Genomic DNA, 69,520 nt, shown 5'->3' with positions numbered 1-69,520 from the left:
CAAAAGTACAATACTAATATAAAATAAATTAAAGAAGAACTGATTTCAGAATATACGGAATTCTGTACTATCTTTCAAACTTTTTCTGCAAATGTATATTGTTCTAAAAAATAAAATTCATTTAAAAAAATTAAAATTAAAGTACAAATTTCTACCAAATAAAAGCTTAATATGTTTCCTATTTTTTAACTTTTTTTTTAATTGGAGGAAAATTGCTTTACAACGTTGTGCTGTATTCTATTATACAACAGTGTGAGTCAGCCATAAGTATACATACGTCCCCTCCCACATGAACCTTCCTCCTACTCCATCCAACACCTCTAGATCGCCATAGAGAACCAAGCTGTGTGTTTCTGATTTTGACTGACTTAAATTTACAGAGCAATTAAGGGAGAAAAGGAATCATCATGATGTTTAGACTTTCAATTTAGGACTATAGTTTATTAATCAATTTGTCTTTTTCAACCTTTCTCACTAGTATTTTATAATTTTCAGCATGCAAATGGTACAAATATTTGGTTCATTTATACTATCAGCTTAAAGTTTTTGACCCCATGGATTGTAGCCTACTAGGTTCCTCCGTCCATGAGATTTTCCAGGCAAGAATACTGGAATTGGTTGCCATTTCCTTCTCTAGGAGATCTTCCCAACCCAGGGATTGAACCTGGGTCTTCCGCATTGTAGGCAGATGCTTTACCATATGAGCCACCAAGGAAGTCCATTATAAATGATACTTTCTGTTTATCTCAATTTCTAATAATTTATATAGAAATATAACTGATTTTAATATTCTGTTCTATCTGAAACCATGTTTCAGTTCAGTTCAGTTCAGTCGCTCTGTCGTGTCCGACTCTTTGCAATCTCATGGACTGCAGAACGCCAGGCTTCCCTGTCCATCACCAACTTACGAAGTTTGCTCAAACTCATGTCTGTCAAATCAGTGATGCTAGCCAACGATCTCATCCTCTGTCTTCCCCTTCTCCGCCTGCCTTCAGTCTTTCCCAGCATCAGGGTCTTTTCCAATGAGTCAGTTCTTCACATCAAGTGGCCAAAGTACTGGACTTTCAGCTTCAGCCTCAGTCCTTCCAATGAATATTCAGGATTGATTTCCTTTAGGATTGACTGGTTGGATCTCCTTGCAGTCCAGGGACTCCACTTACTGATTAGTTTTAGGAGGATTTTGGAGATTCTTTGCAATTTTCTGTGCAGACGATTATGTCATTTTGCAAATAAACAGTTTTGTTTCTCTTTCCAGTCTATATGACATTTTACAATAGAGAAGTAGAATCAACAGGTGTAGTAAATAAACTTATGGTTACCACCTAGACATCAAATTTAAAAGCAGAGACATTACATTGCCGACAAAGGTCCCTATAAAAGCTATGACTTTTCCAGTAGTCATGTATGGATGTGAGAGTTGGACTATAAAGAAGGCTGAGTGTTGAAGAATCGATGCTTTTGAACAGTGGTGCTGGTGAAGACTCCTGAGATTCTATTGGACTACAAGGAATTCAAACCAGTCAGTCCTAAAGAAAATCAATTCCTAATATTCATTGGAAGGACTGATACTGAAGCTGAAGCTCCAATACTTTGGCCACCTTATGCAAAGAACTGACTCATTTGAAAAGATCCTGATGCTGGGTAAGGTTGAAGGCAGGAGGAGAAGGGAACAACAGAGGATGAGATGGTCGGATGGCATCACCGACTCAATAGACATGAATTTGAGCAAGCTCTGGGAGATGGTGAGGGACAGGGAAGCCTGGTGTGCTGCAGTCCATGAGGTTGCAAAGAGTTGGACATTACTGAGCAACTGAAAACCAATAGGTGATGGGGAGGGCAGGGATACACTGGGAGATTAGCATTGACATATACACATTACTGTGTATAAAAGAGATAACTGATAAGAACCTACTGTATAGCACAAGGAACTCTACTCAATAATCTGTAATGGCCTATACGGGAAAAGAATCTAAAAACAGAGTAGATACAGGTATGTGTATAACTGAATCACTCTGATGTACACCTGAAACTATCACACACTATAAATCAGCTAGAATCCAATAAAAAAATGTTGAAGAAAAAAATATATGTGTCTTCCTTATTCATTATGTTTGTTTCTTAAATGTTTGCTTTTGCTCCTAAAATAAAACAAAATAAAACATGTCTTCCCACATATATGTTCATGAGTAAAGGCCTGTTTGCCTCTCAATGCCTTTTCATCAAATAGTAGACTTCAAAGTGCACAGTCAATATTTAGTGAAGACTGTAGAGTCAGTGATACTCCTCTATTTTTCACATGTTATACTATGAATGTATATTAATTATTGATCTATGAAAATATTTTAAATAAATGAATATAGAGTTGATGTCAGTGAATCTCATAGTCTCAACACAGAAATATTTTATAAATTTTGGATGAGTTTGTAGATGACTAATATAAATAAATTACTGAGAAAATTTAAAGTACTAGTAAATAAAGGAATAAAAACCCGTATTTTTCCTGAAAAATATTTTTATCACCTGTAAACATAGCCAGAACTTTGCTCCTCATAGGTTAGGATTGATTCTTGGGTTTTTAAAATTGATTCTTGGGTCTTAATATTTCACCGTTTACTTTGTAGTTTGAGAAATCTGGATTTGAACAATCATTAAATAATGATAAAATGGATAAATATGCTACCATTTAATTTTCAACAAATATTCTCCCTCATACAATGCCAATATAGAGTAAATCTTATAATAGGCAAAAGAACATCCAGGCAAACTATTTTTCATTTAGCTTTATTCACCATCAAATACTTGAACTATATACACTAAAAAGCAAATTTATAAATACAAAAATGGATTTATTTTGATAGAAAAATAATCACAATACCAAGCCATTTAAACTTTCAGATTGCATTGAATTTGAAGATGAGGCAATTTAAACACTGGAAAATTTATTGCTAACCAGGCAGGTAACACCAACAGTTGTGGAGAAAAACTCCACAAAATTTAATATCAAAAAAATGAATTAAATATTTCCCCAAACTGGAGACAAAAAGATTATATTCTGCATAATAAATATGTTTGACCCACTTTCATTTTGATTCATTCTTCTCTTCACCTGTAGAATAACGTGAACATTAGATATTAATTAACATGTACCCCAAGGTAAATTATTTCCTGCAACAATCCAGAACTTCCCAAATTCTACATAGCTCATCTATAGCAAGTTCCCCTGTATCCCTCTTTGTTCAACAGTGTGACAGCAGAAGCATGGATTACATGCCCACACTGACTGATAACACCTATGTCTGTGCCTTGAGATTTCACCAATTACAGGAGAAGCTTGGTCAGAAACACAGCTAAGACAAGCTCTTTTGGCTGACTTTTCACTTCTGCTTTTAGAGTAGACGGTCCCTATTGATACGTATGACTGGTTTCAGAGACATAATGTCAGAAAAAGATAGCCAATGTTCAAATAGCATTCAATATTCCCATATAGAAAGTTTCCACTGGTTTCAGTATCTCATTCACTTCATACCCTTCAGACAAGAATCTGCTACTACTGCTGCTAAGTCGCTTCAGTCGTGTCCGACTCTGTGCGACCCCATAGACGGCAGCCCACCAGGCTCCGCTGTCCTTGGGATTCTCCAGGCAAGAATACTGGAGTGGGGTGCCATTTCCTTCTCCATCAGACAAGAATCAGAGAGAACTAAAATGCCAAATTTTATGAAGATTTCACAGATCAAACCATTCGTGAACTTTAGCAGCCAACATAAGCTTGAAAAATAAAGGCTATCTTTCAGACTCTCATGCAGGTGGAAAATAGTCAATAACTAAATTCAAAAACCCTAAAAATAAATTAGCTGACATGATTTCTAGATAAAAATTAAAAATATCAAACTGTGAATAAATATCAAACTATATTTCTAAGAAACATCCTAAGGATATCCAAACTGATTGATACAATATAGTAAATATATCCACTATTGGGTTGACTGATTTGAATAATGGCAGATTTCCATTTTTTTCTTGTGTTCTCTTTAAATTATCTGAAGAAACAGATATTGACTTTCAATAAAATATGACAGCTGTAGTTGAAAAGCTTAAAATGTTGAATGGTTTGAAAGCTGCCCCTTAAACGCATCAAAATCAAAATGATCATTTCCTTAGCCACAGCAACATTTATAAAAGCGTTGTTTAAAAAAATCATTACATGTTTAAATATAATGAGAATGTCTGAGCCCCATTTTACCCCAGAAATAGGTGCTAGTTAGGCAGAAACAACAACAACAAAAAAGGGTTGCATTTTGGCTCTTGTTTTTTCCTTTTCCTCTTATGAACTACATAGATCTGTTCACCTAAAGGGCTACCAGGGCTCCAGTGCTTTATAATTTTTCTTCAAAATGCATAGCAATAACAAGTAGAATTACTTCTATATCAGCTACACCATTTGTAGTCTTTTCAAAAGCACTTTTCCATGGCGTGGGATTCCTTCTTCTATGAATCCCTATGCAAAACTGTTTTTCTCCTTTTAAATAAAAGTAGCACATTTTGGGGGGCTTCCCTGATAGCTCAGCTGGTAAGCAGGTAAAGAATCCACCAGCAATGCAGAAGATCCCAGTTGGATTCTTGAGTCAGGAAGTTAATGTGAAAAGGGATGGCTACCCACTGCAGTATTTTTAGCCTGGTGGTTCAGATGCTAAAGAATCTGCCTGCAATGCGGGAGACTTGGGTTTTATCCCTGCTTTGGGAAGAGGCCCTGGAGGAGGGCATAGCAACCCACTCCAGTATTCTTGCCTGGAGAATCCTCATGGACAGAGGAGTCTGGCAGTCTACAGCTATGGGGTTGCAAAGAATTGGACACAAATGAGGAACTAAGCACAGCACAATTTTTAGATCTTCTAGTGTGTCAGTTCAGTTCAGTTGCTCACACTTGTCTGACTCTTTGTGAACCCATGAACTGCAGTACACCAGGCTTCCCTGTCCATCACCAACTCCCAGAGTTTACTCAAACTCACGTGCATTGAGTCAGTGATGCCATCCAACCATCTCATCCTCTGTCGACCCCTTCTCCTTCCTCCTTCAATCTTTCCCAGCATCAGGGTCTTTTCAAATGAGTCAGTTATTTGCATCAGGTGGCCAAAGTATTGGAGTTTCAGCTTCAGCATCAGTCCTTCCAATGAATATTCAGGACTGGTTTCCTTTGCTGCTGCTGCTGCTAAGTCACTTCAGTCATGTCCAACTCTGTGCGACCCCGTAGACGGTAGCCCACCAGGCTCCTGCATCCCTGGGATTCTCCAGGCAAGAACACTGGAGTGGGTTGTCTTTTCCTTCTCCAATGCATGGTTTCCTTTAGGATGCACTAATTGTGTCTACCTGCTCTCCACGGGACTCTCAAGAGTCTTCTCCAACAGCACAGTTCAAAAGCATCAATTCTTCAGCTGTCAGCTTTCTTCATAGTCCAAATCTCACATCCATACAGGAATACTGGAAAAACAATACCTTTGACTAGATGGACCTTTGCTGGCAAAGTAATGTCTCTGCTTTTTAATATACTGTCTAGTTTGGTCATAACTTTTCTTCCAAGGAGCAAGCGTCCCTTAATTTCATGGCTGCAGTCACCATCTTCAGTGATTTTGGAGCCCCCCAAAATTAAGACTGTCACTGTTTCCATTGTTTCCCCATTTGTTTGCCATGCAATGGTGGGACCAGATGCCATGATCCTAGTTTTCTGAATATTGAGTTTTAAGCCAACATTTTCACTTTCCTATTTCATTTTCATCAAGGGACTCTTTAGTTCTTCTTCGCCTTCTGCCGTAAGTGTGGTGTCATCTTCATATCTGAGGTTATTGATGTTTCTCCTGGCAATCTTGATTCCAGCTCATGCTTCATCCAGCCCAGCATTTTGCATGATGTAATCTGCATATAAGTTAAATAAGCAGGGTGGCAATATATGACCATAATGTACTCCTTTCCCAATTTGGAACCAGTCTGTTGTTCCAGGTCCAGTTCTAACTGTTGCTTCTTGACCTGCATATAGATTTCTCAGGAGGCACATAAGGCGGTCTGGTATTCCCATCTCTTTAAGAATTTTCCCAGTTTGCTGTGCTCCACACAGTCAAAGGCTTGGCATAGTCATTAAAGCAGAAATAGATGCTTTTCTGGAGGTCTCTTGCTTTTTTGATGATCCAATGGATGTTGGCAATTCGATCTCTGCTTCTCTGTCTTTCCTAAATCCAGCTTGAACATCTGGAAGTTCTCAGTTCACATACTGTTGAAGCCTTACTTGGAGAATTTTGAGCATTACTTTGCTAGCAAGTGAGATGGGTGCAATTGTGCAGTACTTTGAACAGTCTTTGGAATTGCCTTTCTTTGGGATTGGGATGAAATCTGATCTTTTCTAGTCTTGTGGCCATTGCTGAGTTTTCCAAAATTGCTGGCATATCGAGTGCAGCACTTTCACGCATCATCTTTTAGGATTTGAAATAGCTCAACTGGAATTCCATCACCTCCACTAGCTTTGTTCATAGTGATGCTTCCTAAGGCCCACTTGACTTCCCATTCCAGGATGTCTGGCTCTAGGCGAGTGATCTCAGTGCTTATCTGAATCATGAAGATCTTTTTTATATACTTCTTATGTGTATTCTTGCCACTTCTTCTTAATATCTTCTCCTTCTCTTAGGCCCATACCATTTCTGTCTTTTATTGTGCCCATCTGAAGTCAAGTGGGCCTTAGAAAGCATCACTATGAACAAAGCAAGTGGAGGTGATGGAATTCCAGTTGAGCTATTTCAAATCCTAAAAAATGATGCTGTGAAAGTGCTGCACTCGATATACCAGCAAATTTGGAAAACTCAGCAGTGGCCACAGGACTGGAAAAGGTCAGTTTTCATCCCAATCTCAAAGAAAGGCAATGCCAAAGAATGCTCAAACTACCACACAATTGCACTCATCTCACATGCTAGTAAAGTAATGCTCAAAATTCTCCAAGCCAAGCTTCAGCAATACGTGAACCATGAACTTCCAGATGTTCAAGCTGGTTTTAGAAAAGGCAGAGGAACGAGAGATCAAATTGCCAACATCTGCTGGATCATCGAAAAAGCAAGAGAGTTTCAGAGAAACATCTATTTCTGCTTTATTGACTATGCCAAAGCCTTTGACTGTGTGGACCACAATAAACTGTGGAAAATTCTGAAAGAGATGGGAATACCAGACCATCTGACCTGTCTCTTGAGAAACCTGTATGCAGGTCAGGAAGCAGCAGTTAGAACTTCACATGGAACAACAGACTGGTTCCAAATAGGAAAAGGAGTACATCAAGGCTGTATATTGTCACCCTGCTTATTTAACTTATATGCAGAGTACATCATGAGAAACGCTGGGCTGGAAGAAGCACAAGCTGGAATCAAGTTTGCCAGGAGAAATATCAATAACCTCAGATATGCAGATGACACCACCCTTATGGCAGAAAGTGAAGAAGAACTAAAGAGCCTCTTGATGAAAGTGAAAGAGAAGAGTGAAAAAGTTGGCTTTATGCTCAACATTCAGAAAACTAAGATCATGGCATCTGGTCCCATCACTTCATGGGAAATAGATGGAGACACAGTGGAAACAGTGTCAGATTTTATTTTTGGGGGCTCCAAAATCACTGCTGATGATGATTGCAGCCATGAAATTAAAAGATGCTTTCTCCTTGGAAGGAAGGTTATGGCCAACCTAGATAGCATATTTAAAAGCAGAGACATTACTTTGCCAACCAAAGTCCGTCTAGTCAAGGCGATGGTTTTTCCAGTAGTCATGTATGGATGTGAGAGTTGGACGGTGAAGAAAGCTGAGCATCAAAGAATTGATGCTTTTGAACTGTGGTGTTGGAGAAGACTCTTGAGAGTCCCTTGGACTCCTAGGAGATCCAACCAGTCCATCCTAAAGGAGATCAGTCCTGGGTGTTCATTGGAAGGACTGATGTTGAAGCTGAAACTCCAATACTTTGGCCACCTCATGTGAAGAGTTGACTCATTGGAAAAGACCCTAATGCTGGGAAGGATTGGGGGCAGGAGGAGAAGGGGACAACAGAGGATGAGATGGCTAGATGGCAACACTGACTCGATGGACATGGGTTTGGGTAAACTCTGGGAGTTGGTGATGGACAGGGAGGCCCGGTGTGCTGCAAATCATGGGGTCACAAAGAGTTGGACACGACTGAGCGACTGAACTGATCTGAACTTGCATGAAATGTTCCCTTGGTATCTCTAATCTTCTTGAAGCGATCTCTACTCTTTCCCATTCTATTGTTTTCCTGTATTTCTTTGCACTGATCGCTGAGGACGGCTTTCTCATCCTTCCTTGCTATTCTTTGGAACTCTGCATTCAGATGAGTATATCTTTCCATTTCTCCTTTGCCTTTAGCTTCTCTTCTTTGCTCAGCTATTTGTAAGGCCCCCTCAGACAACCATCTTGCCTTTTTTGCATTTCTTTTTCTTGGGAATGATCTTGATCACTGCCTCCTATACAGTGTCACAAACCTCCATCCATAGTTCTCTAGGCACTCTGTTTTATCAGATCTAATGGATCTTATAGTATATGATAACAATGTCTCAGGGACATTTAAAATGGACAATGGAAATAATACAATTAGAGATCCATTTGTCCTTTTAATTGGAAGCCAAAGTCTCCTATTTTCTGGAGGTGTGTGACGAGCTAAACTTTCTTCAACTAGCCTAAGTGTGAGGATTTCCTGTTCAAACCTAAAGTGACACATTGATGACAAATCAATATTTTCCATTCCTGCTTCACTCTGAAGCTTCACAGGGCAGTCTGTGAAGGTCACAGACGTTGCTTATTCTTGGCAGGGTTTTAAGTTTTTAAATTTCTCTTTTTATTACAAGCTATAGCAGGCCTCTTTTAAAAGAGTAACCTGATCTGCACACTAAAGGATGCACAACATTTTGGCCAACAGAAGGTATGTGTCCCTCCTCTCCTATCTCTCTACTAGACCATCTCGCTTAGTGGGAACTAACAAATGTTAGAGGTGATGCAACTGAGGTATAGTAAATATACAACAAAAGCAAAGTAGAACATTGGTATGTGTTTTTTTTTTAATAGTTTGGTATAAAAAGCAAGCATAAAATACCAAATATGGTGGATGATTTTTCCAAGTATTCAAATTATTGTCTGTAGAATGCTAGTCAAGTGAATATACACGTGCATATTTGGGTGTGTATATAATATTAAATGAAACTTATTGACCTCATGATAGGGAACAATTAGTTTTGGATTTTATAATCAGTAAATGGTAAGCTTTTTTGAATAATAATATGTTTATACATAGTTTGCTCAACATCTATAAATAGATGCTTGGAAAGGAATTCATTATATAGCAAAGGCCAAACATAATTCCTCCTATATATATTAGATTAAATAAAAGAACCCTAATTTTTTAATAAAATTAAAGATGAAGTAACTTCTTAAAGGCTAATTTAAACTTAATTGTCATAATTAAAGTATTTTTTAAAAACCAAACATTGCATAAATGATATGTTATACTAATTAAAGGCACTTACTGATATAAATCAGAAATAGTACCATAGAAATGATGACTAAGATAATAATTAAAACTGATAATTACTGAGAACTTATAAGTTCCAGGTTGAGTGCTCAGTGTGACACCCATTATATATTGCATAAACTTATTTCCATTTTATTAATAATAATATAGATTACCAGATATTAAATAACTTTTTGAAGGTCACGTTTTATAAATTTCAGTCATAATTAATTTCCAGATGTTTCTGACTACTGCATCAATTGTCTGAATTATTAAGTTATGTTATCTGGATTTTTTATAAGTAATTACTATCACTTATACAGCTAAAATGACCTTTACTAACTTTGACATCTATCAGATCTTTCTGGAAGTTTGAACCAACAGTATTCTTCCATAAATGACCTATACTTGTTTATCATTTTGTGGGTTCAGATATTAGCCATTAAATCAATTATCAACTACTTTTGTAAAATAAGTATTTTTTAGTCTTTTCCTATTATTTTTCATATTACTTTGTTATACATCTTTAATGTGTCATGTAACATTTTCCAATATATGAAGCATTTCTTCAGTTTTTAATGCTTTCTCAGAACTTCTCAACCATTTGAAATAAAGACCATTTGATATCCCTTTTCATCAATAAATGTAAGTCACCAAATAATGTAATTTAGTGCAGGAAATTATTGTATATGCCAACATTACACTCTTCTCATCTTTAAAGAACTGTTTTTAACCATTATTAAATTTTAAAATTATCATAATATAAGTGAATCTCTCTTGTTAACAGAACATTTTAATTGTAACACAAACACTATGATGGTTTTAAAATATTTCCATGGAATCTGACTTAATAAGGATATTATTGTTCATGAACTTCTATATTTCTCCCTAATTTATTGCTTTTCATTGTTTCAATCAATAATATATGCATCAAATATAGAATATCTTTTTCAAAAAAGCATTCTATCATGAAAAACTTGTTTAAAGTTCTAAGGAATTTAGAACCAGGCTTTAAGTTTGTTCAGCTGCAAAGTGAACACTCAGCCCTTTGCCCCGCCTATGTCATCGTACTGGGGTGCTTATCTCACATACACCACTCAACCTCAGTTCACTGAAAGCACAGTCCTTGATCTCACTCAGCTGCAGAGATGAATAACCAAGGAGTAAACTATGCAGAACTGAAGGGAGTCAAGAACTCAAAGAGGCAGAAAATAAAACCTAAGGTTTCTAAAAGCTCCATTTCAATGACTGAGCAGGAATTAACGTATGTAGAATTAAATCTTCAAAATGCTTCTGAGAATCTTCATGGGAACGACAAGAATTACCACGCCAAAGGTAAACACTTACTAGACACACAATGGAACTGTTCTAGGATGTGCAGTTGGGGTGCAGAGGTGTGGAGAAAGAGTAGGGGATAAGCTCACATATTTTTCATTTTGAGGAACAGAACTTAAAGCTGGATATGGGATTCTGATGTGAAATCGGAGGGCTGCTTTTATTCTGGCATTACTATAATATGAAGTCTTTGATCAACAACTCATGTAGTCTTAAATTTGCTGAAAATGCAATGGTATATTCTGAGAGAAGGACTACAGTGGTCGAAATGGGTTGGGGTCCAAGTTTATGTCCGTAACTCCGTGTCCATGTGGGTTCTCGTGTATGTATACTGTAAACACCTGTCCCCATCACTCCTTTCTCACTGTTTCCTTTTCTCTCCCTGCAGGTTCACCATCACCCCCAGAGAAGTTCATTGCTGGGATCCTGGGAATCATCTGCCTTGTCTTGATGTCCACTGTGTTGACAGTGACCATTGTTACTCCCTGTAAGTACATTTTTTAAAAACTGCTAAGGGAACTTATCACTTTACTAATGGTCAGTGCCGCTAAACATTTCATAATATTATAGAATGTGCCTATCATTAAAATACATGCATTTAGAATAAATGCAGAATGTTATTCTGAATTTGTCAGCAATATACAACATAGGATAATTACAGAGAGCCTGTATATGTATATTCTGATTTCGTAACTCAAAAGCATTCTTTAGGAGATTTAAAGATCTTATGGACTACTACAATATTGTAAAGTAATTAGCCCCCAACTAAAATAAATAAATTTATTAAAATTAAAAATGAAAAAAAAGATCTTATTGAGAAATACAAATTAATTCTTGAGACTGGTTAAAGCAAATACTGTAAGATGTGATGAAGTTTGTTCCTTTAGGTTTTTGAAATATTTTTTCCACCAGGTCTTCATTACCTAATTAATTTTTTTTGGTAAATCAGTTTTATTTCAGATTACTCTAATCCTAAACAATAAACTGAATTTTAAGCTCATAAACTAAACTCATTATGATTTATGTAAAGCAATATTAACTTTTTAATGATTAATTTTGTAGCTACTCTAACACAGGAGCAGAAGTACTCCTCTCTCATAACAAGGCTCCAGAAAGGTACATAATGATTGTCAAAGTTCTGATATGAATACAGTTCATTTTTGTCTCTATCTTAGGCTAGTGAAAATAAGAATAGATTTGGGGATAGAACATAATTTATAAAATCAGGCAATAAATATTCATAAATAAATGATTATAGGAGGGTGCTTCTCCCTATGCAATAACATGATCACCATATCCATTATAGGCAATTGACTCTAATTTTATCCTGTTATGAGAGATAAAAAATATTGTTATTCTAAAACAGAGGTTTTTAGTATCATATCTAGGAAACCATTGCCTAATCCAGGATCACAACTTTCACCTGTGCTATCTAAAGCTTTCTTTTTACTTCTTCATGTTTGTGCTTCATCCATTTTCAGTTAATTTTCACATGTGACATAAAGAAAATACGATATATCTTTCCATCCATTTATCTAAGTCTTTGATTTTTAACAATTTTGTTTTTAAAGTATATGTTTTGCACACCTTAGTTAAATATAAATTACAAAATCAGGCAACAAACATGCCTAAATAATGATTATGGGAGAATGTTTTCCTCTATGCAACAATATGATCACCATATCCATTTTTGGCAATTGACTCCAATTTTCATCTGCTGTAATATGGTAAAAGAGATAATTTGGCTTCTCAAAATTAGAAGTTTCATTTCTTGATTTTTAGGACATGTAAAGAGGAGATATTTTTATCTGTTTGCTTTATATGGAGACATAAATTGAGGTATGAGAGACTGACGCTGTGAATGTATAAGTGAGATTTGTTTCATATGTAGCAGCCTTGAGGATGCATAGATATGTTATTATATATATATATGTGTATACATACATATGTTTATATCTATGCATGTGTGTAAGTTAATTTTTATTTTTCAAATTCAAATTGTTTTTGAATAGTAATTCATAATCTTTCTTCAGAATGTCATTGTGGTCATTGTCCAAAAGACTGGTTTACATATTCCAACAACTGCTATTATACTAGTTGGGAGAAAAAATTGTGGAATGAGAGTTTGATATCCTGTGCTACTAAGAATTCTACCCTGCTTTATATAGATAATGAAGAGGAAATGGTAAGAAATTAAATGTTTCCAACACTTTGCTAAAGGCTTGATTCAGTCAACATTATATTTGTTAAGATTCACTTGTGCTTTTGTACATATTTGTAGCTTGTTTATTTTAAGGTCTGCTAGTATTCCATTAAACAACGGAATATAACTTTATGATACTTTATTTACATTTTTATACCATTAATGCAAGTGTGGTAATTTCCAGTTCTTGCTTTTCATAGAAAACCATGCTTCTACAAATGCTATTAAATTCTAAGATACACTGTGCTATATAATTTTACCACACATCAAGTATGGAAAATAAACATGATGTTGCCTATGCTGCTGCTGCTGCTGCTAAGTCGCTTCAGTCGTGTCCGACTCTGTGCGACCCCATAGATGGCAGCGCACCAGGCTCCCCCGTCCCTGGGATTCTCCAGGCAAGAATACTGAAGTGGGTTGCCATTTCCTTCTCCAGATTTTGCCTATACAATTATGTAATTGCACATCAGCTCAGGGAATAGAAGTTTCAACTTCCCAGCAGCCCCACCCTTCTGTAATATCTCCTCATTTCTCCACCTCCTTATTTACTCACTGTCCTGACTTTTGATATTACAGAATCTCTTTGATTGCTTTTGAATCATATACATGGAATCATGTGTTCTCGCTCAGTCGGTCAGTCGTGTCTGACTCTTTGCAACCTCATTAACTTCAGCCTGTCAGGCTCGTGTGTCCACGGAATTTTCCAGGCAAGAATACTGAAGTGGGTTGCCATTTGCTACTCCAGGACATGGAATCATACAGGTTGTCCCTGTCTCATTACTGCCATATGATATTTTGCAGTTCCTCCAAATTTTTGCATTTATGTGAAGTTTGTAAATTTCCACAGCTCATTGCGTGAACTCAACATTTAAGATCCATTCTTTCCAATGCCTCTGGGTGGAGATGGAGTCTTACACCCTCAGGGATAAAGAGACTTCCTAGCTTCAGTAGTTTAGTCAAGACATCCCCTTTGCTGGTCCCACCCCCACCCCTATCACCCAACCCTAGTGTCTCTCAGTGCAGGAAACAGAGGCAATTTCTCTGACTGCTCCTTGTTAGCAAGTGTCCTGATGGATCACCTTGTAAGGCTTACCTGGAGTTGCCTACATGATTCTCTCAACACACAGGAGGAATAGCCACCTCCAACAGCTAGGTTAGCTATTGGGTGTTTGGAAAGTAAGAGGCCTAGGTCACTTTCACCTGGTTGGTGGGGAGACACAAGATGCCCCTAATTATCATCCCCGCATCTCCCACCTTGTTCTCTCATCATGGAGAAGTAATTAGAGATTAGAGAGGAGTGGGGCTGCTGGGAAGTCTCAAGCCACATCACCCTTCTATTTCCACCTTTCAGAGTCCTCCTTTCTCGGGTCTTTCATTAGTTCCCGTGTTTACAGTTGAACTTCGCAGGGAGGAGCAGAGAGCAATGAGTCTCTGATCTCTCGTCTCGTCCACTGGATTCCACCAATACAGAAACGGATCACTTTGGGGTTTATCTAGTCAAAGAACGGTGTCAGGCTCAGAAAACCAAATCTTCGGCTCTCATGTCACTTATTTTCTCAATTTCATTTCCTTAATTTCCCTCTAAAACTGAAATTCTGAGAAACATGTAACAGTAGAGAAATCCATTGATATTGTCACAATATCCAGAAAAATGAATGTCAGGGAATCTAAAAACTTATTTAAAGCCTTGCTATGTTAGTTTTGACATGAGGAAAAATGAAATTATATGAATCCGAATTTTCCTCATTGCACATGTTCAATTACTCCACCTTCTTATCCCTTAGGCTTAATGTTAGATGTAGTTCACGGCTGTAAGTATCCCCAAGCTGCTATGCAAGGTGTATTCTTTCGTGGGATCGCTACAACTAATTCATGTCTTGTAAATATTCCCTTTATTAAATGGCTGTTGAAAAAAAAGAATTTTCCTTATTAACAGTAGAACACAGTGAAGCTGATAAGTATAAAAGTTGAGTTAATTTTGAATCAAAAGTACAGATATTGGTTAATATTTATGGCACTATTAAAACTTCGAACTTTCAACTCTTATGTTTTGTAGTGTTAGATTAGAATCTAACGTGCTCAATTTGTTCAAAGAATGAAAGGTCCTATGAAAGAACACATCCTTTGACTTGCATTATAAAAATTAACGAAAACATTTCATAATGATTATTTAAGTGAAAATTCTTTACTTTGGGCTAGAAAATTCTGACGTCCCTATCAACTGTATCGTGGATTCCAGTCTATCGTGAAGGCCGTGGTCATCCGTGGATGTGGCTAAATGGTTCAATTTGCAAACTACAGTAAGTTTTTCAAAATAATGCTATAGAGAGGAGGAAAAATACAAAAAAAAATTTTTTTTAAATAATACAAATACATTTGTTTTAGTCGAATAATAGAAAGCTGAGGGAAGATATTGAGAGTTAGTAAAATGTTGATACCAATGTTGAAAAATAGGCTACTCTGTAGCCCAATTTCCTAGCAACAAACTCTTATTAAAATTTTATGAAAGATTTCATTACCCATTTTCAAAATATCTTGTATTAAAGTTACATGGAAAATGCTATTGTTTCATGAGTTGTCTTCATAGAATATAACAGAATTATGCATTCTTCCATAATAGGATAAGAGACTATTTTCCTGGTGAACGTAACTGTGCTGTACAATCTTTACGGAGCATAAAAGCAGAAGACTGTCAGTCTCCAAATCCATATAATTGCAAGCATACGCTTGTGAATTAAAATATGAGTTTGGATGCTATTGGGTAACTTGACCTTTAATGAAATGGAAATAATATTCTGATTGCATAAATTTTAAAATGAATTATATTACTTTTTTCTGATAACCAGTGTTTTTCAAAAACAGTTGAAATATAATTGTGTGTGCTCATTCGTTCAGTTGTGTCTGACTCTTTGAGACCCCATGGACTATAGGCTGCCAGGCTTATCTGTCCAAGGAATTCTCCAGTCAAGAATACTGGAGTGGTTCTATTCCCAGATTTTTAAGGAATTTCCACACTGTTCTCCATAGTAGCTGTACCAATTTTCATTCCCATCAACAGTGTACGAGGGTTTCCTTTTCTCCACACCCTCTCCAGCTATTGTTGTTTGTTGACTTTTTTATGGTGGCCATTCTGACCGCCAGGGACGATACCTCATTATGTTTTTAATTTGCATTTCTCTAATAATGAGTGATGTTGTGATATGAGAAAACTGCATATCTTTTCATGTGTTTTATTAGCCCTCTGTATATCTTCTTTGGAGAAATGTCTATTTAGTTCTTTGGCCCACTTTTTGACTGGGTTGTTCATTTTTCTGGTATTGAGCTGCATGAACTGCTTGTATATTTTGGAGCTTAATTCTTCGTCAGTTGTTTCATTTGTTGTTTTTGTCTTCCATTCTGACGGCTGCCTTGCCACCTTGCTTATAGTTTCGTTCGTTGTGCAAAAGCTTTTAAGTTTAACTAGGTCCCGTTTGTATTTTTGTTTTTATTTCCATTACTCTGCAAGGTGGGTCATAGAGGATCTTGCTGTGATTTATGTCAGAGGGTGTTATGCCTCTGTTTTCTTCTAAGAGTTTTAATAGTTTCGATGCATGAAGCAGGACACTCAGAGCTGGTGATCTTGGACAATCCAGAGGGATCGGGGAGGGAGGGAGGTGGGAGGGGGTTCTGGATGGGGGAACACATGTGTACCCATGGCTGATTCATGTCGATGTATGACAAAAATACCACAATATTTTAAAGTAATTATCCTCCAATTAAAATTAATTAATTAATTAAAAAAAAAAGACTACTGGAGTGGGCTATCATTTCATATTCCCTGGAGGATCTTCCTGACCCAGAGATCAAACCCTCATCTCCTGCATTGGCAGGCAGTTTCCCTACCACTAGTGCCACCTGGAAAACCCCACTGAAATATCATACACATATGCAAAAATATACGTAGCATTACTTTTGTGTCTCACTTTTTTTACTCAACAGTATGTATATGGCATTCAAACTTCTAAAAGATTGCGTCTTGTGTGAGCCCATTTCCATGTAATATCAAAAATAGGAGTAGAGAGACCAAAAGTAGATTTGTTGTTACTAAGGGTTGTGAAGAGATGGGAAGGAAAAGACTGCAAATTGATTAGTGATGAATGCTTTCTAGAGTTTGATGGTAGTGATGGTTGTAAACTGTGAATAATTTTAAAATCATGGATTTATATATTTTAAATGGATAAATTTTATGCTCTGTAAATTACACCTCAATAAAGTTTTTAAAAAATAACTGCTTTGGGACTGCATTTAATCTTTAAAATAATTTTTGAAGATAATCGTCTTACAATATTGACTCTTCCAGTCAATATCATGCTTTATCCTTCCAATCTATCAGGTTTTCTTTAAATTCTCCCTATTTTATTGATCAATTTTTGTTTATTTATTTATTTTTGCGACACTGTTCAGCATGTGGTATCTTGGTTCAGTGACCAGGGATCGAACACCCACTCCCTGCACCGAGAAGCAAGTAATCCGAACCACTGGCCCACCAGTGAAATACTCCTATAATATTTTATAGTTTCCAATATTGAAATTTCACGCTAATGTGGACATTTCATAGCCATGCTTTCGGAAATAACAATTTTGTTTTTAAATTTGTAGTAATTGTTGCTGCTGCAAATAGAATTGTGTCCAATGACTTCTCTGATTATATGTATTAATTTTATCATTTCAAATATATATCCCTCTGGATTTTTTACGTAAATAGATAGTGCATCTCTGAATAATCACGTTTTATTTCTTCCCTCCAGGTGCAATAACTTTTTCTTGTTTTTCTTTTTTGCTTGTTTTGGACTTATTTTTACCCAATTGGCTTTTATTTCCAATGTTGAACAGATGGTACAGTAAAGGTCTTATAAGTATCCTTCCTATACTGGGGGAAAATATTTCAATATTTCATGCTCAAATATGAGGTGTTTTTTAAGGTTTTCTTCATATACCTTTCTAACATGAAAGCAATTGAATAGTACTCATAATTTTCTTACAGGTTTTGTATGCAATCACTCATGTTACCATTTTACTATTTTTCTTTCAATGGAATGAGAAAATTTTTAAATGTTTTTGAAATATCTCTTTTCTTCAAATGTTGACCAATTATGCATTCTTGAAATAAAACCACAAAAAACATTCTGTATTTTCTTCCTTTGAGAAATCACTGAGTATATAATATTTAGATTAAGATGTTCTTCATCCATTATCACAAAGAGTTTGGACTGAATCTGTTAATATTATGTAACTTGACAGGTTTTGTTATCAAGGCTCTATGGAAGCCTCTGTTTTATGGTGAAAGACTTGGCATAGTTTAAAGTGTTATTATTCACTACTGTTACCATTAGAGCTCCTAGAATTTTTTGTAGGAAGGTTTATACAATGAACTTGATATAGTTAACACACGTCAAGGTTATACAGGTTTATAGTTGTTGTACTACATTTGGTAATTTGCATTTTCTAGACATTCTATTTCATATAGATAGTAAAATGCTTTCATAATACAGCTTTATTGTCTGTTTAACATCCGTAAAAACCATGATGGTTTTGTCACGTTTCAGTTCAGTTCAGTCACTCAGTCATGTCCGACTCTTTGCAACACCATGGACTGCAGCATGCCAGGCTTCCCTGTCCATCACCAACCTCCGGAGTTTGCTCAAACTCATGTCCATCGACTCGGTGACACTATCCAACCATCTCATCCTCTGTTGTCCCCTTCTCCTCCCCGACTTCAATCTTTCCCAGCATCAGGGTCTTTTCCAATGAGTCAGTTCTCATCAGGTAGCCAAAGTATTGGAGTTTCAGCTGCAGCATCAGTCCTTCCAATGAATATTCAGGACTGATTTTCCCCAGGATAGACTGGTTTGATCTCCCAGTCCAAGGGACTCTCAAGAGTCTTCTCCAACACCACAGTTCAAAAACATCAATTCTTCAGTGCTCAGCTTTCTATATGGTCCATACATGACTACTGAAAAACCAAGCTTTGACTAGACGGATTTTTGTCGGTAAATAATGTCTCTGATTTTAATATGCTGTCTAGGTTGATCATTGGTTTCCTTCCAAGGAGCAAGCGTCTTTCAATTTCATGGCTGCAGTCAAATCTGCAATGATGTTGGAGTCCAAAAAGATAAAGTCTCTCACTGTTTCCAGTATTTCCCCATCTTTTTGCCATGAAGTGATAGGACTGGATGCCATGATCTTCACTTTTTGAATGTTAAGTTTGAAGCCAGCTCTTTCACTCTCCTATTTCATTTTCATCAAGAGGATCTTTAGTTCTTTGCTTTCTGCCATAAGGGTGGTGTCATCTGCATATCTGAAGTTATTGATATTTTTCCCAGCCATCGTGATTCCAGCTTGTGCTTCATCCAGCCTGGTATTTCTCATGGTGTACTCTGCATATAAGCAAAATAAGCATGGTGACTATATACAGCCTTGATGTACTCCTTTCCCAATTAGGAACTAGTCTGTTGTTTCTTCTCCAGTTCGAACAATTGCTTCTTGACCTGCATACAGATTTCTCAGGATGCAGGCAAGGTGGTCTGGTATTCTTAACTCTTGAAGAATTTTCCACAGTTTGCTGTGGTCTACACAGTCAAAGGCTTTGGTGTAGTAAACAAAGCAGAAGAAGATGTTTTTCTCGAAGTCTCTTGCTTTTCCGATGATCCAACAGATGTTGGCAATTTATCAGCAACAAAGAATCAAATTGCTAACATCTATTGGATTGTCATGTTTATATAGATATAAAGGATTCATGTTTTCTCTATTCTCCAAGTGTCATTTATTGATTTTATTGTCTTTCAAATGAAAATAACTTTGACCCTTTTATTGCCCTCTACTGTAATTTTTGTCTTTGTCATGATTTTTTGTATTTGCTATTTTCTTCCTTTGTCTTTATGTCAATTACCTTAATTTCACCAAAACTGCTTTTTCATTTCAAGTCTTGTCAAGCATGCTCAGATTTCTTCCTTTTTTTTTTTTTTTTGCTTATTATGTGTTCATTCAAGGCAATTAATATGTCACAAGACAGAATCTTGCTGTTACATGTTCCTTTTAATTCATATAAAATTATGAAACTTGACTTTAGATTTTTCCTTTGTTCATATGTTATTTAGAAATAGATTACTGAATATAAAACCCAATAAAGATTTTCAAAATTTTGGTTATTGACTTCTATTTTAGGTGAACTAGAGAATTTTCATGAACCTGGAAATATTCTGTATGTCTATTACATATGGCTGATGTAACTATGAAATCAATCTGAAATGCTTATTTCTTCTAATTAATTAAAAATTAAATTTGAATATTCACATTTCAAGTGCCCACTTGCCAAACCTGGCTGGGGACTAGTGCAGTGACACCATAGTTCTGTAGCTTGTTTAGTAATGTAACTGGACTTAGGAGCATATAGCAAATTTTTGGAAGATGTTCATGTGAACTTAAAAGATAAGAATATTCTATGTTAGTGTATTGTGTGTGTTCCTATATGTACTGGTTAATGGTCTAATTATCAGGGGATGTTTAACAGGAGGATTCCTACGTGCTGTTTCTCATAAAACCTCTGCTCTTTATCAAGTGGATCGGCAAGCTGCTCCCAGGACAGAGGTCATGGAATGAGACGGGCTCAGGTCTCCTTCAGTAAACATTCTCCTTAGGCAAAGCTAGTTAGTCTCAATCCTCTTTCTTGAGATATGGTTTGTCTCCTGACCTTGTGATTATTAGTATGCCCTTGTTCCCTTGGTTACAGTTGCTGTGCATTTGGTTTTCTGATCTTTGTCATTGTCAAAAGAAATTTCTTGTAACACAGCATATATATACTCATAGAAAGATCATTAAAGTACCCTTCCTCACTCAGAGGATTGGATCCCGGTGTCTTTCTCTCTCTCTCTCTCTTTCCTTTTCTCTCTATCTTTCTCTCTTTCATTTTCTTATCGTTGACTCCGGACCACCAGACCCCGGTCCATTAAAGGACCCCAACAAGTGGCGCCCAGAACAGGGACTGGTATACGTGGCAGTTTGGCCAGAGTGACCCAGAGCCTGTTGAGGCTGGTTAAGTACTGAGACAGGGGTTAAACGGCTGGAAAGCCCCACTATTTTTCTCTTCAGTTGGTGGAAAACTAATTTGACTGTGATAATTGTAGCCGTCTTATTCTTGCTGTTTGCTTTTTATATCTGTAACTATATAGTGAATTTTATATCTAAGTGGCTTAGGCATTTAAGAAACAAATGCTTGTTCATGCTCCTACAGTATTTTCCTCAACAAATTAAGGCCTACATGCCTTCCCAGCAGGAAGAGGTTACAAAAAGGTTTCTCCACCCCTTTCCCTGTCAACCATATTCTCTTAAAAGCAAGAGAAAATGAAGGAGTTAAAACTTAAGCAGACAGTCCAAGGCCCTATAAAGGGGAAGCAAACATTCTCATTCAGGCTTTCCTTAAGCCCTAGGCAACAATGTATCTTGCAGGAAAACTGACCTTTCTTTAGGTCCAAAACTAATGATTACACAGCACAATAGCTTACTCATGGAAATGCTTTTCTTAGGCTCTACCTTAATGATTATAATTGTAACAAATCTTGCCTAGGAGCTTGTATCTCAAGACTTGTACCCGTGATCGCACAGCCTCAATATATCTTGCCAGAGACATTATCTGGAATCTGTTCTTCCTGACTAATCTTATGCCAAAGTTATCTCAGAATGTATGTCTTGGGAAAGGGCCTAATAGAATTCTTACAACATTAAAGTATTCTTTTTATCTATTCTCAATAACTAATTGAAAAAGATATAAGGTCTCACTTAAACTAATAGGACAAATACTCTTTCTACCCCCTTTTTGATATCTAAGACAGACGCTTTCTCTGTTCTGTCACTTTAAATAAAATTTTACACACAAAGCTTTAAATGACTAAAACGTATCTTTAGTTAACTTTCTTTAAACCAGGAAAATATCTTCTACGAACAATGTGGTTTCGTGATATAGCCAGAGATCACGCTAACAAGAACGCTCGAGCTGGCACTCCCCAAAACCAAATTACTTTTGGAATGTTAACTGGCACTGGACAATTTGATGCCATAGAAGCTGAAATACAATGCCCTCCCTTATTGCATGTACTATTAAAAACAGTGGCCCTTGAAGCTTGGGATCTAATTACTCCTCAAGGAGAGCCTACAAATAGCTACAATAAAATATTACAAGGACCTAATGAAAGTTATGCTGATTTTTTAGCTAGATTAGAAACTGCTATTTCCCTTACTGTAATTAGAGAAGAAGCCAAAAAACAGCTAAAAAAATTACTTGCTTATGAGAATGCAAATCAGAAATGTCGAAAAGCTATCACTCCAATTCATGAGACTGGGACTATTATTGATTATTTGAAGGCTTGTCACAATGGAGGATCAGAAACTCAAAAGAAACAAATGCTAGCTGAGACAATGTCTATATTGCCTTTAGAAAGGGAAATAAAGGATGCTTTACATGTGGATATAAGAACCATTTAAAAAGACACTGCCCTAAGAAAGCTGATAAAAAACCTCCAAGAATCTGTCCTCGCTGCCTTAGAAGAATGCACTGGGCCAAAAATTGTAAATCTAAATCTGATATTGAAGGAAAACCTATTCTGGGGAACTTCAAGCAGGGGACCCCCCAGGTCCCCTTCAACAAAAACCAGAGACAAATTCTATCTTTTCCCTCAAACCCTCAACATCCGACAGTGCTGCTGTTGATATACCAACCCTAAATGACTTTTTCCTTTACCTTCAAGCAGTCCCTTCTAGAATACCGACCGGACTTTATGGGGTTCTGTCCCCACAAACTTTCGGTCTTTTACCTGACCAATCTAGTTTGACTTCTAAAGGAATTACTGTTCACCCTGGAGTAGTTGATTCAGATTATAAAGGAGAGATTCAAATTATGATGTCATCTCAGATTCTATGGCAATTCAAAAAGGGGATCAAAATTGCTCAATTGCTTCTTTTGACTTACATTTCTATTAACTCCTCTAATAATGTACGGACAGGCAGATTTGGCAGTACAGATCAAAAACAAACTTTATGGACATCATGGGTATCTGAAAATGCCCGACCAAATATAAATATCAAAATTAATGGTAAAAGATTTTCTGGCCTCCTCGACACTGGATATGATATTACTATTATTTCCAAATATTTATGGCCCAAACCCTGGCCTATACAAAAGGTCTCTTGCTAAATTGCAGAAATTTCTCAAACCTACATGCAAGAGTCTATCATAGTGTTCAAATATACACATATGAGGGACCAGAAGGCCAACTTGCAACATTAAGACCTTATGTGATAAATGCACCGCTTAATCTAATAGGCAGGGACTTACTTATGCAATGGCAAACTCAGATATATATTCCACATTTTTCCTAGGGGCCACTGCTCATATAAAACACAAAGCAATTATTAAAATAACTTGGAAGAATGACTAGCCTATTTAGACAGAGCAATGGCCCCTTACAAAAGAAAACTACAGGCTGCTAAAGAACTTATAGACACGCAATTAGAATTGATAAATATTGAGGAATCTTGCTCTCCTTGAAACTCTCCTATTTTTGTTATAAGAAAGAAATCTAACAAATGGCACCTCTTAACAGACCTTAGAAAAGTTAATGCATCTATCAAACCTATGGGTGCATTACAAACAGGAATCCCATCACTTGTCACTATTCCTCAAAATTGACATAGTATTATTATTATTAATATTGATTTACAAGATTGTTTTTTCAATATACTCTTACACCCTTTAGACCAGGAAAGATTCACTTTCTCCCTCCCTTATCCAAATCATATTGGGCCTCATAAACGATACCAATGGACTGTGCTGCTTCAAGGAATGATGAATTCTCCCACCATGTGTCTATACTATGTAGCTAAAGACCTTGAACCTGTGAGAAAACAATTTCCTGACTTTCTTATTATTCATTATATAGATGATATACTGTTTTCGGCTCCATCTTGTTTTAAAAACTCAACACATGTTTGATATAGCTCAACAATGCTTAAAAAACTCTGGATTCATCATTGCCCCTGAAAAAATTCAAACCTCTATACGTTACCATTATTTAGGATTTGCTGTTAATAGACAACATATTACTCCCCAATTAACACAGATTCATGTTGATAAATTATCAGCTTTAAATGATTTTCAAAAACTCTTATGCAATATAAACTGGATTAGAACTTCATTCAGTTCCGTTCAGTCACTCAGTCGTGTCCGAATCTTTGCGACCCCATGAATTGCAGCACGCCAGGCCTCTCTGTCCATCACCAACTCCCAGAGTCTACCCAAACTCATGTCCATCGAGTAAGTGATGCCATCCGACCATCTCATCCTCTGTCGTCCCCATCGCCTCCTGCCCCCAATCCTACCCAGCATTAGGGTCTTTTCCAATGAGTCAACTCTTGAGGTGACCAAAGTATTGGAGTTTCAGCTTCAACATCAGTCCTTCCAATGAACACCCAGAATTGATCTCCTTTAGGATGGATTGATTGGATCTCCTTGCAGTCCAAGGGACTCTCAAGAGTCTTCTCCAACACCACAGTTCGAAAGCATCAATTCTTCAGCGCTTAGCTTTCTTCACCGTCCAACTCCCACTTCCATACATGACCACTGGAAAAACCATAACCTTGACTAGACCGACTTTTGTTGGCAAAGTGTTGTCTCTGCTTTTAAATATGCTTCCCTTTATAAGAATTTATAAATTTAATGTGTCTTAGTTCTATAAGTGCCCTACATTTTACAGCATGCATTCTTTACTTAATAGTCCAGTAAGTTCATACTTTTGTACTTTTCTCAAACAACGAAAAGATATAATTTCTCTCTGCTGTTTTCACTACTCATACCATTTTTGCTCCCTTGAATTCTAAATACAAACATACATTCACAATTTGATACTTTATCATTACTATTTTACCTGTCAATATCTATTTGTATATATCCACATAAGTTCTTTTCTTCAATTCTTCTTTCTGCATATCCAAATTTTCAACTAGAATAAGAGTTTCTTCTTTATAAAACCTTAAAATATTTCCTTTACATAGAGTCATTTGGTAATTTTGGCAATCTCTCTCCATTTAAAAAACTTCCTTGAAAATGAATCCATCTAGCCATCATGTTAAAAGGATATTTTCACTTACTATGGACATCCAATTTATCTATCTCACGTAGGTCACTAGGCACTGCCATTTTAGATACTCACAAACACGTATTTATGCAATAAACAGTAAATTCAAAATACGCTTAGTATTTTGAGTATTTATCTTGGCTCTATGTGGATTAACCATAGATTTTATTAAAGTTAAATGCCAGAAGAGTCAACACATTTGAGCATGTAACCAAGGACATGATGTGTACAAAATTATTTAATTGAAACCAGCAAAGTGTATGATAACATGATATTTAAGGCTTACCTCATAGCTCAGCTGGTAAAGAATCTGCCTGCGTTACAAGAGACTTCAGGTCGATCCCTGGGATGAGCAGAACCCCTGAAGAAAGGAATGATGACACACTCCAGACTTCTTGCCTGGAGAATTTCATGGACAGAGGAGCCTGGAGGGCTACAGTTCATGGATTCGCAAAGAGTTGGACACAACTGGGTGACTTTCACTTTTCACTTCAAATTTTAAAAGTGAATATTACTGAATTTTACATTATTCGGCATCGCTAATGAAAGCTTCACTTGCTATAATTCAATGAAGTGGGTAAAAGAATATTATTTATTTAGTTTATTAATATAAAATATAATAAAGATAATCACCATATAGGTAGTCATTAGCAATTTCTAGAGAAAGTTCAAATATTCGTCTATATTATTAGGACATAATATAGCTTGCAAATAGCTTACATACACCTGAGAAAAGAAGAGAAGTGAAAGGCAGAGGAGCAGGAAAAGATATACCCAACTGAATGCAGAGTTCCATAGATTAGCAAGGAGAGATCAAGTCTTCTTAAGTGAACAATACAACGAAATAGAGGAAAACAATAGAATGGGAAAGACTAGAGATCTCTTCAAGAAAATTGGAGATACCAAGGGAATATTTCATGCAAAGAGAGGCACAAAGGAGGACAAAAATGGCAAGGACCTAACAGAAGCAGAAGAGATTGAGGAGAGGTGGCAAGAATATCCAGAACACCTGTACAGAAAAGGTCTTAATGACCAATATAACAACAATGGTGTGGTCACTCACCTAGAGCCAGACATCCTGAAGTATGAAGTCAAGTGGGCCTTAGGAAGCCTTATTAAAAACAAAGCTAGTGGATGTGGTATAATTCCAGCTGAGCTATTTCAAATCCTAAAGTATGATGCTGTGAAAGTGCTGCACTCAATATGCCAGCAAACTGGAAAACTCAGCAGTGGCCACAGGACTGGAAAAGGTCGGTTTCCTTTCCAATCCCAAAGAAAGACAACGCCAAATAACATTCCAATTATCCTACAATTGCACTCATTTCACATGCTATCAAGATTATGCTCAAAATCCTTGAAGCTAAGCTTCAGCAGTACATGAACAGAGAACTGCCAGATATTCAGGCTGGAATGAGAGAAGGCAGACAATCAAATTGCCAACATCCATTGGATCATAAAGAAAACTAAAGAATTCCGGAAAAACATCTATTTCTGCCTCATTGACTATGCTAAAGCCTTTGATTGTGTGGATCACAACCAATGTGGAATATTCTTAAAGAGATGGGAATACCAGACCACCTTACCTGCCTCCTGAGAAACCTATATACAGGTCAAGAAACAACAGTTGGAATTGGACATGGAACAATGGACTGGTTCCAAATTGGAAAAGGAGTGCATCAAAGCTGTATATTGTCATCCTGTTTATTTAACTCATATGCAGAGTACGTCATATGAAATGCTGGACTGGATGACTCAAAAGCTGGAATTAATATTGCAGGGAGAGATAGCAACAACCTCAGATAGCAGATGATACCACTTTAATGGCAGAACGTGAAAGGAAGTAAAGAGAGGTGAAACAGGAGAATGAAAAAGATGGGTTAAAATTCAACAATCAAAAAACAGAGATCATGGCATCCAGTCCCATCACTTCATGGCAAATAGATGGAGAAAAAGTGGAAACAGTGTCAAATTTCACTTTCTTGGGCTCCAAAATCACTGCGGACAATGACTGCAGCCATGAAATTAAAAAGCGCTTGCTCCTTGGAAGTAAAGCTATGACAAAATTAGATAGCATATTAAAAGGCAGAGACATCACTTTGCCGACAAAGGTCCATATACTCAAAGCTATGGATTTTCCAGTAGTCATGTATGGATGTGAGAGTTGGACCATAAAGGCTGAGAGCCAAAGAATTGATGTTTTCCAGCTATGGTTTTGGAGAGAGTCCCTTGGAAAGCAAGGAGATCAAGCCAGTAAATTCTAAAGGAAATAAACCCTGAGTATTCATGTGAAGGACTGATGCTAAAACTGAAGCTCCAACACTTTGGCCACCTGATGCAAAGAGCTGACTCATTGGAAAAGACCCTGATGTTGGAAAACATTCAACGCAAGAGGAGAAGAGGGCCACAGAGGATTAGATGGCTGGATGACATCACTGACTCGATGGATATGTAGTCGTGTGTGTGCTCAGTCTCTTCAGTCATGTCCGACTCTGTGACCCCATGGACGGTAGCCTGCTAGGCTCCTCTCTCCATGGAATTTTCCAGGCAAGAATACTGGAGTGGGTTGCCATTTCTTTCTCCAGGGGATCTTCCTCAGCCAGAGATTGAAACCGGGTCTGTTGCATCACAGGCAGATTCTTCATCATCTGAGCCAGAGAAGCCCCTCAATGGACGTGAATTTGAGCAAACTCAGGGAAGCTTTGCCTGCTGCAGCCCACAGGGTCACAAAGAGTCAGACATGGCTTCATGACTGAACAACAACAATAAACTGGTATATAACTAAAGATTTACATTTCTTTTTCCTAGATTTTAGAAAGCTAAAATTTAGATGACAGTTAAAATAAAGCTTAAAATGTAGCTCAGTTCAGTCCAGTCTTTCAGTTGTGTCTGACTCTTTGCGACCCCATGAATCTCAGCACGCCAGCCTTCCCTGTCCATCACCAACTCCTGGAGTCCACCCAAACCCATGTCCATCGAGTCGATAATGCCATCCAACCATCTCATCCTCTGTCGTCCCTTTCTCCTCCTGCCCTCAATCTTTCCAGGCATCAGGGTCTTTTCAAATGAGTCAGCTCTTCGCATCAGGTGGCTAAAGTATTAGAGCTTCGGCTTACATCAGTCCTTCCAATGAACACCCAGGACTGATCTTCTTTAAGATGGACTGGTTGGATCTCCTCGCAGTCCAAGGGACTCTCAAGAGTCTTCAACACCACAGTTAAAAGCATCAATTCTTCTGCGCTCAGCTTTCTTTATCGTCCAAATCTCACATCCGTACATGACCACTGGAAAAACCATAGCCTTGACTAGATGGACCTTTGTTAACAAAGTAATGTCTCTGCTTTTTACTATGCTGTCTAGGTTGATCACAACTTTCCTTCCAAGGAGTAAGCGTCTTTTAATTTCATGACTGCAATCACCATCTGCTGTGATTTTGAAGACCAGAAAAATAAAATCAGCTACTGTTTCCACTGTTTCCCCATCTATCTGCCATGACGGATGGTACTGTAAGCCATGATCTTAGTTTTCTGAATGTTGAGCTTTAAGCCAACTTTTTCACTCTCCTCTTTCACTTTCATCAAGAGGCTCTTTAGTTTTTCTTCACTTTCTGCCATAAGGGTGGTGTCATCTGCATATCTGAGGTTATTGATATTTCTCCCGGAAGTAACTCTTCTGAATTAGGGCCAAGTATCCTTAAATATGAACTGTTAATGGAATTATGGTTTCCTCCATTATAATAGAAATGACACAATGAGATTATAAGGAAAAGAAATAAATAATGCCTAGATTTAGCAAGCTTATCTAAAAGTAAAACTTAAACTTTGAAGTTACTCTTGACAACGCGTAGATGTTCAGCATTGATGAATGAAATGAAAGCTAGTTAACGGCATGGTGATCATGTCCTTTGCCTCCCAATATCTTTTAGAAAGTGAAATGAATTCTCAGAGGTACTCGCCAAAGGACAAACTAACTGATATACTGCATATCCAAAGTCTCCTATATTCTGGAGCTGTGTGATGAGATAAACTGTCTTCAAAATACCCAAGTGTAAGAATTTCCTGTTTCAGTGACACGGTGATGAGAAAAGTACTTTTTCCACTATTGCTTCACTCGGGGCCTTCACAGGACAGTCTGTGAAGACCACAGACATTGTTTGATTATCGCAGTAACCTGGCCACTCATGAGAAGAGGCAGGACTCTGGCCTGCAGAAGGTATGTGTTTCCCTCTCCTTCCTAATTCCTCATCTCATTTAGCAGGAGATTACAAATGCCAGTGTGGTTCAATTTAGGGACGATTGCTAAGCAAACTAATTAAAGAGATACTGGTAGCTGTATTTGATATTTTGATATTTTAATTTTGGGAGAAAGTAAGAATAAAATATGAAGTGTTTGGGAAGATTTCTTAAACTGTTCAAATTCTTGCCTGCAGACATTATTCAAGTGAATACATACATGTATAACTGAGTTTGTTATTCAATGCAATTTAAAGTGAAGTATCATGAGCATCAGGACAAGGAACAGTTAACATTGTATTTTGTCATCAGTAGACATATAATTAGATATATTATTAAATATTTAACTCATCCCTTAAAAATAGATTCTTAAAATGGATTCGTAGAACTGTGAATGGCTAATAGAATTCTTCACCGATCTAGTTAAAATAAAAATCACAGTGTGGTACCTCCAGTAAAATGCTGGATTAGCTCAATTATATAAAATCAAATGCTTTATAAAAACTTGACCATAATACTGACAAAAGACAAATCATACTAAAATAGAGATTTCTGTCTAATAGACTATATTGTCTGATGTGAATAATGCCATGGTAATTGTATTAAAATAAGAAATCAAATAAAAGTCAAATTTAATACCAGGTGTTTTACATGCTTTATATCATACATATTTTTATTCTCATTTTAGATGAGTAAACTCATTTGCTAAATACTAAATAATTTTTAAAGATCATACATTGTAAATTTAAAAGTCAGAATTAATTGTAGATTGCACAGACTACAGAATCCATTGACTGAATTATTAAGGCACATTATTGACTTATTATAATTGCTGATACAATTAAAGCTACCCTCATTGACTGAATAGCCTCGGGATCCTCCTGGAAGTTCTGTACCAACATTGTTCTCCCATAAATGATGCATGCTTTTTCTTATCATTTTATGATTTCATATCTTAGCCATTGTCAATTGTCAATTACTCATGTAAAATAAGTGTTTATTTAACGACATTTTAACATTGTTTTGTCTTTATATGATAAAAAGTTTTGGAAAATTTAATATGTCATGTACCATTTTTAACATGTAAAATATTTCTTTAATTTTTTAATGATTTCTTAGAGTTCCACAATCACTCAAAAGAGAATTATTTGATAGCATCTCATTCCCTTTTCATAAATGAATGTTCCAATTAAAGTAGTTTAGTGCAGAATGTACCGTATATGCCAATACTGCTGTTCCTTCACCTTTAGAAAGCTGTCTTTAACTTTTAATGGATTTTAAACTTATCTATATAATTGGTGCATTTTTTTTTCCAATATGGACTTTTAATTTGAACAAAGTTATTATAACAGTTTTAAAGTGTTTCTGTGAAATTTGACTTTCAATTGATCAGGATATTACTATTCATGAACTTTTTCATTACTCTACTAATTTTCATTGTTCCAATAAATAAGCAACATTATGTCAAACAGAGAATATTATTTTTTTTATATTTATTTGTTTTTAACTGATTGATGACTGGTTTACAATATTGGTTTGATTTCTGTCATACATCAGCATGAATTAACCGTAGGTGTACATATGTCACCTCCTTCTTGAATCTCCCTCTCACCTCCCACCCATGCCCACCACTCTTGGCTATTAAACACCAAATGCTATTTTTAAAACTACTTACTCTATCATAAAACAGTTGTCTAAAGGTCTACTGAAATGAGAACCAGACTTGGATTTGCTCAGCTGCTAAATGAGTGCTGTTAACTGATCTCACACATCACCCAGTTTAACTCTGCAAGGCTTCTTGTGATTTTATACACCATTTATCAACTACTTATGTAAAGTTTCCATAGAGCACCATCCTTGACATTAAACAGCCACGGAGATGAAGAACCAAAAGCAAAGCTACTCAGAACCAAGTCTGGATAAGGACAGCAGGAGAGAGCAAATGAGAGGTAAGATCGTGAAAAGATCAATTTTAGCAAGCAGCTGAGCAGGAGAAAAACCTACGTGGAATTAAACTTTCAAAATGCCTTTCGTTATGTCAATGGAATGACAGGAACTACCACTGCAAGTGTAAAGCATTTACCTGCTTACATGCTTTTATTAATGAGGCTTAAAGCTGGAGTTTGAAATACAATATTCTAGTATGACATATGTGCTGTGCTGTGCTTAGTCGCTCAGTTGTGTCTGACTCTTTGCAACCCCTCTGTCCATGGGGATTCTCCAGGCATGAATACTGGAGAACAGTGCCATGCCCTCCTCTAGGACTACCTACTCAGGCATTGCTATAATTTGTAGTCTTTGATCTATAACTCGTGAAGCCTTATATTCGCTGAAAAAGGAATGGTATATTCTGGGAGGAGGATTGCAATGGTAGATATTGTTTTGGGGTCCAAGTTGATGTCTTTGAATTCTCACGGATGTGGGATCTTTGTTCTTCTAAAATAACTGTCTCCATCACTCCTTTCTCAGTGTTTCCTTTTCTCTCCCTGCAGATTCACCATCAGCTCGAGAGAAGCTCATTGTTGTGATCCTGGGAATCATCTGTTTTGTCTTGATGTATACTATAGTGAGAGTGATAACGTTTATTCCACGTAAGTCAAGTTTTGAAAGATTATGATTGAACCTTTCATTTTAATGATCATCAGTACCTCTAAAATTTCATGTTATTATGTAATAGAACTCTTATTTTAATGTGTACATTTAGCCTAAGTATCGAATGTTTATTCTGAGATTGTGCAAAGTATAAATTACGGAATGATTGTAGGGAAAATTAAATATATACACAGATATTTTTGGATTTCATAACTCAAAGATATACTTTAGGAAACTTAAACACCTTATTGAGAAAAACAAATTAATTCTTGAGATTGCTTGAATCAAGTATTATAAGAGGTGACGGATTCTCTTCTCTAAGGTTTTTGAAATATACACCCCCAGGACAGAGGGGCCTGGTGGGCTGCCGTCTATGGGGTCGCACAGAGTCAGACACAACTGACACGACTTAGCAGCAGCAGCAGCAGCAGTCTTCATTACCTCATCAATTATTCTTAAAGCAATTTTATCCAGATCATCCTAAATCCTAAAAACACCATGTTTAAACTAAAAACTAAAATTATTATGATTTATTTAAATCAATGTTAATATTTTAAAAGATTACTTCCATTTTTTTCTACGTACCCAAATATCAGAACAGAATAAGTCCTCTCCAATAGCAAGACTGCAGAAAGGTACATAATGATTTCAAACTTCTAATATAAATATACTTTGTATTTTGTCTCTCTCTTAGGCTAGTGAAGATAGAAATAGATTTTGGGGTAGAACATAAATTATAAAATCAGGCAGCAAATATTCCTAAATAATCATCATAAGAGAGGCTTTCTCCCTATTCAACAATATGATAACCATATCCATTATAGGCAATTGACTCTAAATTTATCCTGCTATGAGAGATAAAAAATATTGTTATTCTAAAACAGAGGTTTTTAGTATCATATCTAAGAAACCATTGCCTAATCCAGGATCACAACTTTCACCTGTGCTATCTAAAGCTTTCTTTTTACTTCTTCATGTTTGTGCTTCATCCATTTTCACTTAATTTTCACATGTGACATAAAGAAAAGACGATATACCTTTCCATCCATTTATTTAAGTCTTTGATTTTTAACAATTTTGTTTTTAAAGTATATGTTTTGCACACCTTAGTTAAATATAAATTACAAAATCAGGCAACAAACATGCCTAAATAATGATTATGGGAGAATGCTTTTCCCTATGCAACAATATGATCACCATATCCATTTTTTGGCAACTGACTCCAATTTTCACCTGCTGTAATATGGTAAAAGAAATAATTTGGCTTCTCAAAAATAGAAGTTTCATTTCTTGATTTTTTAGGACATGTAAAGAGGAGATATTTTTATCTGTTTGCTTTATATGGAGACATAAATTTGGGTATGAGAGACTGATGCTGTGAGTGTATAAGTGAGATTTGTTTCATATGTACCAGCCTTAAGGATGCATAGATATGTTATTATATATATATATATGTGTATACATACATATGTTTATATCTATGCATATGTGTAAAGTTAATTTTTATTTTTCAAATTCAAATTGTTTTTGAATAGCAATTCATAATCTTTCTTCAGAATGTCATTGTGGTCATTGTCCAAAAGACTGGTTTACATATTCCAACAACTGCTATTATACTAGTTGGGAGAAAAAATTGTGGAATGAGAGTTTGATATCCTGTGCTACTAAGAATTCTACCCTGCTTTATATAGATAATGAAGAGGAAATGGTAAGAAATTAAATGTTTCCAACACTTTGCTAAAGGCTTGATTCAGTCAACATTATATTTGTTAAGATTCACTTGTGCTTTTGTACATATTTGTAGCTTGTTTATTTTAAGATCTGCTAGTATTCCATTAAACAACGGAATATAACTTTATGATACTTTATTTACATTTTTATACCATTAATGCAAGTGTGGTAATTTCCAGTTCTTGCTTTTCATAGAAAACCATGCTTCTACAAAAGCTATTAAATTCTAAAATACACTGTGCTATATAAATTTACCATACATCAAGTATGGAAAATAAACATGATGTTGCCTATGCTGCTGCTGCTGCTGCTAAGTCGCTTCAGTCGTGTCCGACTCTGTGCGACCCCATAGATGGCAGCGCACCAGGCTCCCCCGTCCCTGGGATTCTCCAGGCAAGAATACTGAAGTGGGTTGCCATTTCCTTCTCCAGATTTTGCCTATACAATTATGTAATTGCACATCAGCTCAGGGAATAGAAGTTTCAACTTCCCAGCAGCCCCACCCTTCTGTAATATCTCCTCATTTCTCCACCTCCTTATTTACTCACTGTCCTGACTTTTGATATTACAGAATCTCTTTGATTGCTTTTGAATCATATACATGGAATCATGTGTTCTCGCTCAGTCGGTCAGTCGTGTCTGACTCTTTGCAACCTCATTAACTTCAGCCTGTCAGGCTCGTGTGTCCACGGAATTTTCCAGGCAAGAATACTGAAGTGGGTTGCCATTTGCTACTCCAGGACATGGAATCATACAGGTTGTCCCTGTCTCATTACTGCCATATGATATTTTGCAGTTCCTCCAAATTTTTGCATTTATGTGAAGTTTGTAAATTTCCACAGCTCATTGCGTGAACTCAACATTTAAGATCCATTCTTTCCAATGCCTCTGGGTGGAGATGGAGTCTTACACCCTCAGGGATAAAGAGACTTCCTAGCTTCAGTAGTTTAGTCAAGACATCCCCTTTGCTGGTCCCACCCCCACCCCTATCACCCAACCCTAGTGTCTCTCAGTGCAGGAAACAGAGGCAATTTCTCTGACTGCTCCTTGTTAGCAAGTGTCCTGATGGATCACCTTGTAAGGCTTACCTGGAGTTGCCTACATGATTCTCTCAACACACAGGAGGAATAGCCACCTCCAACAGCTAGGTTAGCTATTGGGTGTTTGGAAAGTAAGAGGCCTAGGTCACTTTCACCTGGTTGGTGGGGAGATACAAGATGCCCCTAATGATTGTTCCCGCATCTCCGACCTTGTTCTCTCATCATGGAGAAGTGATTAGAGATTACCGAGGAGTGGGGCTGCTGGGAAGTCTCAAGCCACATCACCCTTCTATTTCCACCTTTCAGAGTCCTCCTTTCTCGGGTCTTTCATTAGTTCCCGTGTTTACAGTTGAACTTAGCAGGGAGGAGCAGAGAGCAATGAGTCTCTGATCTCTCGTCTCGTCCACTGGATTCCACCAATACAGAAACGGATCACTTTGGTGTTTATCTAGTTAAAGAACGGTGTCAGGCTCAGAAAACCAAATCTTCGGCTCTCATGTCACTTATTTTCTCAATTTCATTTCCTTAATTTCCCTCTAAAACTAAAATTCTGAGAAACATGTAACAGTAGAGAAATCCATTGATATTGTCACAATATCCAGAAAAATGAATGTCAGGGAATCTAAAGACTTATTTAAAGCCTTGCTATGTTAGTTTTGACATGAGGAAAAATAAATTATATGAATCAGAAGTTTCCTCATTGCACATGTTCAATTACTCCACCTTCTTATCCCTTAGGCTTAATGTTAGATGTAGTTCACGGCTGTAAGTATCCCCAAGTTGTTATGCAAGGTGTATTCTTTCGTGGGATCGCTACAACTAATTCATGTCTTGTAAATATTCCCTTTATTAAATGCCTGTTCAAAAAAAAAGAATTTTCCTTATTAACAGTAGAACACAGTGAAGCTGATAAGTGTAAATGTTGAGTTAATTTTGAATCAAAAGTACAGATATTGGTTAATATTTATGGCACTATTAACACTTCGAACTTTCAACTCTTATGTTTTGTAGTGTTAGATTAGAATCTAACGTGCTCAATTTGTTCAAAGAATGAAAGGTCCTATGAAAGAACACATCCTTTGACTTGCATTTTAAAAATTAACAAAAACATTTCATAATGACTATTTAAATGAAAATTCTTTACTTTGGGCTAGAAAATTCTGACGTCCCTATCAACTGTATCGTGGATTCCAGTCTATCGTGAAGGCCGTGGTCATCCGTGGATGTGGCTAAATGGTTCAATTTGCAAACTACAGTAAGTTTTTCAAAATAATGCTATAGAGAGGAGGAAAAATACAAAAAAAAATTTTTTTTAAATAATACAAATACATTTGTTTTAGTCGAATAATAGAAAGCTGAGGGAAGATATTGAGAGTTAGTAAAATGTTGATACCAATGTTGAAAAATAGGCTACTCTGTAGCCCAATTTCCTAGCAACAAACTCTTATTAAAATTTTATTAAAGATTTCATTACCCATTTTCAAAATATCTTGTATTAAAGTTACATGGAAAATGCTATTGTTTCATGAGTTGTCTTCATAGAATATAACAGAATTACGCATTCTTCCATAATAGGATAAGAGACTATTTTCCTGGTGAACGTAACTGTGCTGTACAATCTTTATGGAGCATAAAAGCAGAAGACTGTCAGTCTCCAAATCCATATAATTGCAAGCATACGCTTGTGAATTAAAATATGAGTTTGGATGCTATTGGGTAACTTGACCTTTAATGAAATGGAAATAATATTCTGATTGCATAAATTTTAAAATGAATTATATTACTTTTTTCTGATAATCAGTGTTTTTCAAAAACAGTTGAAATATAATTGTGTGTGCTCATTCGTTCAGTTGTGTCTGACTCTTTGAGACCCCATGGACTATAGGCTGCCAGGCTTATCTGTCCAAGGAATTCTCCAGTCAAGAATACTGGAGTGGTTCTATCCCCAGATTTTTAAGGAATTTCCACACTGTTCTCCATAGTAGCTGTACCAATTTTCATTCCATCAACAGTGTACGAGGGTTTCCTTTTCTCCACACCCTCTCCAGCTATTGTTGTTTGTTGACTTTTTTATGGTGGCCATTCTGACCGGCAGGGACGATACCTCATTATGTTTTTAATTTGCATTTCTCTAATAATGAGTGATGTTGTGATATGAGAAAACTGCATATCTTTTCATGTGTTTTATTAGCCCTCTGTATATCTTCTTTGGAGAAATGTCTATTTAGTTCCTTGGCCCACTTTTTGACTGGGTTGTTCATTTTTCTGGTATTGAGCTGCATGAACTGCTGGTATATTTTGGAGCTTAATTCTTCGTCAGCTGTTTCAGTTGTTGTTTTTGTCTTCCATTCTGACGGCTGCCTTGCCACCTTGCTTATAGTTTCGTTCGTTGTGCAAAAGCTTTTAAGTTTAACTAGGTCCCGTTTGTATTTTTGTTTTTATTTCCATTACTCTGCAAGGTGGGTCATAGAGGATCTTGCTGTGATTTATGTCAGAGGGTGTTATGCCTCTGTTTTCTTCTAAGAGTTTTAATAGTTTCGATGCATGAAGCAGGACACTCAGAGCTGGTGCTCTGGGACAATCCAGAGGGATGGGGGAGGGAGGGAGGTGGGAGGGGGTTCTGGATGGGGGAACACATGTGTACCCATGGCTGATTCATGTCGATGTATGACAAAAATACCACAATATTTTAAAGTAATTATCCTCCAATTAAAATTAATTAATTAATTAAAAAAAAAAGACTACTGGAGTGGGCTATCATTTCATATTCCCTGGAGGATCTTCCTGACCCAGAGATCAAACCCTCATCTCCTGCATTGGCAGGCAGTTTCCCTACCACTAGTGCCACCTGGAAAACCCCACTGAAATATCATACACATATGCAAAAATATACGTAGCATTACTTTTGTGTCTCACTTTTTTTACTCAACAGTATGTATATGGCATTCAAACTTCTAAAAGATTGCGTCTTGTGTGAGCCCATTTCCATGTAATATCAAAAATAGGAGTAGAGAGACCAAAAGTAGATTAGTGCTTACTAAGGGTTGTGAAGAGATGGGAAGGAAAAGACTGCAAATTGATTAGTGATGAATGCTTTCTAGAGTTTGATGGTAGTGATGGTTGTAAACTGTGAATAATTTTAAAATCATGGATTTATATATTTTAAATGGATAAATTTTATGCTCTGTAAATTACACCTCAATAAAGTTTTTAAAAAATAACTGCTTTGGGACTGCATTTAATCTTTAAAATAATTTTTGAAGATAATCGTCTTACAATATTGACTCTTCCAGTCAATATCATGCTTTATCCTTCCAATCTATCAGGTTTTCTTTAAATTCTCCCTATTTTATTGATCAATTTTTGTTTATTTATTTATTTTTGTGACACTGTTCAGCATGTGGTATCTTGGTTCAGTGACCAGGGATCGAACACCCACTTCCTGCACCGAGAAGCAAGTAATCCGAACCACTGGCCCACCAGTGAAATACTCCTATAATATTTTATAGTTTCCAATACTGAAATTTCACACTAATATGGACATTTCATAGCCATGCTTTCGTAAATAACAATTTTGTTTTTAAATTTGTAGTAATTGTTGCTGCTGCAAATAGAACTGTGCCCAATGACTTCTCTGATTATATGTATTAATTTTATCATTTCAAATATATATTCCTCTGGATTTTTTACGTAAATAGATAGTGCATCTCTGAATAATCACGTTTTATTTCTTCCCTCCAGGTGCAATAACTTTTTCTTGTTTTTCTTTTTTGCTTGTTTTGGACTTATTTTTACCCAATTGGCTTTTATTTCCAATGTTGAACAGATGATACAGTAAAGGTCTTATAAGTATCCTTCCTATACTGGGGGAAAATATTTCAATATTTCATGCTCAAATATGAGGTGATTTTTAAGGTTTTCTTCATATACCTTTCTAACATGAAAGCAATTCCATAGTACTCATAATTTTCTTATAGGTTTTGTATGCAATCACTCATGTTACCATTTTACTATTTTTCTTTCAATGGAATGAGAAAATTTTTAAATGTTTTTGAAATATCTCTTTTCTTCAAATGTTGACCAATTATGCATTCTTAAAATAAAACCACAAAAAACATTCTGTATTTTCTTCCTTTGAAAAATCACTGGTAAAAACAGTGGCCCTTGAAGCTTGGGATCTAATTACTCCTCAAGGAGAGCCTACAAATAGCTACAATAACAAATTACAAGGACCTAATGTAAGTTATGCTGATTTTTTTTTTTTGGAGTATATTTTCTTTTTTTCTAATTAGTTTATTTTCTATTTTTAAACTTTACAATATTGTATTTGTTTTGCATACATTGACATGAATCCACCATGGGTGTACATGTTTTCCCCTTCCAGAATCCCCCTTCTACCTCCCTCCCCATCCCATCCCTCCGGGTCATCTGGGTGCACTAGCACCCAGCAGCCTGTATCAGGCATTGAACCTGGACTGGCGATTCAATTTTTTAGCTGGATTAGAAACTGCTATTTCCCGTACTGTAGTTAGAGAAGAAGCAAAAAACAGCTGAAAAAGTTACTTGCTTATGAGAATGCAAATCAGAAATGTCAAAAAGCTACCACTCCAGTTCCTGAGACTGGGACTATTATTGATTATTTGAAGGCTTGTCACAATCTAGGATCAGAAACTCAAAAGATACAAATGCTAGCTGAGACAATGGCTATTGCCTTTAGAAAGGGAAATGAAGGATGCTTTACATGTGGAGATAAGAACCATTTAAAAAGACACTGCCCTAAGAGAGCTAATAAAAAACCTCCAAGAATCTGTCCTCGCTGCCTTAGAAGAATGCACTGGGCCAAAAATTGTAAATCTAAATCTGATATTGAAGGAAAACCTATTCCGGGGAACTTCAAGCAGAGGGACCCCCCAGGTCCCCTTCAACAAAAACCAGAGACAAATTCTATCTTTTCCCTCAAACCCTCAACATCCGACAGTGCTGCTGTTGATATACCAACCCTAAATGATTTTTTCCTTTACCTTCAAGCAGTCCCTTCTAGAATACCTACCGGACTTTATGGGCCCCTGCCCCCACAAACTTTTGGTCTTTTCCTGGCCAATCTAGTTTGACTCTAAAGGAATTACTGTTCACCCTGGAGTAGTTGATTCAGATTATAAAGGAGAGATTCAAATTATGATGTCATCTCAGATTCTATGGCAATTCAAAAAGGGGGACAATATTGCTCAATTACTTCTTTTGACTTAAATTTCTATTAATTCCTCTAATAATGCATGGACAGGCAGATTCTACAGTACAGATCAAAAACAATCTTTATGGACACCATCAGTATCTGAAAATGCCCGACCAAATATAAATATCAAAATTAATGGTAAAAGATTTTCTGGCCTCCTCGACACTGGATATGATATTACTATTATTTCCAAATATTTATGGCCCAAACCCTGGCCTATACAAAAGGTCTCTTGCTAAATTGCAGAAATTTCTCAAACCTGTATGCAAGAAGTCTATCATAGTGTTCAAATATACACATGTGAGGGATCAGAAGGCCAACTTGCAACATTAAGACCTTATGTGATAAATGCACCCCTTAATCTAATAGGCAGGGACTTGCTTATGCAATGGCAAACTCAGATATACATTCCACATTTTCCCTAGGATCCACTGCTCATATAAAAAACAAAGCAATTATTAAAATAACTTGGAAGAATGACGAGCCTATTTGGACAGAGCAACGGCCCCTTATGAAAGAAAAACTACAGGCTGCTAAAGAACTGATAGACACACAATTAGAATTGATACATATTGAGGAATCTTGCTCTCCTTGGAACTCTCCTATTTTTGTTATAAGAAAGAAATCTAACAAATGGCGCCTCTTAACAGACCTTAGAAAAGTTAATGCATCTATCAAACCTGTGGGTGCATTACAACCAGGAATCCCATCACTTGCCACTATTCCTCAAAATTGACATATTATTATTATTATTAATATTGATTTACAAGATTGTTTTTTCAATATACTCTTACACCCTTTAGACCAGGAAAGATTCGTTTTCTCCCTCCTTTATCCTAATCATATTGGGCCTCATAAACGAGACCAATGGGCTGTGCTGCCTCAAGGAATGATGAATTCTCCCACCATGTGTCAATACTATGTAGCTAAAGCCCTTGAACCTGTGAGAAAACAATTTCCTGACTTTCTTATTATTCTTAATATAGATGATATATTGTTTTCGGCTCCATCTTGTTTTAAAAACTCAACACATGTTTGATATAGCTCAACAATGCTTAAAAAACTCTGGATTAATCATTGCCCCTGAAAAAATTCAAACCTTTATACCTTGCCATTATTTAGGATTTGTTATTGATAGACAACATATTACTCCCCAACTAACACAGATTCATGTTGATAAATTATCAACTTTAAATGATTTTCAAAAACTCTTAGGCAATATAAACTGGATTAGACCTTCATTAGGCATTGCTAATTATCAACTGATTAACCTATTTCATACTTTGAAAAGAGATCCTAATTTAAATAGTCCTCGTTCACTTTCTCAAGAGGCACGAGAAGAACTCTATTTAATACAAAATAAGCTATAACAACAGTTTCTTACTCGCATTAGACTTAATTTACCTCTAAAATTATTTATACCCCCCTCTCTCCGTTCCCCTACAGGACTTCTTGCCAAACTAAAACACCCAACAGAATAGATCTATACCCATTTTAGAGAGACAATCCCTGCTGGGACAACATCTTAACAGCCAACCTACCCCTGTCAACATAGCCAATTTGAACACTGCCTGGTTTAAATTTTAGACAAGAAACTATAACTACAAAAAAGAGAAATGACATTTTTGACACTGAATGGCCACGATATTCTTTAGACTCCAGAAAAAAACTGATTAAAATGAAGTCTTTTAAAAATTGTAAAATGGTTTCTTTTTGCACCTACAATTAGAAAAAAGCTGACTTATTAAGAAACATTTTTTTTGTTTTGAGCTCTGATCCTGCCTGAGAAACAAAAACATGTCTAAGAGAAACCTGAAGTTAGCTCTTATCCTTGAGATACACAGCCCACTCTGAAACTCCAGGCATGAGAAAATTGGTAGAACTTCAAGCGAAGGAAAAAACAGGGAATCTCCACACTGTTCTCCATAGTGGCTGTACTAGTTTGCATTCCCACCAACAGTGTAAGAGGGTTCCCTTTTCTCCACACCCTATCCAGCATTTATTGCTTGTAGACTTTTGGATAGCAGCCATTCTGACTGGTGTGAAATGATACCTCATTGTGGTTTTGATTTGCATTTCTCTAATAATGAGTTATGTTGAGCATCTTTTCATGTGTTTGTTAGCCATCTGTATGTCTTCTTTGGAGAAATGCCTGTTTAGTTCTTTGGCCCATTTTTTGATTGGGTCGTTTATTTTTCGGGAATTCAGCTGCAGAAGTTGCTTGTATATTTTTGATATTAATTGTTTGTCTGTTGCTTCATTTGCTATTATTTTCTCCCATTCTGAAGGCTGTCTTTTCACCTTGTTTATAGTTTCCTTTGTTGTGCAAAAGCTTTTAATTTTAATTAGGTCCCATTTGTTTATTTTTGCTTTTATTTCCAATATTCTGGGAGGTGGGTCATGGAGGATCCTGCTGTGATTTATTTGAAAGATGGTAACGATAACCCTATATGCGAGACAGAATAAGAGACACAGATGCATGGAACAATTTTATGGACTCTGAGGGAGAAGGTGAGGGTGGGACGTTCTGGGAGAATAGCATTGAAACATGTATATTATCATATGTGAAACAGAACACCATTCCATGTTCGATGCATGTGACAAGGGCTCAGGGCCGGGGCAATGGGATGATCCAGAGGGATGGGATGGGGAGGGAGGTGGGTGGGGGGTCCAGGAAGGGGAACACATGTAAACCCATGGCTGATTCATGTCAATGTATGGCAAAAACTATTACAATGTTGTAAAGTAATTAGCCCCCAACTAAAATAAATAAATTTATAAGAAAAAAAAAAAAAAAAAGAAAAAACAGGGAAAAACATTTTAAATATATAACTATAAAATCTTTATCTGTCCAGATTTATGTATGTCTCACTCTTTGACCTTGGACAAAATTGCTAAAGGCCAGTTAGTCAATGAGCTCTTTTTCTCTGGCCTAAAGAAAAGTAAGCACTTACATATCAAAGAGTTCTAAATAAAAAATAATTAAATAAATAAATAAATCTAAACTTACAGGTGGCTATTCTCTGAGTGGACATATAAAACGATAAATACAAAAAATATAAAAGGTGTTTATAACAAATGAAAGAGAGTTTTAGGCATGATTGAAGTTTCTTAAGACATTAGACTAACTTTGAGAACATTTCATGGAAAGATAGGCTCGATAAAGGACAGAAATGGTATGGACCTAACAGAAGCAGAAGATATTAAGAAGAGGTGGCAAGAATACACAGAAGGACTGTACAAAAAAGATCTTCATGACCCAGATAATCACGATGGTGGGATCACTCAACTAGAGCCAGACATCCTGGAATGTGAAGTGAAGTGGGCCTTAGAAAGCATCACTACGAACAAAGCTAGTGGAGGTGATGGAATTCCAGCTGAGCTATTTCAAATCCTCAAAGGTGATGCTGTGAAAGTGCTGCACTCGATATGCCAGCAAATTTGGAAAACTCAGCAGTGGCCACAGAACTGGAAAAGGTCACTTTTCATTCCAATCCCAAAGAAAGGCAATGCCAAAGAATGCTCAAACTACCGCACAATTGCACTCATCTCACATGCTAGTAAAATGATGCTCAAAATTCTCCAAGCCAGGCTACAGCAATACGTGAACCGTGAACTTTCACATGTTCAAGCTGGTTTTAGAAAAGGCAGAGGAACCAGAGATCAAATTGTCAATATCCACTGGATCATCGAAAAAGCAAGAGAGTTCCAGAAAAACATCTATTTCTGCTTTATTGACTATGCCAAAGCCTTTGACTATGTGGATCACAATAAACTGTGGAAAATTCTGAAAGAGATGGGCATACCAGACCATCTGACCTGTCTCTTGAGAAACCTGTTTGCAGGTCAGGAAGCAACAGTTAGAACTGGACATGGAACAACAGAGTGGTTCGAAATAGGAAAAGGAGTACGTCAAGGCTGTATATTGTCACCTTGCTTATTTAACTTATATGCAGAATACATCATGAGAAACGCTGGGCTGGAAGAAACACAAGCTGGAATCAAGATTGCCGGGAGAAATATCAATAACCTCAGATATGTGGATGACACCACCTTATGGCAGAAAGTGAAGAAAAACTAAAGAGCCTCTTGATGAAGTTGAAAGAGGAGAGTAAAAAAGTTGGCTTAAAGCTCAACATTCAGAAAACTAAGATCATGGCATCTGGTCCCATCACTTCATGGGAAATAGATGGAGAAACAGTGGAAACAGTGTCAGACTTTATTTTTGGGGGCTCCAAAATAACTACTGCTGGTGATTGTAGCCATGAAATTAAGAGACGCTTACTCCTTGGAAGGAAGGTTATGGCCAACCTAGATAACATATTTAAAAGCAGAGACATTACTTTGCCAGCAAAGGTCCATCTAGTCAAGGCTACGATTTTTCCAGTGGTCGTGTATGGATGTGAGAGTTTGACGGTGAAAAAAGCTGAGCACCGAAGAATTGATGCTTTTGAACTGTGGTGTTGGAGAAGACTCTTCAGAGTCCCTTGGACTGCAAGGAGATCCAATCAATCCATCCTAAATGAGATCAGTCCTTGGTGTTCATTGGAAGGACTGATATTGAAGCTGAAACTCCAATACTTTGGCCACCTCATGTAAAGAGTTGACTCATTGGAAAAGACCTTAATGCTGGGAAGGATTGGGGGCAGGAGGAGAAGGGGACAACAGAGGATGAGATGGCTGGATGGCATCACTGACTCGATGGACATGGTTTGGGTAAACTCTGGGAGTTGGTGATGGACAGTGAGGCCCGGTGTGCTGCAAATCATGGGGTCACAGAGTTGGACACGACTGAGCGACTGAACTGATCTGAACTTGCATGAAATGTTCCCTTGGTATCTCTAATCTTCTTGAAGCGATCTCTACTCTTTCCCATTCTATTGTTTTCCTGTATTTCTTTGCACTGATCACTAAGGACGGCTTTCTCATCCCTCCTTGCTATTCCTTGGAACTCTGCATTCAGATGAGTACATCTTTCCATTTCTCCTTTGCCTTTAGCTTCTCTTCTTTGCTCAGCTATTTGTAAGGCCCCCTCAGACAACCATCTTGCTTTTTTGCGTTTCTTTTTCTTGGGAATGATCTTGATCACTGCCTCCTATACAGTGTCACAAACCTCCATCCATAGTTCTCTAGGCACTCTGTTTATCAGATCTAATGGATCTTATAGTATATGATAACAATGTCTCAGAGACATTTAAAATGGACAATGGAAATAATACAATTAGAGATCCATTTGTCCTTTCAATTGGAAGCCAAAGTCTCCTATTTTCTGGAGGTGTGTGACGAGCTAAACTTTCTTCAACTAGCCTAAGTGTGAGGATTTCCTGTTCAAACCTAAAGTGACACATTGATGACAAATCAATATTTTCCATTCTTGCTTCACTCTGAACCTTCACAGGGCAGTCTGTGAAGGTCACAGACGTTGCTTTTTCTTGTCAGGGTTTTAAGTTTTTAAATTTCTCTTTTTATTACAAGCTATAGCAGGCCTCTTTTAAAAGAGTAACCTGATCTGCACACTAAAGGATACACAACATTTTGGCCAACAGAAGGTATGTGTCCCTCCTCTCCTATCTCTCTACTAGACCATCTCGCTTAGTGGGAACTAACAAATGTTAGAGGTGATGCAACTGAGGTATTGTAAATATACAACAAAATCAAAGTAGAACATTGGTATGTGTTTTTTTTTTAATAGTTTGGTATAAAAAGCAACCATAAAATGCCAAATATGGTGGATGATTTCTCCAAGTATTCAAATTATTGTCTGTAGAATGCTAGTCAAGTGAATATACACATGCATATTTGGGTGTGTATATAATATTAAATGAAACTTATTGACCTCATGATAGGGAACAATTAGTTTTGGATTTTATAATCAGTAGATGGTAAGCTTTTTTGTATAATAATATGTTTATACATAGTTTGCTCAACATCTATAAATAGATGCTTGGAAAGGAATTCATTATATAGCAAAGGCCAAACATAATTCCTCCTATATATATTAGATTAAATAAAAGAACCCTAATTTTTTAATAAAATTAAAGATGAAGTAGCTTCTTAAAGGCTAATTTAAACTTAATTGTCATAATTAAAGTATTTTTTAAAAACCAAACATTGCATAAATGATATGTTATTAAAGGCACTTACTGATATAAATCAGAAATAGTACCATAGAAATGATGACTAAGGTAATAATTAAAACTGATAATTACTGAGAACTTATAAGTTCCAGGTTGAGTGCTCAGTGTTACACACATTATAAATTGCATAAACTTATTTCCATTTTATATTAATAATATAGATTACCAGATATTAAATAACTTTTTGAAGGTCACATTTTATAAATTTCAGTCATAATTAATTTCCAGATGTTTCTGACTACTGCATCAATTGTCTGAATTATTAAGTTATGTTATCTGGATTTTTTATAAGTAATTACTATCACTTATACAGCTAAAGTGACCTTTACTAACTTTGACATCTATCAGGTCTTTCTGGAAGTTTGAACCAACTGTATTCTTCCATAAATGACCTATACTTGTTTATCATTTTGTGGGTTCAGATATTAGCCATTAAATCAGTTATCAACTACTTTTGTAAAATAAGTATTTTTTAGTCTTTTCCTATTATTTTTCATATTACTTTGTTATACATCTTTAATGTGTCATGTAACATTTTCCAATATATGAAGCATTTCCTCAGTTTTTAATGCTTTCTCAGAACTTCTCAACTATTTGAAATAAAGACCATTTGATATCCCTTTTCATCAATAAATGTAAGTCACCAAATAATGTAATTTAGTGCAGGAAATTATTGTATATGCCAACATTACACTCTCCTCGTCTTTAAAGAACTGTTTTTAACCATTATTAAATTTCAAAATTATCATAATATGAGTGAATCTCTCTTGTTAACAGAACATTTTAATTGTAACACAAACACTATGATGGTTTTAAAATATTTCCATGGAATCTGACTTAATAAGGATATTATTGTTCATGAACTTCTTTATTCCTCCCTAATTTATTGCTTTTCATTGTTTCAATCAATAATATATGCATCAAATATAGAATATCTTTTTCAAAAAAGCATTCTATCGTGAAAAACTTGTTTAAAGTTCTAAGGAATTTAGAACCAGGCTTTAAGTTTGTTCAGCTGCAAAGTGAGCACTCAGCCCTTTGCCCCGCCTATGTCATCGTACTGGGGTGCTTATCTCACATACACCACTCAACCTCAGTTCACTGAAAGCACAGTCCTTGATCTCACTCAGCTGCAGAGATGAATAACCAAGGAGTAACCTATGCAAAACTGAAGGGAGTCAAGAACTCAAAGAGGCAGAAAATAAAACCTAAGGTTTCTAAAAGTTCCATTTCAATGACTGAGCAGGAATTAACGTATGTAGAATTAAATCTTCAAAATGCTTCTGAGAATCTTCATGGGAATGACAAGAATTACCACGCCAAAGGTAAACACTTACTAGACACACAATGGAACTGTTCTAGGATGTGCAGTTGGGGTGCAGAGGTGTGGAGAAAGAGTAGGGGATAAGCTCACATATTTTTCATTTTGAGGAACAGAACTTCAAGCTGGATGTGGGATTCTGATGTGAAATCGGAGGGCTGCTTTTATTCTGGCATTACTATAATATGAAGTCTTTGATCAACAACTCATGTAGTCTTAAATTTGCTGAAAATGCAATGGTATATTCTGAGAGAAGGACTACAGTGGTCGAAATGGGTTGGGGTCCAAGTTTATGTCCGTAACTCCGTGTCCATGTGGGTTCTCGTGTATGTATACTGTAAACACCTGTCCCCATCACTCCTTTCTCACTGTTTCCTTTTCTCTCCCTGCAGGTTCACCATCACCCCCAGAGAAGTTCATTGCTGGGATCCTGGGAATCATCTGCCTTGTCTTGATGTCCACTGTGTTGACAGTGACCATTGTTACTCCCTGTAAGTACATTTTTTAAAAACTGTTAAGGGAACTTATCACTTTACTAATGGTCAGTGCCGCTAAACATTTCATAATATTATAGAATGTGCCTATCATTAAAATACATGCATTTAGAATAAATGCAGAATGTTATTCTGAATTTGTCAGCAATATACAACATAGGATAATTACAGAGAGCCTGTATATGTATATTCAGATTTCGTAACTCAAAGCATTCTTTAGGAGATTTAAAGATCTTATGGACTACTACAATATTGTAAAGTAATTAGCCCCCTACTAAAATAAATAAATTTATTAAAATTAAAAATTAAAAAAAGATCTTATTGAGAAATACAAATTAATTCTTGAGATTGGTTAAAGCAAATACTGTAAGATGTGGTGAAGTTTGTTCCTTTAGGTTTTTGAAATATTTTTTCCACCAGGTCTTCATTACCTAATTAATTTTTTTTGGTAAATCAGTTTTATTTCAGATTACTCTAATCCTAAACAATAAACTGAATTTTAAGCTCATAAACTAAACTCATTATGATTTATGTAAAGCAATATTAACTTTTTAATGATTAATTTTGTAGCTACTCTAACACAGGAGCAGAATTACTCCTCTGTCAAAACAAGGCTCCAGAAAGGTACATAATGATTGTCAAAGTTCTGATATGAATACAGTTCATTTTTGTCTCTATCTTAGGCTAGTGAAAATAAGAATAGATTTGGGGATAGAACATAATTTATAAAATCAGGCAATAAATATTCATAAATAAATGATTATAGGAGGGTGCTTCTCCCTATGCAATAACATGATCACCATATCCATTATAGGCAATTGACTCTAATTTTATCCTGTTGTGAGAGATAAAAAATATTGTTATTCTAAAACAGAGGTTTTTAGTATCATATCTAGGAAACCATTGCCTAATCCAGGATCACAACTTTCACCTGTGTTATCTAAAGCATTCTTTTTACTTCTTCATGTTTGTGCTTCATCCATTTTCAGTTAATTTTCCCATGTGACATAAAGAAAATACTATATATCTTTCCATCCATTTATTTAAGTCTTTGATTTTTAACAATTTTGTTTTTAAAGTATATGTTTCGCACACCTTAGTTAAATATAAATTACAAAATCAAGCAACAAACATGCCTAAATAATGATTATGGGAGAATGTTTTCCTCTATGCAACAATATAATCACCATATCCATTTTTGGCAATTGACTCCAATTTTCATCTGCTGTAATATGGTAAAAGAGATAATTTGGCTTCTCAAAATTAGAAGTTTCATTTCTTGATTTTTAGGACACGTAAAGAGGAGATATTTTTATCTGTTTGCTTTATATGGAGACATAAATTGAGGTACGAGAGAGTGAGGCTGTGAATGTATAAGTGAGATTTGTTTCATATGTAACAGCCTTGAGGATGCATAGATATGTTATTATATATATATATATGTATATACATACATATGTTTATATCTATACATATATGTAAGTTAATTTTTATTTTTCAAATTCAAATTGTTTTTGAATAGTAATTCATAATCTTTCTTCAGAATGTCATTGTGGTCATTGTCCAAAAGACTGGTTTAAATATTCCAACAACTGCTATTACACTAGTTTGGAAGAAAAATCGTGGAATGAGAGTTTGATATCCTGTGCTACTAAGAATTCTACCCTGCTTCATATAGATAATGAAGAGGAAATGGTAAGAAATTAAATGTTTCCAACACTTTGCTAAAGGCTTGATTCAGTCAACATTATATTTGTTAGGATTCACTTGTGCTTTTGTACATATTTGTAGCTTGTTTTAAGATCTGCTAGTATTCCACTAAACAATGGAATATAACTTTATGATACTTTATTTACATTTTTATACCATTAATGCAAGTGTGGTAATTTCCAGTTCTTGCTTTTCATAGAAAACCATGCTTCTACAAATGCTATTAAATTCTAAGATACACTGTGCTATATAATTTTACCATACATCACGTATGGAAAATAAACATATGATTTTGCCTATGCTGCTGCTGCTGCTGCTAAGTCGCTTCAGTCGTGTCCGACTCTGTGCGACCCCATAGATGGCAGCGCACCAGGCTCCCCGGTCCCGGGGATTCTCCAGGCAAGAATACTGAAGTGGGTTGCCATTTGCTACTCCAGGACATGGAATCATACAGGTTGTTCCTGTCTCATTACTGCCATATGATATTTTGCAGTTCCTCCAAATTTTTGCATTTATGTGAAGTTTGTAAATTTCCACAGCTCATTGCGTGAACTCAACATTTAAGATCCATTCTTTCCAATGCCTCTGGGTGGAGATGGAGTCTTACACCCTCAGGGATAAAGAGACTTCCTAGCTTCAGTAGTTTAGTCAAGACATCCCCTTTGCTGGTCCCACCCCCACCCCTATCACCCAACCCTAGTGTCTCTCAGTGCAGGAAACAGAGGCAATTTCTCTGACTGCTCCTTGTTAGCAAGTGTCCTGATGGATCACCTTGTAAGGCTTACCTGGAGTTGCCTACATGATTCTCTCAACACACAGGAGGAATAGCCACCTCCAACAGCTAGGTTAGCTACTGGGTGTTTGGAAAGTAAGAGGCCTAGGTCACTTTCACCTGGTTGGTGGGGAGACACAAGATGCCCCTAATTATCTTCCCCACATCTCCCACCTTGTTCTCTCATCATGGAGAAGTAATTAGAGATTAGAGAGGAATGGGGCTGCTGGGAAGTCTCAAGCCACATCCCCCTTCTATTTCCACCTTTCAGAGTGCTCCTTTCTCGGGTCTTTCATTAGTTCCCGTGTTTACAGTTGAACTTAGCAGGGAGGAGCAGAGAGAAATGAGTCTCTTACCCCTTGTCTGGTCCACTGGATTCCACCAATACAGAAACGGATCACTTTGGGGTTTATCTAGTCAAAGAACGGTGTCAGGCTCAGAAAACCAAATCTGCGGCTCTCATGTCACTTATTTTCTCAATTTCATTTCCTTAATTTCCCTCTAAAACTAAAATTCTGAGAATCATATAACAGTAGAGAAATCCACTGATATTGTTAAAATATCGAGAAAAATGAATGTCATGGAATCTAAAAACTTATTTAAAGCCTTGCTATGTTAGTTTTGACATGAGGAAAAATGAAATTATATGAATCAGAAGTTTCCTCATTACACATATTCAATTATTCCACCTTCTTATCCTTTAGGCTTAATGTTAGATGTAGTTCCCGGCTGTAAGTATCCCCAAGTTGTTATGCAAGATGTATTCTTTTGTGGGATTACTACAACTAATTCATGTCTTGTAAATATTCCCTTTTTTAAATGGCTGTTGAAAAAAAAAGAATTTTCCTTATTAACAGTAGAACACAGTGAAGCTGATAAGTATAAATGTTGAGTTAATTTTGAATCAAAAGTACAGATATTGGTTAATATTTATGGCACTATTAAAACTTCGAACTTTCAACTCTTATGTTTTGTAGTGTTAGATAAGAATCTAACGTGCTCAGTTTGTTCAAAGAATGAAAGGTCCTATGAAAGAACACATCCTTTGACTTGCATTTTAAAAATTAACAAAAACATTTCATAATGACTATTTAAGTGAAAATTCTTTACTTTGGGCTAGAAAATTCTGACATCCCTATCAACTGTATTGTGGATTCCAGTCTATCGTGAAGGCCGTGGTCATCAGTGGATGTGGCTAAATGGTTCAATTTGCAAACTACAGTAAGTTTTTAAAAATAATGCTATAGAGGGGAGGAAAAATACAAAAAAAAATTTTTTTTAAATAATACAAATACATTTGTTTTAGTCGAATAATAGAAAGCTGATGGAAGATATTGAGAGTTAGTAAAATGTTGATACCAATGTTGAAAAATAGGCTACTCTGTAGCCCAATTTCCTAGCAACAAACTCTTATTAAAATTTTATTAAAGATTTCATTACCCATTTTCAAAATATCTTGTATTAAAGTTACATGGAAAATGCTATTGTTTCATAGGTTGTCTTCATAGAATATAACAGAATTATGCATTCTTCCATAATAGGATAAGAGACTATTTTCCTGGTGAACGTAACTGTGCTGTACAATCTTTACGGAGCATAAAAGCAGAAGACTGTCAGTTTCCAAATCCATATACTTGCAAGCATACGCTTGCGAATTAAAATATGAGTTTGGATGCTATTGGGTAACTTGACCTTTAATGAAATGGAAATAATATTCTGATTGCATAAATTTTAAAATGAATTATATTACTTTTTTCTGATAATCAGTGTTTTTCAAAAACAGTTGAAATATAATTGTGTGTGCTCATTCGTTCAGTTGTGTCTGACTCTTTGAGACCCCATGGACTATAGGCTGCCAGGCTTATCTGTCCAAGGAATTCTCCAGTCAAGAATACTGGAGTGGTTCTATCCCCAGATTTTTAAGGAATTTCCACACTGTTCTCCATAGTAGCTGTACCAATTTTCATTCCCATCAACAGTGTACGAGGGTTTCCTTTTCTCCACACCCTCTCCAGCTATTGTTGTTTGTTGACATTTTTATGGTGGCCATTCTGACCGGCAGGGACAATACCTCATTATGTTTTTAATTTTCATTTCTCTAATAATGAGTGATGTTGTGATATGAGAAAACTGCATATCTTTTCATGTGTTTTATTAGCCCTCTGTATATCTTCTTTGGAGAAATATATATTTAGATCTTTGGCCCACTTTTTGAGTGGGTTGTTCATTTTTCTGGTATTGAGCTGCATGAACTGCTTGTATATTTTGGAGCTTAATTCTTCATCAGTTGTTTCATTTGTTGTTTTTGTCTTCCATTCTGATGGCTGCCTTGCCACCTTGCTTATAGTTTCGTTCGTTGTGCAAAAGCTTTTAAGTTTAACTAGGTCCCGTTTGTATTTTTGTTTTTATTTCCATTACTCTGCAAGATGGGTCATAGAGGATCTTGCTGTGATTTATGTCAGAGGGTGTTATGCCTCTGTTTTCCTCTAAGAGTTTTAATAGTTTCGATGCATGAAGCAGGACACTCAGAGCTGGTGCTCTTGGACAATCCAGAGGGATGGGGGAGGGAGGGAGGTGGGAGGAGGTTGTGGATGGGGGAACACATGTGTACCCATGGCTGATTCATGTCGATGTATGACAAAAATACCACAATATTTTAAAGTAATTATCCTCCAATTAAAATTAATTAATTAATTAAAAAAAAAAAAAGACTACTGGAGTGGGCTATCATTTCATATTCCCTGGAGGATCTTCCTGACCCAGGGATCAAACCCTCATCTCCTGCATTGGCAGGCAGTTTCCCTACCACTAGTGCCACCTGGAAAACCCCATTGAAATATCATACACATATGCAAAAATATACGTAGCATTACTTTTGTGTCTCACTTTTCTTACTCAACAGTATGTATATGGCATTCAAACTTCTAAAAGATTGCGTCTTGTGTGAGCCCATTTCCATGTAATATCAAAAATAGGAGTAGAGAGACCAAAAGTAGATTTGTGATTACTAAGGGTTGTGAAGAGATGGGAAGGAAAAGACTGCAAATTGATTAGTGATGAATGCTTTCTAGAGTTTGATGGTAGTGATGGTTGTAAACTGTGAATAATTTTAAAATCATGGATTTATATATTTTAAATGGATAAATTTTATGCTCTGTAAATTACACCTCAATAAAGTTTGTAAAAAATAACTGCTTTGGGACTGCATTTAATCTTTAAAATAATTTTTGAAGATAATCGTCTTACAATATTGACTCTTCCAGTCAATATCATGCTTTATCCTTCCAATCAATCAGGTTTTCTTTAAATTCTCCCTATTTTATTGATCAATTTTTGTTTATTTATTTATTTTTGCGACACTGTTCAGCATGTGGTATCTTGGTTCAGTGACCAGGGATCGAACACCCACTCCCTGCACCGAGAAGCAAGTAATCCGAACCACTGGCCCACCAGTGAAATACTCCTATAATATTTTATAGTTTCCAATACTGAAATTTCACACTAATATGGACATTTCATAGCCATGCTTTCGGAAATAACAATTTTGTTTTTAAATTTGTAGTAATTGTTGCTGTTGCAAATAGAATTGTGCCCAATGACTTCTCTGATTATATGTATTAATTTTATCATTTCAAATATATATCCCTCTGGATTTTTTACGTAAATAGATAGTGCATCTCTGAATAATCACGTTTTATTTCTTCCCTCCAGGTGCAATAACTTTTTCTTGTTTTTCTTTTTTGCTTGTTTTGGACTTATTTTTACCCAATTGGCTTGTATTTCCAATGTTGAACAGATGGTACAGTAAAGGTCTTATAAGTATCCTTCCTATACTGGGGGAAAATATTTCAATATTTCATGCTCAAATATGAGGTGTTTTTTAAGGTTTTCTTCATATGCCTTTCTAACATGAAAGCAATTCCATAGTATTCATAATTTTCTTATAGGTTTTGTATGCAATCAGTCATGTTACCATTTTACTATTTTTCTTTCAATGGAATGAGAAAATTTTTAAATGTTTTTGAAATATCTCTTTTCTTCAAATGTTGACCAATTATGCATTCTTAAAATAAAACCACAAAAAACATTCTGTATTTTCTTCCTTTGAAAAATCACTGCATATATCATATTTAGATTAAGATGTTCTTCGTCCATTATCACAAAGAGTTTGGACCGAATCTGTTAATATTATGTAACTTGACAGGTTTTGTTATCAAGGCTCTATGGAAGCCTCTGTTTTATGGTGAAAGACTTGGCATAGTTTAAAGTGTTATTATTCACTATTGTTACCATTAGAGCTCCTAGAATTTTTTGTAGGAAGGTTTATACAATGAACTTGATATATTTAACACATGTCAAGGTTATACAGGTTTATAGTTGTTGTACTACATTTGGTAATTTGCATTTTCTAGACATTCTATTTCATATAGATAGTAAAATGCTTTCATAATACAGCTTTATTGTCTGTTTAAAATCCATAAAAACCATAATGGTTTTGTCACGTTTCAGTTCAGTTCAGTCACTCAATCATGTCCGACTCTTTGCAACACCATGGACTGCAGCATGCCAGGCTTCCCTGTCTATCACCAACTCCCGGAGCTTGCTCAAACTCATGTCCATTGACTCGGTGACACTATCCAACCATCTCATCCTCTGTTGTCCCCTTCTCCTCCCCGACTTCAATCTTTCCCAGCATCAGGGTCTTTTCCAATGAGTCAGTTCTCATCAGGTGGCCAAAGTATTGGAGTTTCAGCTGCAGCATCAGTCCTTCCAATGAATATTCAGGACTGATTTTCCCCAGGATAGACTGGTTTGATCTCCCAGTCCAAGGGACTCTCAAGAGTCTTCTCCAACACCACAGTTCAAAAGCATCAATTCCTCAGTGCTCAGCTTTCTATATGGTCCATACATGACTACTGAAAAACCAAGCTTTGACTAGACAGATTTTTGTCGGTAAAGTAATGTCTCTGATTTTAATATGCTGTCTAGGTTGATCATTGGTTTCCTTCCAAGGAGCAAGCGTCTTTCAATTTCATGGCTGCAGTCAAATCTGCAATGATGTTGGAGTCCAAAAAGATAAAGTCTCTCACTGTTTCCAGTGTTTCTCCATCTTTTTGCCATGAAGTGATGGGACTGGATGCCATGATCTTCACTTTTTGAATGTTAAGTTTGAAGCCAGCTCTTTCACTCTCCTATTTCATTTTCATCAAGAGGATCTTTAGTTCTTTGCTTTATGCCATAAGGGTGGTGTCATCTGCATATCTGAAGTTATTGATATTTTTCCCAGCAATCGTGATTCCAGCTTGTGCTTCATCCAGCCTGGTATTTCTCATGGTGTACTCTGCATATAAGTAAAATAAGCATGGTGACTATATACAGCCTTGATGTACTCCTTTCCCAATTAGGAACTAGTCTGTTGTTTCTTCTCCAGTTCGAACAATTGCTTCTTGACCTGCATACAGATTTCTCAGGAGGCAGGCAAGGTGGTCTGGTATTCTTAACTCTTGAAGAATTTTCCACAGTTTGCTGTGGTCTACGCAGTCAAAGGCTTTGGTGTAGTAAACAAAGCAGAAGAAGATGTTTTTCTCGAAGTCTCTTGCTTTTCCGATGATCCAACAGATGTTGGCAATTTATCAGCAACAAAGAATCAAATTGCTATCATCTATTGGATTGTCATGTTTATATAGATATAAAGGATTCATGTTTTCTCTATTCTCCAAGTGTCATTTATTGATTTTATTGTCTTTCAAATGAAAATAACTTTGACCCTTTTATTCCGCTCTACTGTAATTTTTGTCTTTGTCATGATTTTTTGTGTTTGCTATTTTCTTCCTTCGTCTTTATGTCAATTAGCTTAATTTCACCAAAACTGCTTTTTCATTTCAAGTCTTGTCAAGCATGCTCAGATTTCTTCCTTTTTTTTTTTTTTGCTTATTATGTGTGTATTCAAGGCAATTAATATGTCACAAGACAGAATCTTGACGCTACATTTTCCTTTTAATTCATGTAAAATTATGAAATTTGACTTTAGATTTTTCCTTTGTTCATCTGTTATTTAGAAATAGACTGCTGAATATAAAACCTGATAAAGATTTTCAAAATTTTTGTTATTGACTTCTATTTTAGGTGAACTAGTTAGAGAATTTTCATGAATCTGGAAATATTCTGTATGTCTATTACATATGGCTGATGTAACTATGAAATCAATCTGAAATGCTTATTTCTTCTAATTAATTAAAAATTAAATTTGAATATTCACATTTCAAGTGCCCACTTGCCAAACTTGGCTGGGGACTAGTGCAGTGACACCGTAGTTCTGTAGCTTGTTTAGTAATGTAACTGGACTTAGGAGCATATAGCAAATTTTTGGAAGATGTTCATGTGAACTTAAAAGATAAGAATATTCTATGTTAGCGTATTGTGTGTGTTCCTATATGTACTGGTTAATTGTCTAATTATCAGGGGATGTTTAACAGGAGGATTCCTACGTGCTGTTTCTCATAAAACCTCTGCTCCTTATCAAGTGGATCAGCAAGCTGCTCCCAGGACAGAGGTCATGGAATGAGACGGGTTCGGGTCTCCTTCAGTAAACATTCTGTTTAGGCAAAGCTAGTTAGTCTCAATCCTCTTTCTTGAGATATGGTTTGTCTCCTGACCTTGTGATTATTATTATTCCCTTGTACCCTTGGTAACGGATGCTGTACATTTGGTTTTCTGACCTTTGTCATTGTCAAAAGAAATTTCTTGTAACACAGCATACATGTACTCATAGAAAGATCATTAAAGTACATTTTCTCCATCAGAGGCTTGGGTCCCTGTGTCTTTCTCTCTCTCTCTCTCTTTCCTTTTCTCTCTATCTTTCTCTCTTTCATTTTCTTACGTTGACTCCGGATTACCAGACCCCGGTCCATTAAAGGACCCCAACAAGTGGCGCCCAGAACAGGGACTGGTATACGTGGCAGTTCGGCCGGAGTGACCCAGAGCCTGTTGAGGCTGGTAAGCACTGAGACAGGGATTAAACGGCTGGAAAGCCCTACAATTTTTCTCTTCAATTGGTGGAAAACTATCTTGACTGTGATAATTGTAGTCGTCTTATTCTTGCTGTTTGCTTTTTATATCTGTAACTATATAGTGAATTTTATATCTAAGTGGCTTAGGCATTTAAGAAACAAATGCTTATTCATGCTCCTACAGTTTATTGCCTCAACAAATTAAGGCCTACATGCCTTCCCAGCAGGAAGAGGTTACAAAAAGATTTCTCCACCCCTTTCCCTGACAACCATATTCTCTTAAAAGCAAGAGAAAATGAACGAGTTAAAACCTAAGCGGACAGTCCAAGGCCCTATAAAGGGGAAGCAAACATTCTCATTCACGCTTTCCTTAAGTCCTATGCAACAATGTATCTTGCAGGAAAACTGACCTTTCTTTAGGTCCAAAACTGATGATTACACAGCACAATATCTTACTCATGGAAATGCTTTTCTTAGGCTCTACCTTAATGATTATAATTGTAACAAATCTTGCCTAGGAACTTGTATCTCAAGACTTGTACCTCTGATTACACAGCCACAATATATCTTGCCCAGAGACATTATCTGGAATCTGTTCTCCCTGGCTAATCTTATGCCAAAGTTATCTCAGAATGTATGTCTTTGGAAAGGGCCTAATAGAACTCTTACAACATTAAAGTATTCTTTTTATCTATTCTCAATAACTAATTGAAAAAGATATAAGGTCTCACTTAAACTAATAGGACAAATACTCTTTCTACCCCCTTTTTAATATCTAAGACAGACGCTTTCTCTGTTCTGTCACTTTAAATAAAATTTTACACACAAAGCTTTAAATGACTAAAACGTATCTTTAGTTAACTTTCCTTAAACCAGGAAAATATCTTCTGTGGACAATGTGGTTTCGTGATATAGCCAGAGATCACGCTAACAAGAATGCTCGAGCTGGCACTCCCCAAAACCAAATTACTTTTGGAATGTTAGCTGGCACCGGACAATTTGATGCCATAGAAGCTGAAATACAATGCCCTCCCTTATTGCATGTACTATTAAAAACAGTGGCCCTTGAAGCTTGGGGTCTAATTACTCCTCAAGGAGAGCCTACAAATAGCTACAATAAAATATTACAAGGACCTAATGTAAGTTACGCTGATTTTTTTTTTTGGAGTATATTTTCTTTTTTTCTAATTAGTTTATTTTCTATTTTTAAACTTTACAATATTGTATTTGTTTTGCATACATTGACATGAATCCACCATGGGTGTACATGTTTTCCCCTTCCAGAATCCCCCTTCTACCTCCCTCCCCATCCCATCCCTCAGGGTCATCTGGGTGCACTAGCACCAAGCACCCTGTATCAGGCATTGAACCTGGACTGGCGATTCAATTTTTTAGCTGGATTAGAAACTGCTATTTCCCGTACTGTAATTAGAGAAGAAGCAAAAAAACAGCTGAAAAAGTTACTTGCTTACGAGAATGCAAATCAGAAATGTCAAAAAGCTACCACTCCAGTTCCTGAGACTGGGACTATTATTGATTAGTTGAAGGCTTGTCACAATCTAGGATCAGAAACTCAAAAGATACAAATGCTAGCTGAGACAATGGCTATTGCCTTTAGAAGGGGAAATGAAGGATGCTTTACATGTGGAGGTAAGAACCATTTAAAAAGACACTGCCCTAAGAGAGCTAATAAAAAACCTCCAAGAATCTGTCCTCGCTGCCTTAGAAGAATGCACTAGGCCAAAAATTGTAAATCTAAATCTGATATTGAAGGAAAACCTATTCCGGGGAACTTCAAGCAGGGGACCCCCCAGGTCCCCTTCAACAAAAACCAGAGACAAATTCTATCTTTTCCCTCAAACCCTCAACATCCGACAGTGCTGCTGTTGATATACCAACCCTAAATGATTTTTTCCTTTACCTTCAAGCAGTCCCTTCTAGAATACCTACCGGACTTTATGGGCCCCTGCCCCCACAAACTTTCGGTCTTTTCCTGGCCAATCTAGTTTGACTCTAAAGGAATTACTGTTCACCCTGGAGTAGTTGATTCAGATTATAAAGGAGAGATTCAAATTATGATGTCATCTCAGATTCTATGGCAATTCAAAAAGGGGGACAATATTGCTCAATTACTTCTTTTGACTTAAATTTCTATTAATTCCTCTAATAATGCATGGACAGGCAGATTCTACAGTACAGATCAAAAACAAACTTTATGGACATCATGGGTATCTGAAAAAGCCCGACCAAATATAAATATCAAAATTAATGGTAAAAGATTTTCTGGCCTCCTCGACACTGGATATGATATTACTATTATTTCCAAATATTTATGGCCCAAACCCTGGCCTATACAAAAGGTCTCTGGCTAAACTGCAGAAATTTCTCAAACCTGTATGCAAGAAGTCTATCATAGTGTTCAAATATACACATGTGAGAGATCAGAAGGCCAACTTGCAACATTAAGAACTTATGTGATAAATGCACCCCTTAATCTAATAGGCAGGGACTTGCTTATGCAATGGCAAACTCAGATATACATTCCACATTTTCCCTAGGATCCACTGCTCATATAAAAAACAAAGCAATTATTAAAATAACTTGGAAGAATGACGAGCCTATTTGGACAGAGCAACGGCCCCTTATGAAAGAAAAACTACAGGCTGCTAAAGAACTGATAGACACACAATTAGAATTGATACATATTGAGGAATCTTGCTCTCCTTGGAACTCTCCTATTTTTGTTATAAGAAAGAAATCTAACAAATGGCGCCTCTTAACAGACCTTAGAAAAGTTAATGCATCTATCAAACCTGTGGGTGCATTACAACCAGGAATCCCATCACTTGCCACTATTCCTCAAAATTGACATAGCATTATTATTATTAATATTGATTTACAAGATTGTTTTTTCAATATGCTCTTACACCCTCTAGACCAGGAAAGATTTGTTTTCTCCCTCCTTTATCCTAATCATATTGGGCCTCATAAACGATACCAATGGGCTGTGCTGCCTCAAGGAATGATGAATTCTCCCACCATGTGTCAATACTATGTAGCTAAAGCCCTTGAACCTGTGAGAAAACAATTTCCTGACTTTCTTATTATTCATTATATAGATGATATACTGTTTTCGGCTCCATCTTGTTTTAAATACTCAACACATATTTGATATAGCTCAGTATTAATTATCGCCCCTGAAAAAATTCAAACCTCTATACCTTACCATTATTTAGGATTTGTTGTTAATAGACAACATATTACCCCCCAACTAACACAGATTCATGTTGATAAATTATCAATTTTAAATGATTTTCAAAAACTCTTTGACAATATAAACTGGATTAGACCTTCTTTCAGTTCAGTTCAGTCACTCAGTCATGTACTACTATTTGCGACCCCATGAATTGCAGCACGCCAGGCCTCTCTGTCCATCACCAACTCCCGGAGTCTACCCAAACCCATGTCCATCAAGTCAGTGATGCCATCCAACCATCTCATCCTCTGTCGTCCCCTTCTCCTCCTGACCCCAATCCTACCCAGCATTAGGGTCTTTTCCAGTGAGTCAACTCTTCGCATGAGGTGACCAAAGTATTGGAGTTTCAGCTTCAACATCAGTCCTTCCAATGAACACCCAGGATTGATCTCCTTTAGGATGGACTGGTTGGATCTCCTTGCAGTCCAAGGGACTCTCAAGAGTCTTCTCCAACACCACAGTTCAAAAGCATCAATTCTGCGGCACTCAGCTTTCTTCACCATCCAACTCTCACATCCATACATGACCACTGGAAAAACCATAAACTTGACTAGACGGACTTTTGTTGGCAAAGTGTTGTCTCTGCTTTTAAATATGCTATCTAGGTTGGCCATAACCTTCCTTCCAAGGAGTAAGCATCTTTTAATTTCATTAGGTATTTCTAATTATCAACTGATTAATCTATTTCATTAATTAATCTATTTCATACTTTGAAAAGAGATCCTAATTTAAATAGTTCTCATTTACTTTCTCAAGAGGCATGAGAAGAACTCTATTTAAATCAAAATAAGCTATAACAACAGTTTCTTACTCGCATTAGATTAATTTATCTCTAAAATTATTTATAACCCCCTCTCTTCATTCCCATACAGGACTTCTTGCCAAACTAAAACACCCAATAGAATAGATCTATACCCATTTTAGAGAGACAATCCCTGCTTGGACAACATCTTATCAGCCAACCTACCCCTGTCAACAGAGCCAATTTGAACACTGCCTGGTTTAAATTTTAGACAAGAAGCTATAACTACAAACAAGAGAAATGACATTTTTGACACTGAATGGCCCCGCTATTCTTTAGACTCTGGAAAAAAACTGATTAAAATGAAGTCTTTTAAAAATTGTAAAATTGTTTCTTTTTGCACCTACAATTATAAAAAAGCTGACTTACTAAACAACATTTTTTTTTTTTTTTGAGCTCTCATCCTGCCGGAGAAGCAAAAAGATGTCTAGGAAAAACCTGAAGTTAACTCTTATCACATCCTTGAGATACACAGCCCACTCTGTCTGAAACTCCAGGCATGGGAAAATTGGTAGAACTTGAAGCCAAGGAAAAAACAGGGCAAAAACATTTTAAATATAAAACTATAAAGTCTCTCTCTGTCCAGATTTATATATGTCTCACTCTTTGTCCTTGGACAAAATTGCTAAAGACCAGTTAGTCAATGAGCTCTGTTTATCTGGCCTAAAGAAAAGTAAGCAGTTACAAATCAAACAGTTCTAAAGAAAAAATAAATAAATAAATAAATAAATCTAAACTTACAGGTGGCTTTTCTCTGAGTGGACATATAAAATGATAAATCCAAAAAATATAAAAGGGGTTTATAACAAATGAAAGAGGGTTTTAGGCATGATTCAAGTTTCTTAAGATATTAGACTACCTTTGAGATCTTTTACTGTTACTTTGACTAAGTAAATCACTAATGTTTCACAGTAAATATAAGCTGACATCAATCTGGAATTTTGTTTTCTCTTCCTGACGAAAGAACAAAGTTTTCTTGGAATATGGCTTTTGAAAACAGATAATGGCCTGGCCTATACTTCAAGATTTTTCAAACAATTTTTACGATCCTTTTCTGTTAGACATGTTACAAGTGTTCCTTATAATCCACAAACACCAGACATGGTTGAAAGAGCACATCAGACACTAAACAGGAACACTACTGTCTTCCTGATCTAAAGCAGACTTTACTAAATTCCAACATAAGATATTTTCTAAACCTATACCTATTGTTTATTTGTTTTAAATTTTTTAAACTTACCGCAGAAAGATGCCTTGACAGGAGCATAAAGACATTTCGAGGAGGTGGAAGACCGGAGGGGCCCCCAGGCTTCAAAGTACAGACAAAACAACAAAAATCCCAGGAAGAAGAAGTTCCAATACGGGCCATGGCGGCTCTAAAGATCTCCAGAAAGCACCGCCCCCCGGCGGCATCAACCTTATGATCGCCCCTCTTGGGGACAAATAAAAACCCTTACTAATAAAGCTAAAAATTCGGTTTCTCAACAGAGAATGCCTCAGAATCCTGAAGATATTTTTTGCTGTCCCTCTTGCTTTGCTTGCTTACGCCTCCCTCGCTCGAGCTGAATCAATAAATCATACTTATTGGGCTTACGTACCCAACTCCCCTTTATTTCAGGTTATAGAACGGACAGAAGAAGGACCGATCATTTCAACCAATGACTCCATACATACGCCTTCTCCTTGGAACTTTAAAGGGCCCTCACACCCTGAAGAAGAAGGGAAACTAATTAATATCTTTTTAGGTTATGAAGTCCTTCCTTTGTGTATGGGCCCAGCAGAATTATGCATAAACGTTAGCCGACAAACTTGGGCTTTTGCCCTGCCCCCAAAAGAGGACTTTCAGACATTGCTTGGATTATTTACTGCCCTTTCTTTGTCCATGAACTATGTTTATACTACTGAAACTTTAGGGAAAGAGTTAAGGAAAGAACTAAGAACACTATGCAAAGGGTTTATTACCAAGAACTTTAAATATACTCCTGCTCATTGGGACAAATGTCAAGCAAAATCAGGAAAATTAATGTTTATGGCTAATCATACAATTGTCGATTGGGGACCCCATGGCATGTGGTTATCTAACTGCTCAAATGGTATCAACAGCACTGTGTGTGATTATGTTACTCAAGTAGCATGGAAAGTTACTAACACTACGATGGAGCATTATCATGACAAAGGACTTCTTGGATGACTTGACGATGGAATGGCCCCCCTTCGTCCTCGAATCGTCCTCGATGAACAGATTGGGCCTGAACAATAAGACATCTGGAAACTTGCTACAAGCATGGAGGAACTTGAGACTTAGACCAGACATTTCATAGGGACCACTCATAGTCATAATAATTATTTCTTTCACTATAATCAATCATATTTTATGCTACTCAGTTCTGTGTTACTCCTGCTCAATTCAATCACAGTGCCTACAACTGGGAACAAATCAGATTTCATTTACAAAACATACATGATAATGCCTCTCTGAATGTATAATTATTACAAAAAGAAATCTTTGAAACCTTTTCTAAAAATCTGCCCTCTTCCACTAATTTGGAAACTTTAGCTGAACAACTAGCTGATCAATTATCTGGGCTAGACCCACGTAGATGGTTTCAAAGCATTACTCACAATATCGGATCTGAAACTGTAATTTTGGCTATTGTCTTGACAATTATATTTGTTGTTTACCGTTGTCTGCATGCGAAAATTGTTAATAACAAACAAACTCAAATGGTCAGAACACTTTTTACTAATATTATAAATAAATAAGGGGGAATTATCAGGGGATGTTTAACAGGAGGATTCCTACGTGCTGTTTCTCATAAAACCTCTGCTCCTTATCAAGTGGAACGGCAAGCTGCTCCCAGGACAGAGGTCATGGAATGAGACGGGCTCGGGTCTCCTTCAGAAAACATTCTCCTTAGGCAAAGCTAGTTAGTCTCAATACTCTTTCTTGAGATATGATTTGTCTCCTGACCTTGCAATTATTAGTATTCCCTTGTTCCCTTGGTAACGGTTGCTGTACGTTTGGGTTTCTGACCTTTGTCATTGTCAAAAGAAATTTCTTGTAACACAGCATACATATACTCATAGAAAGATCATTAAAGTACCCTTCCTCCATCAGAGGCTTGGGTCCCCGTGTCTTTCTCTCTCTCTCTCTCTTCCCTTTTCTCTCTATCTTTCTCTCTTTCATTTTCTTATCGTCGACTCCGGACCACCAGACCCTGGTCCATTAAAGGACCCCAACATCTAATTTAGATATTTCTATTGCCTACTGCTATATCTGTTTGCTTGATAAGCAGTGGTGATAAATTGTTTAAATCTCCATTTATGATTGTTTACTTATGCATGATTTTCAAATCTGTGTTGAACTTGTACTATTCAGTACATACATTTTTTAATTGCTTATAGCTTAGATACTCAATATATAATTATTAAACATGCTCCATCTTTTGTAATGTGGTTCTTGCTTTATACTGTGAGAGTATATTAACTAAAGCAGTTTGTGTTCTTTTTCTCTACCTTCCTGTTCATGGCTTTTGATGAAATAATATGGCTCATTAAGTTAGCAGTTATTAAAATAACTGTTTTACATACGTACCTGTGTTAAACAAAATATTTTAAAATATAAACATTCTTAGAATTTAAATGGAAAGCTATTCCATGTATATTTAATATAAATTTAAGATTATCATATGCTCTATTTACATATATTATTTATATGTAAGTACATATAGTTAATATTTAAGTACAATATATTGTTACTTTGAATTTTACATTATCTTGCTTTCTTATCTTTCATAATAAATATTTTTAACTTTCCTTTAAAAGAATTTGTAAATTTAATATGTCTTAGTTGTATAAGTGCCCTACATTTTACAGCATGCATTCTTTACTTAATAGTCCAGTAAGTTCATACTTTTGTACTTTTCTCAAACAACGAAAAGATATAATTTCTCTCTGCTGTTTTCACTGCTCATGCCATTTTTGCTCCCTTGAATTCTAAATACAAACATATATTCACAATTTGATACTTTATCATTACTATTTTACCTGTCAGTATCTATTTGTATATATCCACATAAGTTCTTTTCTTCAGTTCTTCTTTCTGCATATCCAAATTTTCAACTAGAATAAGAGTTTCTTTATAAGACCTTAAAATGTTTCCTTTACCTGGAGTCATTTGGTAATTTCGTCAATCTCCCTCCATTTAAAAAACTTCCTTGAAAATGAATCCATCTAGCCATCATGTTAAAAGGATATTTTCACTTACTATGGACATCCAATTTACCTATCTCTCGTAGGTCACTAGATACTGCCATTTTAGATATACTCACAAACACGTATTTATGCAATAAACAGTAAATTCAAAATACGCTTAGTATTTTGAGTATTTATCTTGGCTCTATGTGGATTAACCATAGATTTTATTAAAGTTAAATGCCAGAAGAGTCAACACATTTGGGCATGTAGCCAAGGACATGATGTGTACAAAATTATTTAATTGAAACCAGCAAAGTGTATGATAACATGATATTTAAGACTTACCTCGTAGCTCAGCTGGTAAAGAATCCGCCTACATTACAACAGACTTCGGTTCGATCCCTGGGTTGGGCAGATCCCCTGAAGAAGGGAATGGCTACCCACTCCAGAATTCTTGCCTGGAGAATTTCATGGACAGAGAAGCCTAGAGGGCTACAGTTCATGGATTCGCAAAGAGTTGGACACAACTGAGTGACTTTCACTTTTCACTTCAAATTTTAAAAGTGAATATTACTGAATTTTACATTATTTGGCATCACTAATGAATGCTTCACTTGCTATAATTCAATGGAGTGGGTAATAGAATATTATTTATTTAGTTTATTAATACAAAATATAATAAAAATAATCACCATATAGGTAGCTATTAGCAATTTCTATAGAAAGTTCAAATATTAGTCTATATTATTAGGACATAATACAGCTTGAAAATAGCTTACAAACAACTTACATATACCTGAGAAAAGAAGAGAAGTGAAAGGCAGAGGAGCAGGAAAAGATATACCCAACTGAATGCAGAGTTCCATAGATTAGCAAGGAGAGATCCAGTCTTCTTAAGTGAACAATACAACGAAATAGAGGAAAACAATAGAATGGGAACGACTAGAGATCTCTTCAAGAAAATTGGAGATACCAAGGGAATATTTCATGCAAAGATAGGCACAAAGGAGGACAAAAATGGCAAGGACCTAACAGAAGCAGAAGAGATTAAGGAGAGGTGGCAAGAATATCCAGAACACCTGTACAGAAAAGGACTTAATGACCCATATAACAACAATGGTGTGGTCACTCACCTAGAGCCAGACATCCTGAAGTGTGAAGTCAAGTGGGCCTTAGGAAGCCTTACTAAAACAAAGCTAGTGGATGCAGTGCAATCCCAGCTGAGCTATTTCAAATCCTAAAGTATGATGCTGTGAAAGTGCTGCACTCAATATGCCAGCAAACTGGAAAACTCAGCAGTGGCCACAGGACTGGAAAAGGTGGGTTTTCATTCCAACCCCAAAGAAAGGCAACGCCGAATAATGTTCCGATTATCCTACAATTGCACTCATTTCACATGCTATCAAGATTATGCTCAAAATCCTTGAAGCTAAGCTTCAGCAGTATATGAACAGAGAACTGCCAGGTATTCAGGCTGGATTCAGAGAAGGCAGACAATCAAATTGCCAACATCCATTGGATCATAAAGAAAACAAAGGAATTCCAGAAAAACATCTACTTCTGCCTCATTGACTACACTAAAGCCTTTGATTGTGTGGATCACAACCAATGTGGAATATTCTTAAAGAGATGGGAATACCAGACCACCTTACCTGCCTCCTGAGAAACCTATATACAGGTCAAGAAGCAACAGTTAGAATTGGACATGGAACAATGGACTGGTTCCAAATTGGAAAAAGAGTGCATCAAAGCTGTATATTGTCATCCTGTTTATTTAACTCATATGCAGAGTACATCATATGAAATGCTGGGCTGGATGACTCAAAAGCTGGAATCAAGATTGCAGGGAGAGATAGCAACAACCTCAGATAGCAGATGATACCACTTTAATGGCAGAATGTGAAGAGGAAGTAAAGTGAGGTGAAACAGGAGAATGGAAAAGATGGGTTAAAATTCAACAATCAAAAAACAGAGATCATGGCATCCAGTCCCATCACTTCATGGCAAATAGATGGAGAAAAAGTGGAAACAGTGTCAAATTTCACTTTCTTGGGCTCCAAAATCACTGCAGACAATGACTGCAGCCATGAAATTAAAAAGCGCTTGCTCCTTGGAAGTAAAGCTATGACAAAATTAGATAGCATATTAGAAAGCAGAGACATCACTTTGCCGACAAAGGGTCCATATAATCAAAGCTATGGTTTTTCCAGTGCTCATGTATGGATGTGAGAGTTGGACCATAAAGGCTGAGAGCCAAAGAATTGATGTTTTCCAGCTATGGTGCTGGAGAGACTCCCTTGGAAAGCAAGGAGATAAGCCAGTCAATCATAAAGGAAATAAACCCTGAGTATTCATGTGAAGGACTGATGCTGAAATCGAAGCTCCAACACTTTGGCCACCAGATGCAAAGAGCTGACTCATTGAAAAAGACCCTGATGCTGGAAAAGATTCAATGCAAGAGGAGAAGAGGGCCACAGAGGATTAGATGGCTGGATGACATCACTGACTCGATGGATATGTAGTCATGTGCATGCTCAGTCTCTTCAGTTATGTCCGACTCGGTGACCTCATGGAAGGTAGCCTGCTAGGCTCCTCTCTCCATGGAATTTTCCAGGCAAGAATACTGGAGTGGGTTGCCATTTCTTTCTCCAGGGGATCTTCCTCACCCAGGGACTGAACCCGGGTCTGTTGCATCACAGGCAGATTCTTCATCATCTGAGCCAGAGAAGCCCCTCAATGGACGTGAATTTGAGCAAACTCAGGGAAGCTTTGCCTGCTGCAGCCCACAGGGTCACAAAGAGTCAGACACAGCTTCATGACTGAACAACAACAATAAACTGGTATATAACTACAGATTTACATTTCTTTTTTCTAGATTTTAGAAAGCTAAAAATTAGGTGACGGTTAAAATAAAGTTTAAAATGTAGTTCAGTTCTGTCGTTCAATCGTGTCTGACTCTTTGCGACCCTATGAACAGCAGCACGCCAGGCCTCCATGTCCATCACCAACTCCCAGAGTCCACCTAAACCCATGTCCATCGAGTCGATGATGCCATCCAACCATCTCATCCTCTGTCATCCCTTTCTCTTCCTGCCATCCAACCATCTCATCCTCTATCACCCCTTTCTCCTCCTGACCTCAATCTTTCCTAGCATCAGGGTCTTTTCAAATGAGTCAGCTCTTCACATCAGGTGGCCAAAGTATTGGAGCTTCGGCTTCAACATCAGTCCTTCCAATGAACACCCAGGACTGATCTCCTTTAGGATGGACTGGTTGGATCTCCTCCCAGTCCAAGGGACTCTCAAGAGTCTTCAACACCACAGTTCAAAAGCATCAATTCTTCTGTGCTCAGCTTTCTTTATCATCCAAATCTCACATCCATAGATGACCACTGGAAAACCCATAGCCTTGACTAGACGGGCCTTTGTTGACAAAGTAATGTCTCTGCTTTTTAATATGCTGTCTAAGTTGGACATAACTTTCTTTCCAAGGAGTAAGCATCTTTTGATTTCATGACTGCCATGACCATCTGCTGTGATTTTGAAGCCCAGAAAAATAAAATCAGCTACTGTTTCCACTGTTTCCCCATCTATCTGCCATGAAGTGATGGGACCGGATGCCATGATCTTAGTTTTCTGAATGTTGAGCTTGAAGCCAACTTTTTCACTCTCCTCTTTCACTTTCATCAAGAGGCTCTTTAGTTTTTCTTCACTTTCTGCCATAAGGGTGGCGTCATCTGCATATCTGAGGTTATTGTTATTT

General features: G+C 36.5%; 3 protein-coding genes across 5 annotated transcripts; all 3 read left to right on the top strand.

Annotated features, from left to right (window-relative positions):
* Positions 1–10,637: 10,637 nt before the first annotated feature.
* On the top strand, positions 10,638–15,964 carry LOC145544994 (NKG2-A/NKG2-B type II integral membrane protein-like). The gene is made up of 6 exons (XM_081588497.1): positions 10,638–10,867; positions 11,256–11,354; positions 11,930–11,983; positions 12,901–13,052; positions 15,270–15,370; positions 15,691–15,964. The coding sequence occupies exons 1-6, from the start codon at positions 10,681–10,683 to the stop codon at positions 15,806–15,808; spliced, it is 711 nt and encodes a 236-aa protein (XP_081444623.1). The 5' UTR covers positions 10,638–10,680; the 3' UTR covers positions 15,809–15,964.
* Positions 15,965–29,299: 13,335 nt separating this feature from the next.
* LOC145544506 (NKG2-A/NKG2-B type II integral membrane protein-like) lies at positions 29,300–38,047 on the top strand. 2 transcript variants are annotated; one of them, XM_081587428.1, is made up of 6 exons: positions 29,300–29,443; positions 31,302–31,412; positions 31,956–32,054; positions 33,612–33,763; positions 35,981–36,081; positions 36,402–38,044. In XM_081587428.1, the coding sequence occupies exons 2-6, from the start codon at positions 31,343–31,345 to the stop codon at positions 36,517–36,519; spliced, it is 540 nt and encodes a 179-aa protein (XP_081443554.1). In that variant the 5' UTR covers positions 29,300–29,443; positions 31,302–31,342; the 3' UTR covers positions 36,520–38,044. The 2 variants fall into 2 exon arrangements, with proteins under 2 accessions (XP_081443554.1, XP_081443553.1); XM_081587427.1 differs by having other exon boundaries at positions 29,414–29,443; positions 31,154–31,412; positions 36,402–38,047.
* A 9,234-nt stretch (positions 38,048–47,281) lies between these two features.
* LOC145544505 (NKG2-A/NKG2-B type II integral membrane protein-like) lies at positions 47,282–57,293 on the top strand. 2 transcript variants are annotated; one of them, XM_081587424.1, is made up of 6 exons: positions 47,282–47,521; positions 47,910–48,008; positions 48,582–48,635; positions 49,555–49,706; positions 51,614–51,714; positions 52,035–53,684. In XM_081587424.1, exons 1-6 carry the CDS (start codon positions 47,335–47,337, stop codon positions 52,150–52,152), a joined length of 711 nt encoding a protein of 236 aa, XP_081443550.1. In that variant the 5' UTR covers positions 47,282–47,334; the 3' UTR covers positions 52,153–53,684. The 2 variants fall into 2 exon arrangements, with proteins under 2 accessions (XP_081443550.1, XP_081443551.1); XM_081587425.1 differs by lacking the exon at positions 52,035–53,684 and adding an exon at positions 55,483–57,293 and having other exon boundaries at positions 47,292–47,521.
* Positions 57,294–69,520: the final 12,227 nt, after the last annotated feature.

Source organism: Giraffa tippelskirchi, chromosome 4 (genome assembly GCF_054371585.1).
Source record: "Giraffa tippelskirchi isolate mGirTip1 chromosome 4, T2T-mGirTip1v1.2.pri, whole genome shotgun sequence".
Lineage (NCBI taxonomy): Eukaryota > Metazoa > Chordata > Mammalia > Artiodactyla > Giraffidae > Giraffa > Giraffa tippelskirchi.
Note: the sequence above shows the minus strand (reverse complement) of the source record. Positions and strands in the feature narration are given on the sequence as shown.

Bases quoted from the DNA above. Each gene is read 5' to 3' on its own strand.
- LOC145544994 (XM_081588497.1), top strand. From the start codon at position 10,681: ATGAATAACCAAGGAGTAAACTATGCAGAACTGAAGGGAGTCAAGAAC. The intron at 11,984-12,900 runs GTACATAATGAT...ATCTTTCTTCAG, and splicing joins CATAACAAGGCTCCAGAAAG to AATGTCATTGTGGTCATTGT. The intron at 13,053-15,269 runs GTAAGAAATTAA...ACTTTGGGCTAG, and splicing joins TAGATAATGAAGAGGAAATG to AAAATTCTGACGTCCCTATC.
- LOC145544506 (XM_081587427.1), top strand. From the start codon at position 31,343: ATGAAGAACCAAAAGCAAAGCTACTCAGAACCAAGTCTGGATAAGGAC. The intron at 32,055-33,611 runs GTAAGTCAAGTT...ATCTTTCTTCAG, and splicing joins AGTGATAACGTTTATTCCAC to AATGTCATTGTGGTCATTGT. The intron at 33,764-35,980 runs GTAAGAAATTAA...ACTTTGGGCTAG, and splicing joins TAGATAATGAAGAGGAAATG to AAAATTCTGACGTCCCTATC.
- LOC145544505 (XM_081587424.1), top strand. From the start codon at position 47,335: ATGAATAACCAAGGAGTAACCTATGCAAAACTGAAGGGAGTCAAGAAC. The intron at 47,522-47,909 runs GTAAACACTTAC...CTCTCCCTGCAG, and splicing joins CAAGAATTACCACGCCAAAG to GTTCACCATCACCCCCAGAG. The intron at 49,707-51,613 runs GTAAGAAATTAA...ACTTTGGGCTAG, and splicing joins TAGATAATGAAGAGGAAATG to AAAATTCTGACATCCCTATC.